The sequence below is a fragment of the Podarcis muralis genome, chromosome 17 (assembly GCF_964188315.1).
Source record: "Podarcis muralis chromosome 17, rPodMur119.hap1.1, whole genome shotgun sequence".
NCBI lineage: Eukaryota > Metazoa > Chordata > Lepidosauria > Squamata > Lacertidae > Podarcis > Podarcis muralis.
The window spans coordinates 34,316,101-34,387,079 of NC_135671.1; the positions used below are offsets into that span (position 1 = coordinate 34,316,101).

At 45.4% G+C, this 70,979-nt stretch overlaps 3 protein-coding genes across 7 annotated transcripts in view; all 3 read right to left on the bottom strand.

The window, feature by feature from the left end:
* Positions 1-6,087: 6,087 nt before the first annotated feature.
* Positions 6,088-30,424, bottom strand: LOC114588127 (afadin- and alpha-actinin-binding protein A-like). The gene is made up of 14 exons (XM_028713066.2): positions 29,774-30,424; positions 26,751-26,824; positions 24,519-24,691; positions 23,144-23,359; positions 19,151-19,261; positions 17,621-17,756; positions 17,210-17,285; positions 15,270-15,414; positions 14,543-14,627; positions 12,891-13,039; positions 9,418-9,591; positions 8,036-8,162; positions 7,289-7,460; positions 6,088-6,727 (listed from the first exon to the last, which is right to left on the bottom strand). Exons 2-14 carry the CDS (start codon positions 26,797-26,799, stop codon positions 6,598-6,600), a joined length of 1,743 nt encoding a protein of 580 aa, XP_028568899.2. The 5' UTR covers positions 26,800-26,824; positions 29,774-30,424; the 3' UTR covers positions 6,088-6,597.
* Positions 30,425-32,331: 1,907 nt separating this feature from the next.
* CLPP (caseinolytic mitochondrial matrix peptidase proteolytic subunit) lies at positions 32,332-38,387 on the bottom strand. Of its 3 annotated transcripts, none has more exons than XM_028712676.2 (7): positions 38,319-38,387; positions 36,677-36,778; positions 36,002-36,073; positions 34,859-34,955; positions 34,500-34,687; positions 33,800-33,905; positions 32,332-32,804 (listed from the first exon to the last, which is right to left on the bottom strand). In XM_028712676.2, the coding sequence occupies exons 1-7, from the start codon at positions 38,334-38,336 to the stop codon at positions 32,635-32,637; spliced, it is 753 nt and encodes a 250-aa protein (XP_028568509.1). In that variant the 5' UTR covers positions 38,337-38,387; the 3' UTR covers positions 32,332-32,634. The 3 variants fall into 3 exon arrangements, with proteins under 3 accessions (XP_028568509.1, XP_077777146.1, XP_028568510.1); XM_077921020.1 differs by lacking the exon at positions 38,319-38,387 and adding an exon at positions 37,123-37,152; XM_028712677.2 differs by lacking the exon at positions 36,002-36,073.
* Positions 38,388-62,418: 24,031 nt separating this feature from the next.
* The window catches only part of MISP3 (MISP family member 3), an 18,696-nt gene continuing 10,135 nt past the window's right edge, over positions 62,419-70,979 (bottom strand). For 2 of the 3 annotated variants that reach the window (XM_028712473.2, XM_028712475.2), the window contains exons 3-4: positions 70,912-70,979; positions 62,419-63,220 (exon numbers count right to left, since the gene is read on the bottom strand). The exon at positions 70,912-70,979 is cut by the window's right edge and continues 15 nt beyond it. In XM_028712473.2, the coding sequence (XP_028568306.2) occupies positions 63,125-63,220; positions 70,912-70,979 (164 nt within the window). In that variant the 3' untranslated portion in view covers positions 62,419-63,124. The remainder of the gene's footprint in view (positions 63,221-70,911) is intronic. The other variant, XM_028712474.2, reaches the window with a different exon arrangement.

Here is a 70,979-nt window from a genome sequence, read left to right on the forward strand (position 1 = left end):
ACAATGTGCAAAGGACATTAGAACCAAAATCCAAAAACAGCCTGGGTTCCAGGGCATGTCCAGATCTCAGATCATGGCCATCGCCCAGAAGGTGTTTGAACAAAGAGGAGAGGCTGAGAAGAGGGAGAAAAAGCAGTGGAGGAAAGAAAAGGCAGCAGTGTTAGGCACAGCAATGGCTCACAGGCCAGGGACCCGAGGGGTCCGCCGTAGCCATTCAGAGACCCGCGGCCAAGGGGGAGGAAGATGCCTGTTCAGCAACAACAAGGCCATAAGAATTACCCCTGTGAAAGGCTGCATGGAGCCAATTGGGAAGCCTGGTCAAAACGCATGTATTACTGGCTGGCAGAAAAGCAACTATGGGAAAGTACACAGGCTGAAACAGGCTTTGCCCAGCCCATTAAGAAGTTTACAGGCGCAGTGGAGCCTTGTGAAGGAGACGTGTCTGATGCTCTAGAGAAGCCCTGGGTTGCGTGGCAGGGATTGAAGACGGCATGTCAGGCTGCAGTGGAAGCCAGACCAGAGGGGCCTAGAGGATGCCCAGAAAGAGTACCAAGCCCAGAGGGGGCTGAGTACCAAGCCCAGAGGGGGCTGAGGCTGCTTTGGGAAGTTGTTTCTACGGTTCAACGCATCTGTGTGATGCACTGTGTGTTGGAGAAAGGCTGAAAAGGCAGTTGCAAGCTGTTCCTCAGGCAATGGAGCACCCAAAAGTGGGGGTGCAGGCCAGGCAAGCCATTCCAAGAGTTCTGAGGAGGCCAAAGTCTCCAAGAGTTATTTGTCCTCTGAGGTGAAGTCCAACAGCGAAAGGCATTGCCATGCAATTGGCAGCTGGATGCAAGGCTAACATCTATATTGATTCTAAATATGCCTTCTTAACCCTGCATGCGCATGGCGCCCTATGAAAAGAGCGGGGCTTGAGTGGAGCCCACGGGAAAGCTCTGAAATACGTTCCAGAAGTTGAGACGTTACTAGAAGCTGTATGGGCCCCCAAAGAGATTGCTGTAATGCACTGCAAAGGCCATGATAGAGGTTGGGACATGGTCACTAGAGGCAACCGGAAAGCAGATAATGCAGCTTGTGAGGCAGCTCTGAAACCTCCACCAGTGGTCACCACCGCCCTCAACCCAGCTACCCTGTTGCCGGTAGGAGAAGGTGAGGAGCAGACGCATGATTGCATTGAGGTTATGGACACAAGACTGGACCAGGAGAAGTGGCCAGAGGAAATCGATTGGCAGACAGAGTGGCCAAGGAAGCAGCCCGGGAACCGGCCCCGCCTCAGTTATTGGAACAGTGGTCCCAGAAGGGATCTTAAGCACTGCTGACAAACCAGATACTATGTGTCCACCCACATGAGGCCAGATGCCACAACCAAGCAGCTGGAGAAGTATGTCTGTATAGCCAACCTTTATCAACTGGCAGCCCAGATTTCCAGGAAATGCCTGCTATGCCAAAAGAATAATCCCAGAACTCACTCCAGACAATGTGGAACCACGTTGCACCCTTGATGAACAGCAGTGAACCAGCCAAGAAGGAGCAACGCTCCAGGAAGGACCAGACAGCCGTGTTTTTGTGCCCCAACATCTGGCCAGCACAATTGTAAAGAATTACCACGAGTCCACCCATTTGGGAGGCCCAGCTGCTAAAGCACACCTTGGAAGAATATTCTATCTCAACTAACTGCTGCTATAACTAACTGCTGCTATATCCCAAAACTGTGCCCTGTGCGCCAACCAAGAGACTGAGACTATCACCCTTTGAACTTCTATATGGCAGGCCAACCCCTTTCGTCCGAGACATCCCCGCCAGTTTGGGGCAGATGGGAGATCACATCACCCAAGAACAAGTGCAATCCCTGTGTTTGTTGTGTGTGTTTGCTTCCTTTCCAGGTATTCCCTCGAGCGTACACCTGCAGTCCCGCGGCAGTCTCGCTGAGCCGGTTCACCAGTTCCTCTGGGTGACAGCGTCTGGCGACCCCCTCATCTCCAACTGCAGTGAAAGTAGCCGAGGTGATCCCCTGGGTACATCACACGCATCTGAAGAAGGGTGTCTGGACTTGCAAGAGAAATCCTGCTGACCCTCTGAAGTTGATCATCACCTTGTGTCTGACGCTACCAGGGAAAAAGCGTTAGGCCACGGGCAACGAGATCCTGCGACTACTCATCACAAGGACAATCACAAAGACTTTCTCTTTTCTCTCTTATTTTCTTTATTGACTTGCTCTATATCTTATTGCCCTGACCCTACCGAACCATACCAACCCTATTGGCCTGCTGACCTCTGCTATGACTGGTTTGTCTTGCCGGTGGTAAGAGACGGCATACTCGTAGGCTCTTGGGAACGAGGGTTCAATAGGGCAGCCGCAGTACAGCATCCCACTCTCCCACTGTGGCTCTTTATTCACTGCATTGCCCAGCGCACTTGGATGTGGCTCCTCCGGGGAGCTGCAGGATCGGTCAAAATCTATCGAGTTCTAGACCGCTCTTGTGGTTGTGGGAGAATAGCCTGCTGGTTGTAGGGTAGAGCACTGTACCAACCCCATTTGATAAACCAGGCCCAAATCTTACTCCAGGTGTTGCATGGGAGGGTGTCTGAATCAGGTGCACATTAAAATTACTGAACAGGTGCCTGTAAGTTCTGCAGCCCCACCTATGGTTGTCGTGGTGGCTCAAGCCTCCCAAAATCCCAGAATACTACCTGAACTACTGGGCCTGGTAACTCCACACCTAATACCCTTGAATGTGGCAGGGTATTCTTGTGGCTGCATAAGAGTTGCCACCCAGTAGACAGACAGGGCACCTAGTTCCGGAAGAATTGGATGGGAGGGGTGCCCGCGGGCAGGGTCCCCAACGTAGAAACTTGCTCTCCAGCAAATTTAGAGGCACCACTAGGACTTTTGGTATTGGGACCAGAACCCCTTGATATAGTCACCCCGTGTGTCAGGCCGTTGCAGGGGTGGATATATTCTTGTGGGTGCATGGTGATATATGAAGAGGGGGAAGCCCCTTTTGGGTATAATCTCTTGAGGAGACAACACGAGGGCCCAGTCCACCCACAAGGGATTATAGGGAAATTGCTCCATATAGTGGGTGCCTCAGCAAAAAGGTGGAGAGTCACCCCTGAGGCCCAGCGAATAATTGAATACGAATATCAGTGGGCCCTTCAGCAGTAAAAGAACATTAGGAATGGCCCCCGAGTATTGGTGGGAGGAACTATGGAAATATTGGGGTTGGTGGGTAGGCGTGGTATGTACTGCCCTACTTCTTTGGATGCTCCTGTATTTTTGCTGGCATTGACCAAAGCGGGAAAGAGTTCCCTGGTCTCCCCTGCCAACTTTTCCCGTCTAATGACTGAGGTCCATAACCCCTACACTAGGTGTTTACAAGTGGCTGAAGTGGTAGCCCATTCTGCCAATAAGTCACCCCAACAGATGCCACGAGTGGACTACCACTCCTCCCACTGCCACTTAACCGTTCCGCCATTCACAAACGAGCATTGGTCAATGCAGCTACATGTACGCATGTCCTGGCTCTCTATGATGTGGTACCTATAGGTCCATCAAAATGAAAATGCAGAACCATAATCGGTCGGCATTTTCATGATGGAAAGGGGGGAATGAAGGAGTGAGGACCAGGGGTCCACCTGGGTCCACTTTGGAGAGCCAGGCTGGAGCCATTTCATAAGCTGAAAACCATCTTAGAGAGCAAACTAAAGCTAAAAAAGACATTTCTCTCTCCCCTGCTTGCCCCTGCTTGCAAAAACAATATTTTTGCAACACAGCGAGTTTGCAAGAGGATGCGGTCAGGGGATTTTGGAGTTGTTCTGAGAAACTGTTCGTTTGCCCAGGATGTCTAGCCCACCACAAGGTTCTAAGCCGAGCAACCTGTTAAAACCACAAAGAGGAGGGGGTCAAGGAGCATTTACTGGAACCAGTAAATGGGTCAGAAAGATTTTAAACTCGCAGCGCCACCTAGTGTATAATGCAGTTTGGAACCGACAGCCCAACATCAATTATTTAATTGGTTGCGCTTCAATGAATATGCATAAAGGGGAATGTTTGAGGGCTGGGTCAAGGGTTGAACCATTGTTTTGCCTAAGGGGATAAAAACTGTTTGCCCCTGGTGTTCGGGGGCATTCATTTTCTCTCATATTGGCTGAATGCACTCCTTTTTGCTTTTTGTCTGACGAAAACCAAATTGAATAAAACTTTTGTTTTAAAGAAATATTGCTGCCTGGATTTTTCCATTCTGGTCTGTATTCTGAAGTCTCTAACAAAACCTTGTTTAGGGAAGTTTTTAATGTTTGTTTTTTTAAATCGCATTTTAAACATGCTGTTGGGAGCCGCCCAGAGTGATTGGGGAAACCCAACCAGATGGACAGGGTATAAATAATAAATTCATTATTGTTATTATTATTATTATTATTATTACTTGCATAAGCAAGCACGTGCACCTGGGCAGAAATGCTCCGGTTTCTTTTGAATCTTGGAATTGTAGAGCTGGAAAGGTTCACTAGGGTCATCTAGTCCAACCCCACGCAAGGCAGGACTTGAACCCATGACCCTGAGATTAAGGCTCTCATGTTCTAGGACTGAGCTATCCCTTCGCAACACACAGAGTAGCCCTGAACGCACTGGCTGCAAAAAAATAATAATAATCAGGAAAAGAGAGTTAACTAAAATCGCTTTAAGTTGTTGTGGTGATTTAGAGGTTTAATCTCAAATCAGGCTGGATTTCAGCTTGTTTGTGTCTGGTACCTTCTCTTGCTTACATTAGGTTCTGTATTATTTTATTATAATTCCACTGCTACCAATTTCTCATGAGCTTTGTAAACTTATGGGCAGGAATGTGTGTATGTGGGGTATGTGCCTTTTTGTTTTTCTTGTAAGTCCCTTTGGGTTGCCTTGGGCAAGATGAAGGGGCTAACAATTTTATTTATTATTATTATTATTATTATTATTATTATTATTATTATTGCCAGTCCTCAGCACAGCAGCTGGTTCCCCCCTCCCTTCCAACTACTTTGCATATGTTGTTTACAATGGACAGGATCACACTAGGATTGCAGGCACACACATTAAAGCTGAATTCACACGTTAAATGTGTTTTAATACTCTGGCCAGTAGCTTGCCAACAGTATGCATTACTTTTGCAGTGTACAAGGGGACAGGCGCTTACAATTTTAAAGGAAAGAGAAAAGGAAGAGGAAAACAACAGAAGGGTAAATACGGGATTACCACCCCCTCCAGCTGTTATTCATTCTTTGCTTGGTCACAGTTTTAGTTGCAGCAGGGCTAGGAAATAAAGCCAAAGGCCTAATAAGAAAGGTAGGTAGAGGGCTTGAAATAATTGCAAGAGCATCGTGTACACCTAGAATTCCAACACTCGCATCACTGCAAACACTCCCTTCATTTATCCTGGATTAAGGCACTTGGATTTCAGGCCCCACGAATTGCACTATGGCAGAGATAGCTACAGCCTATGTCTGAATATTCTTTTCCCCCTGGCACTTACCGTATTTTTCGCTCCATAAGACGCACCTGACTATAAGACGCACCTAGTTTTTAGAGGGGGGAAGGGGGAAAGCCCTGGTTTTTTTGGGATCAGCTCACAGTTGTGCATATTCTTTTGCAAAAGGGAAAACCCCCTTTTTAAAGGATCAGCTCAAAGTTGTTGAGCTTACTTTGCAAAGGGGAAAAATCCTGTTTTTATGGGGTTCACCTCACAGTTCTGCAGCTTCTTTAGGAAAGGAAAGGGAGCCGTTTCTACAGTTTCCAGACAGTTTCCTTACTTTTTAGGAGGAAAAAAGTGCGTCTTATGGAGTGAAAAATACAGTAAATCCTACCTCTCCTCCATTATGGAACCCAAGGTGCCAACATGTCGCTAACGCTCAGGTGGTCCTGACCAGATCCGCTCAGCTTCAGCAAGTTGGTTAAAGCTGCATTGAGACCAAACACTGGGACCATGAACTGAACTCTCTCATGGTACCTGAGCCAAGTCAGTCAGAGTAATAGCTGCGCCGAGGCCTCTAAAAATCAAGGAAGCATCCCTTTCCAAAAACCCTTCCAAAATTAAGCCAGATACCACACACGGATAAAAACACGTTTTTATTATAAGAAGATAAGAACCCTTGAAGAAACCCCGAATTCTATAGCCACAAAAACAGGAGAAAACTTTTAAAAGAGATGAGGTATAACAGGGTGCTTAACTTGTAAATTCTTAAAAACCTTCCCCACTGGAACGTTCTGGGATACAGATGGGGGAAAATGGACATTAACATTACACCCCTAAGAGCAGATGTATTAACATATAAAATTCAAATGTCCAGTTACCAGCATCAGTTACCAGCAATGATTATATCACTTCTATACTTGCACACAAAACAGTTCAATTGCATCTTTTATTCTCATTAGCAGCTTTTCCTAAGCAGCAGCAATGAATATAATTCCAAATGAGGGAAAGCCATCTCTTGTAAGTTCTACTGAGGTTAAGGAGTCATGCATTAACATTTCAGCTTCTTATAACTAAGACAGCAAAATATATTGAAATGGAACTTTTTTTAAAAAACCAAAAACCCACTCAGGTAGCAAGGTTAAGAGCATCCCTAGAGGAAGCTGTCCAGGAAGCGTTCTAAAAGGTCACCCTGAAGCTCATCTTTCACAGACACCTCAGTTTGGCAAGCTGTGTTTTGGCAGCTCCTCTTACTTTGCCAGAGCTGTGGAGGAGAAGCTGGCCTAGAAGGAAGAGACCAAAATAATAAATGAATAAATACACATGTGGTTATTGTATGCCCATTCTTCCTTGTGTGTAGGCTGTTCAAATCCCAAAATTCCCTTCCTATTTATGGACAAGAGGGCATTATTTATTTGTTTATTTTTTTAGCTGGTTTTTATTTAATTTGCCACAAAAAAAATCTAACATTGACATTTTGATAATGGCACTCATGCCTTCCATCCCTGTAGACAAACTATAGAAACAGAGGCAAGTGTCCTCTCTGTCATATTCATTCATTCATTCATTCATTCATTCATTCACTCATTCATAAATACACTCCAGTTGCAGTTACTATGTCCAATCCTATCAGCTATTGATATAAGCAACAAACAGGCATGGGTCAACAACACACAGGTTTCTTTTAGCAATACAGAAAGGCTCAGTTGTTGCATAAGGCAATGCAGGGCTAGGACAGTGTTGGGAAATTCAGTGTGCCTGGAAGGTCATCCCCAAGTCTGGACTGGATCTCCATCAGCCCCCACCCTGCTGCCTGATTAGACCAGGAGCAACGATGGCCTTACCAGTCATCTGGGAGGACCAGCTGTTGCCTGCACATGGTGGGGCTGGTTGGGTTTGAAGCAAGGTGTTTTCTTCTTAAGACCTGCACTGGGCTGCAGCAAGGAGTGATCATGACCTTTGCATAAGGGGTACAGACGGGTTTGTTCCAGGTCCTTTGTTTGAGCAAATGCTCGTCTGTGGTCAAGGGGAAAAAGGGGTTACAAAGCAGAAAGCCACATAAGCAGTTAAGAATGTCAAGACAAGCCCGGAGGGATCAGAACAAAGGTCCATCAAATTTAATACATCATCATCATCATCATCATCATCAAGTCCTGCAATCCAGCAGCAGATGGCCAGATGGCACCAAATCAAACTTTGCAATCCCGTGGAGCAGTTTCCCATTTCTGTGGCTTTTAGACAGCAAGACCTATGAGCCTATGCCAGCAACACTCTGTAGCATAACTCTGCAAAATGCAAGACCATTAGCACTGTGGGGTGAAAAAGTGGGTCACACACTGAATAAACAAGCAAGCAAGCAAGCAAGCAAGCAAGCAAGCAAACAAACAAACAAACAAACAAACAAACAAACAAACAAACAAACAAACACACACACAAGACAATAACGCTTTTGGAGACCTCCAAAGACAGAGACAGACAGGATTTCTATGCCTTTCTGCCTTTACGTATGTACTACAGAAAACACAGGCATAACCACAGTAGAACACACCTGCCATGTGTTTTGAAGCTATACTAGAGGTGGAGACAATTACCTTGCACCCCCCTGGCAGCCACTGGGGCAGAGAGCCTTCGGGAAGGATCTCTCACATCGAATCCTGGCCACGAAGACAAGAATCCTTGCTGCAGGAATAGGGCCTTGCGTTGCTCAAACTGCTTCCTCTGCCAAGGAGAAGAAGACAGATTATTATCTACCGTATTTTTCACTCCATATGACACACTTTTTTCCTCTTAAAAACTAAGGGGAAATGTCTGTGCGTCTTATGGAGTGAATGTGTGGTCCCTGGAGCTAAATTGCCGGAGTGTGGCATGCTCCTAAGCTGCTCTTTGGGGCTGGAGGGGGAAACCCAGGCTTCCCCCTCCAGCTCCAGGAGCAGCGGGCAGGCTGCACGCAGATGCGCGCTCCTGAGCCGCTCTTTGGGGCTGGCGGGGGAAACCTGGGTGCCGGCAGAGCAACCGGGGCTTCCCCTGCCAGCCCTGACAAGCTCTGGGAACAGCGGGCAGGCTGCGGGCAGCCTGTCCGCTGCTCCCTGAGCTGCTCTTTGGGGCATTTCCAGAATTCTACCAATCTCTCAGCCATCTTGAGACCACTCAGAACTTCTCCTTCCATGGTGGAAAGCTCAGTCAGATGATCAACTTGTGGTTGAGCTATACTGCTTAAGATTCTAGGAGCTCACAATAATCCTCTCTGTCATATTCATTCACACACACACACACACACACACACACACACACACACACCCTCCATACAAAGAACTAGATGTTCAAGAGAAGGGTCCCAGCTTAGCCTTTTCCCTGACATGCCAGACTATGAGAAGACAATTTGACTTTGTGTTTGTTCCTGGGGAAATAAAAGGTAAAGGTTGGGTCCAGTTGTAGACGACTCTGGGGTTGTGACGTTCATCTCACTCTGTAGGCCAAGGGAGCTGGCATTTGTCCACAGACAGTTGTTCCAGGTCATGTGGCCAGCATGACTAAGCCAAGAACCAGAGCAGAGTACAGAAACGCCATTTACCTTCCCGCCAGAGCAGTACCTATTTATCTACTTGCACTTTGACGTGCTTTCAAACTGCTAGGTGGGCAGGAGCTGGGACCGAACAACAGGAGCTCACCCCGTTGCGGGGATTCCAACCGCTGACCTTCTGGTCGGCAAGCCCTAGGCTCTGTGTATAAACTTGAGGTTTAAGAAGATGAATCTATCAGGGATGAGGAACCTTTGGGCCCTCCAGATGTTGCTGGACGACAACTCCCATCATCCCTGACCACTAACTGATGGGATTCAGAGCCCAACAACATATAGAAGGCCCACATCTGCCCTACCCTGTTTCATCATTCTCAAGGAGGCATTGCTGCTGCTTGTTAAAAATGTATAAAGGTGGCAACTTGGCTTCAGGTCTTCAGGAAAGTAGCTGCCTACCTCCCACCCCAGCCGAATGGCCGCTTCTGTGAAGTTTTTCCTCTCTACTTCAAATGCTTGTTTCTGCTCCTCAAACCTATTCTGTTCTTCTTGCAGCAACTGCTGTTCCTCCAGAAAATAAGATCCCTTCAGGTGAGCTGGGAGCTCTGAACTGGAGGCAGCGGTCAATTGCTCCTGAAAGAAGGAGACATGTCACTTTGGGTGGGAAAATGAAATGAAGAAACAACGGATTTTTTCTCTGTCATCCACCATTACGGGGCAACATCTTGTCCCCAACCCCATGTTAGCCCTGCTTCCAATGCTACCAATCCAAAATGTCAAGCATAAAGTGCTGGCCTTCTTTCTTATGAGCAGCGAGACAAATAGTTGCTTACAATTGGGGAGGAAACCATTATATGGAACTTGCCGAACTGACCGGGAGACTCCGAGACCAGAGAGAAGAGACGGTGGAAGAAGATTGGAAGGAGTTTAAGGAATATTTGAAAAAATGTGTTAATATTTAAATATTGGAAAAGCTTTGGAAGTGGATATAGGCTGTAGGGTTAGAAGTAGAAGATAGTGTGTTTTAAAATAGTATTATTTGTAAGTGATAAAATGTGAAGTTACTTTAAGTGTGATAAAAAAAAAGATGCTTAGAAACGATGATATATGTAAACTGCTAAAGATGAAGTAAAATGAAAATCAGATAGGTGGGACTTGGGGAACCCACTTAACAATGTTTAGAAAAATAAGGATATGACAAGAATTTGTTTGTATTGCTTGTCTTTTCTGTTTGTGTTCTTTATTTGTGTTATAAAATGAATAATTTTTTTTTTTTGGAAAAAGCAATTGGGGGAAAAACCACCCTTCCCATCACAGAAAGTTGGGCCCAATATGTGTGAAATATAGCATTTATGGAACGCTTAACTCACTTATCAGAGGGTGATAAGAGGAATACCAAAGAAAGATGGGTTTGACTCTTGATTTATATCATTTATTAACAAGAGTAGAGTAATCTCCCTTCCATGTGGATGACTGAATGCAAGAGTTAACACCTGTACATGTATTTGTCTTGGAAGACAACATGTTTGGTAACTGATTTTTTTTAAAAAAATAATTCAGTAAAGTCTGTAAACAAATAAACGGGCCACCCTTTCTGATTACAGAGCTTTCCGCCAAGGGGAGTAGGAACAGAACACGTCTCCATTACAAACTTGCATTGGTTCTGCCCCAGTTTTAACAGCCATGCGTTTCCCAGTAACTGAGTCCTGGAAACCACAGTTTGGTGCTGGTAATTCTACGGTCAGAACTATGGTTCTCATTGTTCCTTGCAAGAAGGCAAGGCTACCAACCAGTTTGTGGTGCTACAAGATTCAGCCAGTAGAGGGAACTAAAAGGCTGAACTAACAAGGGATGAAACTTCACAAGCACCTGCTGCTGATAGTGTGTGGGGTTCAGCCATATAAAGTCTGCAAACAGCAGCCTGTAAGTACAAGTCATAGACCTTTTCCCACAGCCCAATTATTTGTGCACCAACTCACAGAAAGAACCCTGCTCTTCCATCACACTTGCTGCAATTCCATGTGTACTCAGTCGCCTGTCCTGATGAATTCAATACTTTAGGATGAATTCCAGTTACCTTAGAGTACTTCCAACTTCCTCTTCCAAAAGGAGACCCCCCCACACATCAGCCCAAGCAAACTCTCTAATGCTCTGTATGCAACTTCCCCCCTTCCAGTGGACATTTGGCACCTGCTTGCTGGCCTCGGTCCAGTATATCTGAAGGAGCGTCTCCACCCCCATCGTTCTGCCCGGACACTGAGGTCCAGCGCCAAGGGCCTTCTGGCGGTTCCCTCGCTGTGAGAAGCCAAGTTACAGGGAACCAGGCAGAGAGCCTTCTCGGTGGTGGCACCCGCCCTGTGGAACGCCCTCCCACCAGATGTCAAAGAGAAAAACAACTACCAGACTTTTAGAAGACATCTGAAGGCAGCCCTGTTTAGGGAAGCTTTTAATGTTGAATAGACTATTGTATTTTAATATTCTGTTGGGAGCCGCCCAGAGTGGCTGGGAAAACCCAGCCAGATGGGCAGGGTATAAATAAATTATATTATAATATTATTATTATTATTGATCTTAGTTTGTGCAGCCAGAGCATCTGGGCAGGATAACTGGAGATGTGATGCCAGCTACATGCACACTCAACCCCTGCCCACCCTGACTATTGAGAGTGTCAATTTCAGAAGGTTTTGCTGGCCATGATCATTGGCTGCTGTCCACAAGTTGTGCAATATCTATATGAAACTGCAAAGAAGCACCCAGGAGTTTGGAGTTCAGTATGTTGTTGACACCACGCTCTATTTTTTATTTCCACTCCATGAAAAAGCTGCATAGAGGTTCTGAACTGAGCCCTAGAGGCAGTAGATGTCTTCTGGCCAATGTGAAGCTTAATCCAGACAGGACAGAGGTGTTCCTGGTTGGCAGAGCTGACTCAGAAGTGTGTAACTGATTTTTGATGGGGTAGCTTTCCGCTTGAAAACAGGTGTTCCCATTTGGGGGTTCTTCTGGACTTTGCTATCACCTTAGATGCTTATGTATCAGCACCAACTAAGCCCATTCCTTGAAGCTGCACATTTGGCTAGGGTGACATGCACTTAAATTGCATCCCAGGGCTGCCTTTGAGGAGAGTCCTTGGAAATTTCAACTGATTCAGAATATCACAGCCAGGCTGTTTATAGGAAACGTGCCTTCTTTAATTCAAATACCTACGCTTGCAACATATGAACACAGTAGGGGACCCCTGACCATTAGGTCCAGTCGTGGCCGACTCTGGGGTTGCGGTGCTCATCTCGCTTTATTGGCCAAGGGAGCCAGCATACAGCTTCCAGGTCATGTGGCCAGCATGACTAAGCCACTTCTGGCGAACCAGAGCAGCGCACGGAAATGCCGTTTACCTTCCCACTGGAGCGGTACCTACGGTATTTATCTACTTGCACTTTGATGTGCTTTCGAACTGCTAGGTTAGCAGGAGCTGGGACCGAGCAACAGGAGCTCACCCCGTTGCGGGGATTTGAACCGCCGACCTTCTGATCGGCAAGTCCCAGGCTCTGTGCTTTAACCCACAGCGCCACCCACGTCCTGTACTAAGCAAACTAAGGTTTGTCTACCCCAGGGGTAGGCAAACTAAGGCCGGATGCAGCCCAATCGCCTTCTGAATCCAGCCTGCGGACGGTCCGGGAATCAGCGTGTTTTTACATGAGTAGAATGTGTTCTTTTATTTAAAATGCATCCCTGGGTTATTTGTGGGGCATAGGAATTAGTTCTTTTTTTTTCTTTTCCAAAATATAGTCCGGCCCCCCACAAGGTCTGAGGGACAGTGGACCGGCCCCCTTCTGAAAAGGTTTGCTGACCCTTGGCCTAAAATCTAATGTGTCACCTGCAGAGGGCAGACAGGAATGCCTGGAGAATGGCCAGAATTGACCAAATCTTTCCTTTACCTGGAAACATTGTTGCTGCAATGCAATCAGCACCCTGCTCTCCTCAATTTCTCCCTTTAGCTTCATGATTTCCTTCTCGTGATCCGTCACGCTGATTACAGGGTCTTGCCCACCTCCCTCAGATACACAGGAATCAGCTGCATAGACAGCTGTGGAGGGAAAGGGAAAGCAGGAATGTGTCTTTATGGAGCCCAACATTTCAGCTCTAGGAGGCTCACAGAAGGAAACTACAAGAGAGACACAGATTTTGGAGCATTCGAACTCAGGACTTCCAACACATCAGCTTGTCTGGTGGGTCCAAAAATGTAAAAAATAATTTCAAGCTTCAAGCTGCACTTAAAGAGATTTCAGGATCAGTATGGTTTGGTGAAGAGAGTTGAAAAGCCAGACTCCACTGCAAACTGATCTACCTCACAGGGTTGTTGTAAAGTTCTTAAAGTACCTTGCGTATTTTTAAAGCTGAAAACCGGATCAGTTCGTTATTGTATGCAATATTTTAAAAGATAACAGTGTACATACATACAAACACACCCTTCCAGGTGGTGTAAGTGTCTTAAGGCAATCTGATAGGTCAGAGCAGCTTCACCTGTTGCGTTCCTAACATACCATGCCTTTGCTTTATAAACATCACTGCTAAGGAAGGCTGCATTCTAGTGGTAACAATGCACCAAGTTTTGATATAAGCAAGTGTCCTTGTTGCCAGTAAACTTTCGTGAGCAAAAAGGCATTATAGGAGGATTATGGCTCTTGTTTGCTTTCGAATTAGCTCCAGCCAGAATCAAAGCTGAACAAAACACTGCAAAAAATGTCAGCCAGACCACCTTTGTTGGTTCTTTTTGAGCTGATGACGATTTCTGGCTTTTCAATTCAGGCAAAAGGGGGCTTGCCCATACCACAAGAGAACAAGGCCAAGTAACCAAGCTTTCGTTCTGCTATGCATGCAAGGTTCCATGCTGTGTTTTACTGCTGCTAAGGTCTTGCACATGTCATCCCTGATTTGAACGCTAAGAACCAACATAAGCCAACATCGGAACTGGGTGAGACATGCAATCAAATGTTGTAGTGTGGATTTCAGCCAGCTTCTCTCCCCACACCCATTATGGAAGCAAAAAAGACCTTGCCCTGTGTAATCCCAGCATTTGACATACAGAGAAGTTGATGTATGCAGAGGAACCATTACAGCTGCTATCCTCCAGGAATGTGCGCAACCCTTTTGGAATCTCATCCGATCTAAATTTGTGACCAGTGCCAATTTATTTATAAGCTAAACAAGCTTAGGGCCCCACTCTCTTGGGGGCCCCCAAAAAATTCAAAGGAAAAAAAACCTGGATATACATTTCCAAAACATAAGATAAGTTCAACAATTACTTTGATAAAATACATGTTTTGTTATGTGCAAATGGCTTTAGATACCTATTGGGACCATAAATGAGCATATAGCATATATTCAACACAAAAAACAGTGCCAAAGGCCAGTTGGACATATGAAGGGCCCCATTACCTTCAGTAGCTTAGGGCCTCATCAAACCTAAATCCGGCCCTGTTTGCGACCATCACCAGTGCCTCTTTTCCCAGGGAATTTCCAGGGTAAGAATAATGTGATATGGGAGCCAAAAATCAGAGGAAAGAACTTGCAGCTTCCAAAACCATACCTTGACTCCCAAGTGTCTTGAGGCTGCTCTTCAGCCTGCTCCACTGCTCCTGGAAGGCCTTGTATGGGCAGCTTAGCTCTGCATCCTGGAGAAGAGAAAACAGCAGCTGAGCACCAGAGAAGCCAGAGGACTGTGGATCGCCCTCCCATCAGATGTCAAGGAGATAAGTAGATGTACAACCTTCAAAAGACATCTGAAGGCAGCCCTATATACGGTAATGTTCTGATACATTTTTGTCTTATGTTGGAAGCCACCCAGATTGGCTGGGTCAATCCAAACAGATAAAAAGGTAAAGGTAAAGGAACCCCTGACCATTAGGTCCAGTCGTGGCCGACTCTGGAGTTGCGGCGCTCATCTCGCTTTATTGGCCATGACAGCTTCTGGGTCAAGTGGCCAGCATGACTAAGCCGTTTCTGGCGAACCAGTGCGGCGCATGGAAACGCCATTTACCTTCCCACCGGAATAGGTAAACCTATTTATTTACTTGCACTTTGACATGCTTTCGAACTGCTAGGTTGGCAGGAGCAGGGACTGAGCAATGGGAGCTCACCCCGTCACGGGGATTCAAACTGCCGACTTTCTGATCGACAAACCCTAGGCTCTGTGGTTTAACCCACAGTGCCACCCGCGTCCCTCCAAACAGATAGGCGGGGTACAAATAATAAAATTATTATTATTAAGTGGCAGTGGCAGCTGCCGCCAGCCAGGAGCCCCACAAAACTCTTACCCGGGCAGTGTCAGTCCCCAAAAGCTGCTCCATATCTTGGCCCACTTGGCTCAGCAGCTGCTTCAGCTGGGCATTCTCCAAAGCCAGGCCCTGCTCCCGCCGTTCCTGCTTGGCTAGCTGGGTGCGGTAGAGCTCTTCCTCCTTCCTGCCAGAAAGGAGAATCAGGAAATAAAGGAAGATGGATACTGCCTTCCAAAGCCTAAACCAGGCCCAGGACTACCACCCCCTGTGATCTTCAACAGCTATCCACTGTTAGGATTCTTTTCCCGTGCTGCAGTCATGGGATTGTTTTTTATCACATGGTGGTGTAAGTTTTCATTCCACATTGTGGGAAGTCACGGAGACAGGATGTTTGTATTACTGTGTTTCCGTGATGTAGGACGTTTGTCCTTTGTTCTCTCTCTTTGCTATCTGATGCTGAAGAGGAAGGAGCTATGATGCTCTGAGTGTGTATTTGTAAATAAACGTAGTTTAGCCAAATGCTGCGCTACTGAGTCTGTATGCTGACTGCCTATACAGTGGTACCTCAGGTTACATACGCTTCAGGTTACAGATGCTTCAGGTTACAGACTCCGCTAACCCAGAAATAGTACCTCGGGTTAAGAACTTTGCTTCAGGATGAGAACAGAAATTGCGTGGTGGCAGCAGGAGGCTCCATTAGCTAAAGTGGTGCTTCAGGTTAAGAACAGTTTCAGGTTAAGAACGGACCTCTGGAACGAATTAAGTACTTAACCTGAGGTACCACTGTACTCTGTTGACCCTGAAGTGTGCCGATGCCTCTAAGATATCAGTCGCTGTGATTTTCGGGCTGGAGAAAGATTTTGAATCTCCCGAACAAATGACCTGGAGGGAGAGAACATGCCAGTCGGGCATGTGTCTTTGCCAGACCCCTACTCGTGTGTAGGACTTCTTGACATCCACCACCTCCTGATAGCCCATCCTTGGATTTAAGAATTCACCTGGCAGCCAGGAATTCCATGCAGGCTGGGAGGGTGGGTGGGTGAGGAAGGAAAGTTTCTTCCTCCACGACCCACACAAAAAATGCTATGTGGAGCAGCCATACTTAGCCTGCATGACCTCCAGATGTTGCTGAACTGAAGCTCCCATCATTACCGACCATGAGCCCCGGTAGCTGAGGTTGATGGGAGTTGATGGGAGCAATAGCTAGAGGGCCATAGGTTCCCCATCCCTGATGTAGAAGGGCCTGGGGTTCCATACCCAGAAGCTATAGGCAGTGATGGGATAGGGAAAATCTCCTGTCTGAAACCCTATAGGGTCACCAGCAGTCCATGCAGACAGAACTGAGCTAGCTGGACCAAAGGCTGCCTTGGTAGATAATTAAATAACTATGTTCCTATCAGCTAGATCAGCTACCTTTAATCTTTCCAGACCCATTACCCACTTTTAACCCAAACATGCATTCGGGGACCCATTTCTTAATATTTTACTATACGTTTGCACGGTGGTAGTGCTTCTGTTGAAGCGTCGTCCAGCCTGGACACTGAGGTCCACCTCTGAGGGCCTTCTGGTGGTTCCCTCACTGCGAGAAGTGAAGTTACAGGGAACCAGGCACAGGGCCTTCTTGGTAATGGCGCCCACCCTGTGGAATGCCCTCCCGTCAGATGTCAAGGAGATAAAAAAACCAAACTATTTGACCTTTAGAAGACATCTGAAGGCAGCCCTGTTCAGGGAAGTTTTTAAAGGTCAATGCTTCATTGTGTTTTTAATATTTTGTTGGGTGCTGCCCAGAGTGGCTGGGGCAACCCAGTCAGGTGGGTGACATATAAATATTGCATAAGGCTGTGACCCACTAGCAAGTCCCAACACACCAGTGGAAAATCGGTGCACTAGATTAGTCAGTCCATTTCTGTGTGCAGCTAGTTCTTTCACACGCTTCTTAAAGCCCCTGGGTCCTTAACAGACAGGTCCCTGTAACTCACCTGCCAAGCGTTTTCCCGGTTTTCCACGTTGCTCTCCTACCATCAACCCGGGGCAGGGTGTTGAGGACTTCAATTGCTAGAGACAGCAAGACTAGCCTGAGTAGGAGATCAATATTACACCATCTCTTTCCTTGCCCCCAGCCCCAGGACAGAACTTCCCTTCCCCAGACCCCACAGCCAGGTTCTTGGAGCCGAATCCAAATTGTGCTGGAGCAAGCAGCATACGGAGTCCTGCATTGCAGGGGGTGGGTCTAGATGACCCTTGGGATCCTTTCCAGTGCTATGATTCTATATGCTAACTTCTCCACTTTCCATTATCCAAGTTGCAAAAGGAATTTTTCAACACACCCAGATGAAGCTCTCTTGCCTCGAACTTCCACACTCCTCCACCTTGCTCCCTTGCCCACTTACTTCCTCTCTTGTCTTTCTTGTCAGTCACCAGCTGGCTCATCTTCTCCCTGAGTCGGAGTAACTCTTGCTCCTTTCTTTTCATTTCGTGGCTGTGCTGGCTCTTCTGGTTGGCCAGCGCATTCAGGAGCTTGGCGATCTTTTCAGACAAATGCGGACTGCTATCAGCTAGCGACCCACCACAACTCCCTTCGTCTGACCCCGTTGAAAGTTCTGTGTTCTTAAGAAGTGTACACAGGAAGCATTCCCTAGACTTTCCCCTCCAATATATCACAGCTGGGCAACTTGTATTGCCTTTTATTCTATTCGCTCTCACATACATGCCTGTAAAGGAGTTGCTAAACTGGCCACAGCAGCAGCCTGCTTAGCGGGGTAGAGCTGGCACTGATTTTTAAATGTGTGCTTTAACATCATCAGCCACAAACCCATTGGGTGGAAAGAAGAGGTGGCCATAAATGGGGTTGAAAAAAATCTTAAGGGTGGTATTCAACTAAGTTTTACTCAGACTAGAGTATTCAACTAAGTAGACCCAACCAGGGCTTCCCTCTCCCCACCAAAATTGGTTTGTAGGGTTCGGAGAGCCAAACCATGTGTAGCAGGAGGAGAGGGCAGAGTGTTCCACCAGGCAAGCAGAAATGTGTGCACTGACAGTGTGATCTGCTTAGCGCTACGCTGAATCCCCTCCTGTAGAAATTAATGGATGTGACCCAACGGTACCGATTATTTTGATTGGCAAAGCAGAGGAGATGGCCAGGACCATCTAGGGATTCTCTCAGTCATTGGGAATGTATCACTGAAGACTGTTGGTGACAGGAGAAGGACTATTATTATTATTATTATTATTATTATTATTATTATTATTATTATTTTGTCTTCTTCTTCTTAATTGAATTTATATACCGTTCTATACCCAGGGGTCTCAGGGCAGTTCACAGAATAAAATCAAGATATAGAACCACAAAATATGTGATAAAAATAAAAACAACCACCTCAATAGCCCCCCCCCCAAAAAAAACACATTTTAAAAGGGCATAGGATGTAAACCAGATCAACCAAAGGCCTGGTTAAAAAGGAACGTTTTTGCCTGGCGCTTAAAGGTGTATAATGAAGGTGCCAGGTGAATTTCCCTGGGGAGAGCATTTCACAGACGTGGAGCCACTGCAGAGAAGGCCCCTTTCTCGTGTTGCCACCTTCTGGACCTCTCAAGGAGGAGGCACACAAAGGAAGGCCTCATAGGATGATCTCAGGGTCCATGGAAAGAGGCGGTCCTTGAGGTATTGGGGTCCTGAGCCATTTTGTGGCTTTGGAGAACCTTCGGATGGCTACACCCATTTTTGACCAACAGAGGAGCCTCAACTGGGGTTTATTATGTCCAAATTGCATTATTGTGATGCTCTTTGAAGCTGGTCTCCTCTGTTCCCACCATATGTCTCTTTTCCTGCTGCCAATTAATGAGAAGTGTTGCCAGTTGGATTTTCCATCTCCAGCATTAGAAAGCCAAGGTTCAGCCGTTTCCCCCCTCATTCCACTTACTTCATCCTTTTCTCCTTTCAGCATGCTATTCAGTTGCTTGTTCTTGCTTTGAAGTTGCTGCTCCTTGCTCTGCACAGCTGCAATTTCCTGTTCACAAGCTTCCACCTGGTCCTGAAGTTTTTTGGGGCAGGGTGGGGATAAGCAGGAGGTGTAAAGAATAAGGGTAATAAAGACCGTGTCTCTCTCCCTGCACATCCCACCCCCAAAAGAAAAGCACCCCACTAATTATATTGCTGCACAGGGCAGGTGGATGGCGCATGGGTTAATAAGTCTGTAGGGAAGCAAGCAAATACCTATATAGGCCCAGTTCACACATAATGCTAAGCCAAACCATGGCTTGCTGCAAATGAGCAGATTGTTTGATGTATTGCGGTTGTTTGATGCATTACGGTATTTTAATATTTTGTTGGAAGCAACCCAGAGTGGCTGGGGAAGCCCAGCCAGATGGGTGGGGTATAAATAATATATTATTATTATTATTATTATTATTATTATTATTATTATTATTATTGGGATGCGGGTGGCGCTGTGGGTTAAACCACAGAGCCTAGGACTTGCCAATCAGAAGGTCGGTGGTTCGAATCCCTGCGACGGGGTGAGCTCCCGTTGCTCGGTCCCTGCTCCTGCCAACCTAGCAGTTCGAAAGCATGTCAAAGTGCAAGTAGATAAATAGGTACCGCTCCGGCGGGAAGGTAAACGGCGTTTCCGTGCACTGCTCTGGTTTGCCAGAAGCGGCTTAGTCATGCTGGCCACATGACCCGGAAGCTGTACGCCGGCTCCCTCGGCCAATAAAGCGAGATGAGCGCCGCAACCCCAGAGTCGGTCACGACTGGTCAGGGGTCCCTTTACCTTTACCTGTTGTTGTTGTTGTTGTTGTTGTTGTTGTTATTGTTATTGTTATTGTTATTATTCCTAGAGAGAAGATTGCAGCTGCTCTCCTCTTCCTCCTGCTCCCACACTGCTGAAGGCCAACTCATGCTTTGGCTAAGTGTTGCTTCAGAGCCCAGGTGTGTGGCATGAGCAGTTAAGACAGGAACAAGCCTTAATTACAGCCAGGTAAGTTAAAAAAATTTAGAGGCTCACAGCTGCTTTAGGCTGAATATTGGTTTCTTACTGAGCCTGCTACCTGACAAGGCAAGCCCGGCCCTTCCTCTTGTTATAAGAATTTTAAGGTCTCAAATATAAATTAAATGTGCAAGGCAAATACATACGTAAGTATATACAGTGGTGCCTCGCAAGACGAAATTAATTCGTTCCGCGAGTTTTGTCGTCTTGCAATTTTTTTCGTCTTGCGAAGCACGGTGTCGGGAAAGTTTTGGAAAAGCTTCAAAAATCACCAAAGTCTTCAAAAACCTCAAAAAAGGCTACCACACCGCGTGCTATGAGTTGCTCCTCGAAGTCAAGTCGCAACTGTATTAACGGTGTTAAGAAAAAGGAAACAAACTTGCAAGATGTTTCCGTCTTGCGAAGCAAGCCCATAGGAAAAATCGTCTTGCGAAGCAGCTCAAAAAACAAAAAACCGTTTCGTCTAGGGAGTTTTCCGTCTTGCGAGGCATTCGTCTTGCGAGGTACCACTGTAAACCACATGTCTGAAATAGTACAGGAGAGCAACCCTCAAGCCATTTTGACTCTCCCAAATTGACCTCAAATATTTCTCTGCAAGGAGGAAGGAAAAGGGAAAGCCTCCCCATTGCCTTTTGCGTACCTGCCTTAAGGGCGTATTTGTGTGTGAATAGGGTGAGCCTGTGACCTGGATTCAGGAACTAAAGTATTAAGCATCACAAAAGAATGGCCAGGCTGCACAGGTAATGCAATCAGTGACAATTAGGTATCCTGGCAGACAGGATTTCTGCTGTAGACCACTTCCTTCTGTGATGTATGTATGATGTTTTAGTGGGGTGGTCTTGGGCTAAAGGTAGGCAATTTCAAAAGTCTATATAAGGGCTTGTGCACCATTGTTCAGGGTTCTTGTCCCTCCTGCGTGTGGTGAGTGGGGACCCTGTTGCAACAGTTTAATAAAGATCAGGCTTACTAGCCGTTTTGCTTCTCAATATACTCTGGTTGGCCTCTGTTATTTTCTCCTACTGATAAAGGTAAAGGTAAAGGTACCCCTGCCCGTACGGGCCAGTCTTGACAGACTCTAGGGTTGTGCGCCCATCTCACTCAAGAGGCCGGGGGCCAGCGCTGTCCGGAGACACTTTCCGGGTCACGTGGCCAGCGTGACAAGCTGCATCTGGCGAGCCAGAGCCGCACACGGAAACGCCGTTTACCTTCCCGCTAGTAAGCGGTCCCTATTTATCTACTTGCACTTTGACATGCTTTCAAACTGCTAGGTGGGCAGGAGCAGGGACCGAGCAACGGGAGCTCACCCCGCCACGGGGATTCGAACCACCGACCTTTCGATCGGCAAGCCCTAGGCGCTGAGGCTTTTTACCCACAGCGCCACCCACGTCCCCCCCTCCTACCGATAGGGGCCCACTTAAGGACTCTATACGGGCTCTTGACACTCTTATTGCAGGTAGGTGTTCAAATCTGGTATTTTGGGCTGGTGGAGCTACCCACGAGCTTATCTACGTCCTGGGCTCCTTTGGAGGAAGGGCAGGATATAAATTTAATGCACAAGCAAATAGAAGTAAACAGAACTTGAGCAACTGGCTGTGGCCCCCTTCACCAGCAGTGTGTTCACAAGTAAGCCCACTACTTTATATCATCATCATCAATCTTTATTACGGTCCAGAGACCCAACAAATCGTTACAAAGCAATACACAATTCATACAGCCTATCTCCAGGTTAAACAAGCATTTTGTTCAGAATATAGGGATCATTGGTTCTTGCAACCACCGATAAAAACTTTGCCACTGCTAATGTTCTAGCATTTGTCCGGTCTTCCAATAGGAACCTGACATAGTGAGCCTCTGATTTTCCCGGGAAAGGAACCAGCAAGGGTAGTATCAGTTCAGCCCTGGCTTGCTCATATTTCGCACAGCGCAGCAAAATATGTGTTATAGAATTGATGTCTTAAGCACACGAGCAAAGTCTGTCCTGGTAGGGGACTCCTCTCAACCTACCATCCAAAACTGCAGAAGGAAAGACGTTTAGTCTGGCTTTGGTGACAAGCCTTCAATAGTTTGGTACTGTCAGGTTTTTAATGTAAGATGTTAACTTAAAGACATGCCCATATTGTACTCCTACTGCCAGCAGACTACAGACTGCGTGTGATCGAGATCGCAAGTCACTGTGTGCATTATCCCATAATCTTTGCTTTAACGTCTTTAGGGCGCCTTCATAACTCAGGTAATACAGTTGGGGGGGGTGACAGACCAATAGAGGTGGCACTTTATATCACTGCAGCATGCTAGGCCTCTCCTCGTCCTGGCACCCTCCCCTTGAGAACCCCTAAAGATCAAGGAGAATAGATGATCATACAACAGTTAACCCTGTATGATCTTTTTGCTGCTGCTTAGAGTAAACAGAGTTTAATTTATAACAGAAACAGTATGTTATTGCACTGCCCAATCCAGATAGTTGCTGTTCCAGTAAACTATTTAAGAGTTTCATACTGTACAGAAACTGTCCTTGAACGGGGACACTTTGATACAGCTTCTTCTGCCTCACCCATTTCTTAGTTGCCATTACACAGAAAAGTATTTTGAACTATTCATTATTCAGTGGAAGTTTTTTCCCCTTATCAATTGTGTTTTTTTGTTTTTTTTGCTGCGCTCACAAAATTTCCTGTAAGCTCATGATTAGTCCACAGAAAACCCAGAAGTTAAAAGGCACTAATTATATTAGGTAACAATTGAACATTCTGAAGTGCTATCTCAGTAATTCTTACAGCAAACCTGAAAGGTACGACAATATTATCCCGCACTGCGAATCAGAAAGGTTGCTGACCCCTGATCTACCCCAAGACACCCAAATGCAGAGAATGGACATGAACAAGCTGAGATGCACTTATGGGATGAACAGAGTAAAAACCCAGGAGCTCTGACCTTGAGTTTACCATGTCGCGACCTCAGATAGTCCAGTTCCCCGGCCCGTCGCCTTTCCTCTGCCTCCAGGTCACCCAGCTTGGCAGAGACACCTTGGTAGAGATTCAGCAGTCTGCAAGTACTGTTAACTAACGCCAGGAGGTCAAAGCCATGCTCAGCACCATCTCCAGAACCATCATCCTTATATAGCGCAGGGAGACCCAGCATCACCAGTTCCTAGGTAGAGAAGGTAATTAAGGAGGGAAGAGTCACTAAAGGAGTCCAATGACTGTTTAACTACAACTGCTTTTCTCCAGATTCTGTCCACCTTACCATTAGGTACTCAGTTTCTCTCCCGGCTCATTGGTTAACTTGCTTTCACCATCTTCTTAACCAGTCCTTATACAGGTGCCTACCAGCACACCAGAAGTCTACCCTTCTGTGATCCCTTTGCAGGAGACAGATAGCCCCAAATTTATCATACAGCTCAGCTTCAATAGAAATTTTGACGCATCGTCAAAACTACCCGGCAACACTTATCTAAATCATGTAAGTGTTGGAAATGTAAAAAAGAAAGAAGGTTATTTTTATGTAGTGGTCTTGTTGTAAGGTTAAAGCTTACCGGGAAATGATATACCGTGGATTGAAAAGGATGTTCAAAATAACCTTTGTAAAAAAAAAAAAAAAAAACCAGAAGTTTTTCTTTTGGGAATTATAGAGACAGAACTACCTAAAATGTATAGAAACTGATTCATGTATGCTGCTACAGCGGCAAGAATGTTACTTGTCCCAAAATAGCAAGAAGCAGAAGTCCCAGCAAAGGAAGAATGGATACAAAAACTTATGGAATATGCAGAAATGGCAAAACTTATTGGAAGAAAAAGAAATCAAGATAACATATATTTTTGTGGAAAAAATGGTAATGGTTTATTACATTAATTATAAACAGATAAAAACATTGGCAGGATTGTTGTAATAACCTGCAGTTTCATATGAGTATATATTTAAAGAAGATGGATAAATGAGCAAATTAAGTTAATCCGTATATGCAGAAGATATTAAAAACAAATTTGAGGGAACCGCAGAAAGAGGGGGAAGGAAGTCAAGTTTTGAAATGTCAAAAGGATTGTAAAAATAGTGAAATGTATAAAGTTTATGAAATGTATAAGCTTGAAAAGTACACAATAAAAATACATAAAATGCAAACAAAAAACAAAGACCCCCAACTACCCTGCAATTTGCACAGGAGCAGGGAAAACCTCTCAGTTGCTACACCTGCAGCTTGACATTACCAAACTAGACAGCAGCAGACAGCTGGAAAAGTAGATTCCTTCCCTGTAAAAGGCTCAGTCCTGACTCGCACACAGTGACCTTCCTGCCCAAGGCCATTGCTCACCTTGTTAAGGTAGGAGATACAATGATCGACATTGTCACTCCAACAGACGACATCGCCCAGGCCACCAAGGCCTCCCAGAAGCTCCCCAGAGTCAGGGTAACAGGCTGGGTTGCACCCATCAGCTGAAAAGAGGCCCATCTCAGAAGCATAGCTGGAAACGAAGAACTGTGTGTCTGTGAGGAAGAGGACAAAGTAATAACACAGGAAGATCCAGCGGGAAGACATAGGCAGACGGTGGAAGAGGGACCAAAGGATGCCTGAGCTGTAGGTGGGTTGCACCTAGTGTGATGGACCTCTGCGAATCCAAAGGACAGAGGAAGGTCTCTAGTGGCTTAAGTGCAGGAGTGAATGCTAAGCTGGCGTTTTCATGCATGCATCTGCACCCGTGTTAGAAACTGAGATATGGAAGCCAGGAGCTGAATGACACCTTAAACCTAGGGTATGGGCGCAACAATGGAATGTCTAGGCATGCTTTTTTATAACAAGAATACAAAGCTGAAAATGAATGAACTGCAGCTAAAATATTATTTTCATTTTCCACATGGTCTAGTCCTTCCCCTGCGCACCCCCCATATATTCTTAAGAGGGTCTCTTCTCCAGTCTTCAGAGAGTAACTGGAAGTGGGGAGGCAGAAAAACATCCTCCTTTCCTTCCACTCTGCAGTTTTAATCTGAAATCTTAGGCGCAGTACTGTGCCCAGAGCTCAGAAACTGCTTGCATTAATGAAATTCCCTGTCGCAAAATGCGCATAGAACAATGGGAGTTTTGAACACACACACACACACAGAGTTTCTTTACCCATATATTTGTGCACTCAGTAACATACAGTGGTGCCTCGCAAGACGAAAATAATCCATTCCGCGAGTCTCTTCGTCTAGCGGTTTTTTCGTCTTGCGAAGCAACCCTATTAGCGGCTTAGCGCTATTAGCGGCTTAGCGGCTATTAAAGGCTTAGCGGCTTAGCGGCTAAAAGGCTATTAGCGGCTTAGCGGCTTAGAAAAAGGGGGGGGAGCGGGGGGAAATCGCAAGACTCGCAAGACGTTTTCGTCTTGCGAAGCAAGCCCATAAGGAAAATCGTCTTGCGAAGCAACTCAAAAACGGAAAACCCTTTCGTCTAGCGGGTTTTTCGTCTTGCGAGGCATTCGTCCTGCGGGGCACCACTGTACTGGTATAATGACAGGCTTGAATGTGAACCAGCCACTTAAAGACAGCCGTTTCAGTGGCACCAGTTGTATACTTGAATACACAGCCATATAGAGAAAACAAGTGCAGCTTTTTTGTGGGAACTGACTGTAGGGTACAAGGCTGCAGAGATAAAGCCCCAGAGGTCCAGTAGTCAGGAGCCCTGCTCCACAAGGAGGAATCAGTCCAGGAGGAAACAGTCCTAGAAAAGCAGAGTAGTTCTCCCGCCAGCTATAGCACAGGCCATTTGGTGCCTCACTTTGTGTAATCACATTTGTGTAATCTCACTGTTGGGACGCGGGTGGCGCTGTGGGTTAAAGCCTCAGCGCCTAGGGCTTGCCGATCGAAAGGTCGGCGGTTCGAATCCCCGCGGCAGGGTGCGCTCCCGTTGCTCGGTCCCAGCGCCTGCCAACCTAGCAGTTCGAAATCACCACCAGGTGCAAGTAGATAAATAGGGACCGCTTACTAGCGGGAAGGTAAACGGCGTTCCGTGTGCGGCTCTGGCTCGCCAGATGCAGCTTTGTCACGCTGGCCACGTGACCCGGAAGTGTCTCCGGACAGCGCTGGCCCCCGGCCTCTTAAGTGAGATGGGCGCACAACCCCCGAGTCTGTCAAGACTGGCCCGTACGGGCAGGGGTACCTTTACCTTTAATCTCACTGTATACAAGTTGTACAAGTAACAATAAAGTATTTCAATTTCACTTAGTCAACAGGGAAGAATGTGTTGACAACCTTGGCGCAAGCCAGCACAAGAGCCAGTGCGTGGGGTTGCGACTACGGCCAGGGAAACCCAGGTTCACATCCCTGCCATGCAGCAGACCTTGCAATTGTCACTCTCTCTCTCTGAGCCTAACCTACCTCACAGGGTTGCTGTGAGGATAAAAATGTGTCTCTGTGGATATAGTAATGTGCACTGCTTCCTTAAGCCCCTTGGAGGAAGGGTGGGATAGAAATGTAAGAAATCAATCAAATGAGAAATGCTGGAAAAGTTAGAAACTCCGGCAAGTATCTCTAGCTAAGTTGCCTTACCAAACAGTAACTGCACAGTTACCTGTGAATAGTTGATCCCCTGGAGTATCTGGGGCAGCTGAGGCTTCCATTTTCTACCAGGGGTTCACTAGAAATCTAGAAAGAAACGAAGAGTTATTATTATTATTTTAGACACTCCTACAAGGTCCACAATGCAGCAGTGACACGGGAATCTGAGCTTTTCTATACCCAGCTATTCAACATGCACCTGGCTCTCTTGCAAGAACTCACACATTAATTCTATTTTAATAATCACTACCAGTGCCTGCCAACCTAGCAGTTCGAAAGGACCCCCGGGTGCAAGTAGATAAATAGGGACCGCTTACTAGCGGGAAGGTAAACGGCGTTTCCGTGTGCTGCACTGGCTCGCCAGATGCAGCTTTGTCACGCTGGCCACGTGACCCGGAAGTGTCTCCGGACAGCGCTGGCCCCCGGCCTCTTGAGTGAGATGGGCGCACAACCCTAGAGTCTGTCAAGACTGGCCCGTACGGGCAGGGGTACCTTTACCTTTTTACCAGTTACTAGCAGATACAGATTCATTTTTTTAACTTTGATCCTGTACTGAATTTACTTGCCAGGTGGCTGACTGAGAAAACTGAATGTCCCTCTAGGTAACAGGGCCTCACGTTGCTTATGCACTGAATTTCTGGAGAGCTTTTGAATTTAGGTAAAAAGAAAAAGCACAACCTTGGAGGCTGTACACTTGTCCTGAAGCGTGTTTTTTGGGATTCAGAAAAGTGTGTAATTTTCCCCACACATTATTTTGCAATGCTTTTCCATCAGATTGCCTCAGAATAGCTGTCACACAGGTGGCTTCTGCAAATCCTGCCCTTTGCCCCATGCTTCTGTCAATTTAAGGCAGCCTTCGCCAAGCTGGTACTGTGCAGATGTTTGGGATGAGGCAATTCTCAAATGCCCCTGCCAGCACCACTGGCTGACTGGGACTGATGGGAATCAGACTAAAACATCTGCATGGCAGTGTGTTGATGAAGGCTCATTTCAGGAATGCTGCCTGTTTCCTAGGACACAAGACCTGGAGTTTATCGGCATTTTAAGCCATACTAATAAGATTGCCTGCCAAACCATATTTTACTTGTCTACTCTGAAGGATGCTAGCTGGTTTGCCACTGTAAACATGGCCCCCACAGCATTCCTCATTCCCAGCTGTTGTCAGACTACAACTCCCATCATTCCTGACCACTGGTACTGCTAGCTAGGGATGATGGGAATTGTATTCCAGCAACAGCCAGTGACCCAGGTTTGAGAAACACTGCCAGAGTCTCGAACGCATCCCTCCTAAATGTCCCACCCCACATTTGTAAACTGTTCTGGACATAGACCTAGCTATGCATTTGCTACTTTGTAAAATGTACTCATTTTTTAAAAATATTCAAATATTAATTAAGATGCCTGCACATTACCTTTTATTAATAATAAAAACACAAAGAAGGCAAAACATACAATAGAGCCCTTATAGGACAGCTGCCTGACAAGCTTTTCTCATCTCTATGTGGGGAGAAAACTTGCCCTGCGGAATTTCTGCTTAAAAGGCACAGGCACCCTGCAAACCAGGCAGAAGTTGGCAACCTTGGAGGCCAGCAAGCTTGTTTTTTTTTACTCAAGCTTCGCCTGTTTCCCAGTGCAGAATTATTGCCACTGTTCTCCTACTTTTAAGAATATCTCTGTCACTTCCTGCACCCACCCAGACAGAAGGATACAGAGACACTAATAATAATAATATTAATAGCAATAATAATAATAAACATATGGGAAAAGGTGTGGCTGATACTGTTAGGGAACAGGGTATGACGTCCATTTTCTCTCTCTTTTTCACACACACACACACACACACACCTCTAGCCCTTCAAACACACAACCACACGCAGCATCCATAGTGTATAATAAAAAGCTATTCTTTTCAAAAAGCAAAACAAAACTTGAAATCCCCCATACGCTTATCTTGTTGATAAAATGCACACACACTAACACACTAATCCTTTAGCTGCTCTTATTTTTTTTTATCTGTAAGCCGCCTTGAGTCCCTGGCAGGGGAAAAGGCGGGGTGTAGTATTATATAAAGGAATAATAGGACCGCGTTGAAGCCGCCAACCTCGCTAGCCTAACCCTCTGCAGAGTTGTGCAATATACCCTCAGCAGCCCTGCCGGCACCAGCGAAACCCCCCGACCCGCCGTCCCTGCAACCGCAATTCACTCGCTCCTTACTAGCGCAGCGCAGACGCTGCAAGACTCGCCGGGGGCTTCAGGTCAATGGCTTTTTTCCTAAAGTTCCCGCCCCTGTTCAGCGCGACTCGCCATTGGATGGAACGGAGGAATCCCGCTCTGACGTCATGCAGTTTGCAGTTCCAATATGTTGGGGCTGGTTACCCGCAGCAGCATCAGAGTAAGGGATACTCAGTGCCGGATTTACGTATAAGCTAAACAAGCTACAGTATAGCTTAGGGCCCCACTCTCTTGGGGGCCCCCAAAAAAATTAAAGGGGAAAAAACACCTGGATGTACATTTCCAAAATATAAGATAAAAAATAAAACCTACACACAGCAACACTGTTTTGTGTTAAAACAAAAAAAAAATCCTTCCAGTAGCACCTTAAAGACCAACTAAGTTAGTTCTTGGTATGAGCTTTCGTGTGCATGCACACTTCTTCAGATCTGAAAGAAGAAGTGTGTATCTGAAGAAGTGTGCATGCACACGAAAGCTCATACCAAGAACTAACTTAGTTGGTCTTTAAGGTGCTACTGGAAGGAATTTTTTTTGTTTTGACTATGGCAGACCAACACGGCTACCTATCTGTAACTGTTTTGTGTTGTGTAGGCTCCTATAATGTAGGTAATGGGCCTCGCCTGCTAGCCTGCTCCTTAAAATATCACTGGTTTTGTTATGTGCAAATGGCTTTAGATACCTATTAGGTCCATAAATTTCCATATAGCATATACAGTATTCAACACACACACACACACACACACACACACACAAACCAATTTGTTGTTGACAAAGGACAGCTGGACATATAAAGGGCCCCATTACCTTCAGTAACTTAGGGCCTCATCAGACCTAAATCCGGCCCTGGATATACTGCAGCTGAATATGGAGGTTCCACTCAGCTATCACAGAATATTGGCAGCTCAGGACAGTAGAGAGGAGGAGAGAGACTGGCCAGTCACTTTTGTGCATGTGACAGTATGCACAGCCATTTTGTGCTGGCACCCATGGCACTTTTTTATCAATACAGTGGTACCTTGGGTTACAGACACTTCAGGTTACAGACTCCGCTAACCCAGAAATAGTACCTCGGGTTAAGAACTTTGCTTCAGGATGAGAACAGAAATTGCGTGGTGGCAGCAGGAGGCCCCATTAGCTAAAGTGGTGCTTCAGGTTAAGAACAGTTTCTGGTTAAGAACGGGCCTCCGGAACGAATTAAGTACTTAACCCGAGGTACCACTGTATAACCAAACCAGCAATTTTTGATATAACTAAAAACTACTCTGAAAATTTATTATTCCAAAAATGAAACCTTCATCTGGTTGTAAATATTAAGATTATACCAGCGAGAATGAGTCTTTCTGTAAAAAAGAAGAAGATTTAAATCAGGTCTTACTGACAAGTGATTTAAATCAAGTCTTACTGACTAGTGATTTAAATCAAATCCACCCTGCTTGTGGTGAATATATGCACTTTCCCCCTCCATTAATGTTTTGTGGCCCTCTCTCGCCGCCTTTTCTGCTCTTTTAGATGTGGCAGCCATTTTGTGATGTGGCAGCATGACCCTACAGCAGCCATTTTGAGCACAATGCATCAAACGGAGCCTGCGCAGTCTGTGTTACTGTGGACTGTGAGCATATTAGGAAACTTTCCAGGTTTTGGGGGTGGGGGGTGGGCCTTGAAGAGACAAATAAACTAATGACGTGCTAGTCACAGAGGACATGCACAGATGGCAACGGTTTATCAGCTGCTCATGCCATAGGAGGATCCAAGGGGCCAAGGTCTCTTCTCCACCCCTGCAAAATATCTGAGGGGGCTGGAAAATTGATGGTCCAAATGATGTGCATGCGCCACATCTTGTGATCAATTATGGGGGGCAGGGCTTACCTGCCCCCCTCCCAATATTTTATTCAAGTTGGCACCCATGGCTCATGCTGTCTACATAGCAAAGTGCTTTTACAAAGTGATCGTCTACAAAAATGCTTTCAGAAAACCCCAAACCGCATCACTTCAAATGCTGTAAGATTGTGCAGGTGCACCCTCTCTACTTTTTCCAACAAATATTTATATCCAACTGTGGATAAATGGGATTCTAATTTTTAAAAATAAAATAAATATTGCACGTAGTTTAGTTTGGGAGTTATGGGATTACTTTGATTCCCAGAGCCAACCCACAATTTCTGAGACACAGGTTCCCTTCTGAAACATTGCGAGAACCACAGAATTGTGGAATTGGAAGGAACCACGAGGGTCATCTGGTCCAACCCCCTGCAATGCGAAAATCTTTTATTAAGATGGTGACCACCACCCCCTCTGATTAGATTACTAAAATAGTAGTTTTCAGTGATGGGTGCCCATGCGAACCCTGGGACTGCTTCTCAGCCCAGTTGCAAACCACCTCCTAGTGTTCCGAGTCCTGCTCAGATATCTGCTTTCCATTCTCTCTGGAAATATTTGCTCTTGAACATGCACATCAGTTATCTTTTGCAAGAGTTTGGTGTCATTGTCTTGTGGGGGGGAATACTTTTTGGGGGCCGCAGCAGCAAACTCCCCCAACTCACACTTCCATCTATCACCTCTGGGCCAGTGGTCTCTACAGCAGCTCTGGAGAATCTTCCTTGCATCGTGCAGGACACAGCCAAGCAAGCAGAATCACCTTTTTTAATCACCACTTCTCCATTGCGATGTGCTTACATGCAGGGAGAATGGAGGATGGCGCCGTAAGAGCAAAGAAAGAAGCAATCGGCTTCCCCTGCCCTTCCTAATTTTGCTTCCCATTTGACTGTGACTGTGTTGCACCGGCAAAGCCAAGAAATCTGTGCGTGCATCAGTTACCACTGCGTATGAAAGCCATGTAAAAAAATTCCTTTCAGTAGCACCTTAGAGACCAACTAAGTTTGTTATTGGTATGAGCTTTCGTGTGCATGCACACTTCTTCAGATACACTGAAACAGAAGTCACCAGACCCTACTGGAAGGAATTTTTAAATTTTGTTTAGACTACGGCAGAACAACACGGCTACTTGCCTGTAACTAGAACTAAGAAAGCCATGAGTATGCATGGATGTGGCATAGAGATGTATGTGGACCATCCTGGGCCTCCTCCATATTGTGTGGCTGCAGAAGAGCTAGATGGCAGGACAAGGTCTATGAGGAAGGTGTTGGAAACACAGTCTTCTGGGTTACCTGGCAGAGATAATGTTTCGGCAAACTGGCCGTGCCACACTTCTGCAACAGCCAGCAAAATTATCTCCCACAAGCCAATGCTATGGACTATGGGACTTCTACCTGATATAAACAATGGGCCCATAAGTTGAGGGAACCTCAAGATCTGCTGCCAATAGCCTTTCAGTTAGAAAACCAAGGAAAAAAAGAACACCCACATCACAGAGGTCTAAGTTTAATTTAAAAACATCACTCTCTTATACAATGGTGCAACTGGAGGAGCGAGAAGGAAACTGGATCAGCTGAGGAGAAAATGGCAGAGACCAGCTCCTGTAAACACAGCTGGCCAGCTACTTGTGGGACCCTCCACTAAGAGAAGGCCTGCTAAGGGGAGACATCCCCAAATAATTCCAAGGACTCCAACCAACCAGCCTGGGGAGGTAACACCGTCCTCACTTCAGAGTGCTGGCGCTGCAGAAATAATTCCTGACACGACAAGCATCCGAGGAAGTCGTTGATCCCTCAGGGTTCAGCTGAGGAAGAGGTGGGAGCAGGGGCAGGAGGAGCCTCTTTTTGAACCAGTTCCGGCTCATCTTCCCCATCATGCGGAGGATGAACAAGCACCTTGTCCAAGATGCCAAATTCCTGGGCTTCGACTGGGCTCATGTAACGATCTCTCTCCATGGCAGCTTCTGTGAGGGTTAAGGACACGTAAAGGCTTAATACATAAACGTGGAAGAACACCAAAAAGTGCAAGCCCACATACCAGGGAGAAAGCCCTACTGAGTTCAGGAGGCCTTCAGAGTCTCCCTGCTCCATCCCAACTTCCCTCTCCACTGCCATTCTGCACCTTAAGCATCCATGGGTAGACACTGCAAGGACTAACCCTTACTTAGTCTTCCAGGATTATTTGTTTACATACTAATAGAATCAATGCACAAACGCAAGTCCAGCCCTGACCCCACCCGGCCCAATTAATCATCTGACAGCACCTCTCAAGGCTGACCAGGGAGGGAGCTGGTAGAGAGAGAGAGAGAAATGTCAGTCTCCCAGGGTGAAAGACTGGGAGGAGAAAAAAGATCCCAGGTGAGAGCTGGGAGGAGCTACTGTCCTCTGTGGGTGCTAAGGACCAATAACTGCTGTTAAGAGTAATTCAATTTGCATCTTCTGTAGTTGTAATGTAGCTGTCTTATGGGAAAATCTTAATTAAAAAATTAAAAAATATATATATTTAAAAGGAAATTGTGTTATTACAGAAGGAATTCTTGTTTTATTTATTTGCCTTTTCATCAAAGGGAATCTGCAGCCCTACAGATGTTGGACCACAGTTCATATCATCACACTGGCTGGGGCCAAAATCTCTGAAGGGTCACAGGTTCCGCTTCTCTGGTTTATACCCTGCCTTTCTTCCTCCATGGAATTCAAGCTGACATACATGTGGATCTCAGGTGGCCACCCACCCAGACACTGATGAGACTCAGACTTGCTTGGCTTCAGGTGCCTTCAGAGCCTGCACTGGGACAGAAAGCTTTATCTCACCACAGTGGTGTCCAAGGAAGGAACAGATCCAAACTGGAGCCTGGAACAAGCATATGGCCTCCCTCTCCCTTGTCCGAATACTAGATACCTCCCCTGGCACACAAGGTTTTGTCTCCCTGCCCCACCTTATGGCTCCGATGCTTCTTACCAATCACATCCAGGGATTGCTTGGTGTGCTTGGCATAGAGGGCATTGATCTGCTTCTTCAGCTTGAGGATCTCCTCGGCCTGGATGGCAATGTCTGTAGCCTGACCCTGGAAGTCAGGAGTCAGAGAGTCAGTGGGAAATTATAGCCTGTCATCTGCTGAGGTCATTCACTCACCAGCGAGCACTGGGGGAATGCAGAGGAAGGGTAAATGTAAAGTAAAGGACCCCTGGACGCTTAAGTTCAGTCAAAGGCGCTCATCTCGCTTTCAGGCTGAGGGAGCCGGCGTTTGTCCACAGACAGTTTTCCAGGTCATGTAGCCAGCATGACTAAATCGCTTCTGGCGCAACGGGACACCGTGACAGAAACCAGAGCGGACGATAACGCCGTTTGCCTTCCCGCCGCAGTGGTACCTATTTATCTACTTGCACTGGCATGCTTTCGAACTGCTAGGTTGGCAGAAGCTGCGACAGGGCAGCAGGAGCTCACCCCACTGCAGGGATTCGAACCGCTGACCTTCTGATCAGCAAGCCCAAGAGGCTCAGTGGTTTAGACCACAGTGCCACCTGCGCCCCCAAGGCAGGGATTCGCACCCCACATCCCAGGGAGCAATTTGTCCAGGAAAGCATCAAGACAGGGTGCTGGCTAGAGAAGGTGGTGTGGCCCCTGCAAGAGAAAGCAGCAGCAGAAGGGTTTGACTTACCCGTGCCCCACCTGAAGGCTGGTGGATCATTATGCGGGAGTTGGGCAGAGAGTGGCGCATGCCTGGTGAGCCCGCAGCCAATAGCAGGGAGCCCATGCTAGCTGCCTGCCCCACACACCATGTGCAAATGGGGTTCAGGATGTACTGCATGGTGTCGTAGATAGCCAGTCCAGATGTTACCGCACCACCTACGGAGGGAACCGAGAAGTCACTAGCGGTCCCCAAATTTAGGCACAGCATGCCTTCTTAAGCTATTTCTTTTTTTAAACACCCAAGTGACATTAAGGATAAGGTGTGAGAGAGGAGATTCTGTAGGGAAGCAGCTCTGATGTCACTCTGTGCTTTTCGCTGCCTCTCACCTGGGCTGTTGATGTACATGTGGATGGGCTTCTTGTTGCTTTCCGACTGCAGGAAAAGTAGCTGTGCAATAACCAAGCTCGCAACGTTGTCATCAATCTGTAGATGGGGAATGCAAGGCAGTGGATGAGAAGCAGGGGAACTCCTTGCTGCAGGAAACCCACCTCCTGCTCAAGTCAATATATACCTGAAGTCAAGTATACCTGAAGGAGCATCTCCACCCCCATCATTCAGCCCGGACACTGAGGTCCTCCTCTCAGGGTCATTTGGCGGTTCCCTCACTGCGACAAGTGAGGTTACAGGGAACCAGGCAGAGGGCCTTCTCAGTAGTGGCGCCCGCCCTGTGGAATGCCCTCCCTTCAGATGCCAAGGAAATAAACAACTACCGTATTTTTCGCCCTATAGGACGCACTTTTCCCCCTCCAAAAATGAAGGGGAAATGTGTGTGCGTCCTATGGGGCGAATGCAGGCTTTCGCTGAAGCCTGGAGAGTGAGAGGGGTCAGTGCGCACCGACCCCTCTCGCTCTCCAGGCTTCAGGAAGCTATCTGCAAGCCGTGGGAGCCCACGGGAGTTCCTGCCAGGCTCCCAAGGCTTGCGCAGAGATGCCTGCATCCCAAAGCCCGGGCGCGCTGAGCAGTTGCGCCCGGGCTTCGGGTAGCTCTGCGCAAGCTGCGGGAGGGCTCCCACGGCTTGCAAAGAGCAGCCTGTTCTGGGGGCTGGGGTTGGGGGAAGCTCGGGCTTCCTCCGCCCCAGCCTCGCGCCTTGGGGGGGGGGGGAATAATTTTTTTTCTTTATTTCCCCCCAAAAAAACTAGGTGCGCCTTATGGGCTGGTGCGCCCTATGGGGCGAAAAATACGGTATCTGACTTTTAGAAAACATCTGAAGGTAGCCCTGTTTAGGGAAGTTTATAATGACTGATGTTTTAATGTATTTTAAATCTTTTATTGGAAGCCGCCCAGAGTGGCTGGGGAAACCCAGCCAGATGGGCAGGGGATAATAATAATAATAATAATAATAATAATAATAATAATAATAATTATTATTATTATTATTATTATTATTATTATTATTATTATTATTACACATGGACACACTGTGTCAGAGGACCCATTTGCCTCGCTGCAGAAGGAGTTTGTGTACTTACTGGACCCATGACACAGACAATGCGCTCTCTCAGAAGGCGGGAGTAGATGTCATAAGCTCGCTCGCCACGACCCTGAAACAGAGAGAAGATCAGCACAAGTACCCTCAAGGCCTGGGATTCGGTGCTGGTGGAGGAGGAAAGTCCCAGCATATTTCAGAGGGAAGGACCTCCAGTCTCATACGAAGGAAACAGCTTGCTGGAAGCTTTCTTTAGCATGGTTCTAAGAGCACTGGAACAGTTGCATGCTGATAAAAACCAAGGCACGCATCAACAGAAGGCAGACTCATAAATTAGGGGACTTAAAACACGGCTGCACCGTGATTCTGGTCTCCACAAACTCCATCCCTGACACTTTGACTGTCACAACCAAAAATAATTAAAATTAAAAAATCATCCACCCTTAGGGAGATTTTTCTTAAGAGCCTTTAAATGCAATTGCATACTATTAAATGTAATCTGTCTGCTTGTAGTTAGGTCTCTGTAGTTTTTGCATCGATGGGCCTGCAAAGTAGCACAACCCTTAACAAATTACTGCTATGAGCCTGACGCTAACTGCCAGCCACCGCCACAACCACCTGTTATAAGTGATTTCAGACTTTGCAATTCCTAGTCTGCTCCCTTTCCCAAAAATATGTTGATAAAGAGGAGGACCTCCCTCCCCTCCCCTGTGCTTACCGTTTGCTCCACTACAATGGGAATGAGAGGGATGTGACTCCGGGGAGACTGGTGGAGGCTCCGAGCCACAGAGAGGACATGGCTTCCCAGCCGCAAAGGGTGCTGCAGGCAGAGAGAAGGCCGGTTACCAAACAGACAGACACTCACCACTGTCAATAACCACCAGCAGCTCCTCTGCAATCCTCCATTAAAGGTGCCCTTTCATTAACACCCTTTCAAATTCACTGCCACGTTGACCTCTGCGCCCTCATGCTCAGAGGGAAAAGGAGGAGAATACACTGCTTTTAGCATCTGTGAGTGTAGAGGCAGGACTCAGCAGGGATACCAGGTCAAAGAAAGCCAAGGAAAGGTGTGGCACTCTACTTTCATGAGAGAACAGCAACACGTACCCATCAGTCTTTTATTTGAAACACTTCACACACAGCGCAACCAGCTGTCGCACTTACATGGCAGGCTAGCATATATCCCCATGAGTTTGTCTTCGAAGACAACACTTTGCGTTTGGTGACTAGAATCAAAGAAGCATGGAGTTGGAAGGGACCCCAACTCTAGTCCAGGCTTCCTCAATCTCGGCCCTCCTGGTTTAGATGGGTTGGAAAAACGGGATTGGACAAAATGCATGGGTTGTTATGTGTGGTGTTGTATATTTTGCTGCTGCTTCAGCTTGTAAACCGCCTCGTGCATACGAATTAAAAGTGGAAGCGTGGGGGAAATTAAAAAGTCTATTCTAACTGATTTTATAATGAACTGATTTTAGAATGCTGTATTATTTTACTGTTGTTAGCCACTCTGAGCCCAGCTTTGGCTGGGGAGGGCGGGATATAAATAAAAAAATTTTATTATTATTAAAATTAAGTCTTTTCAACATCTACCCCCCGCAGCAGCTTCAAATGGTAAAGGTAAAGGGACCCCTGACCATTAGGTCCAGTCATGACCGACTCTGGGGTTGCGGCGCTCATCTCGCTTTCTTGGCCGAGGGAGCCGGCATACAGCTTCCGGGTCATGTGGCCAGCATGACTAAGCCGCTTCTGGCGAACCAGAGCAGTGCACGGAAACGCCGTTTACCTTCCCACTGGAGCGGTACCTATTTATCTACTTGCACTTTGTGCTTCCGAACTGCTAGGTTGGCAGGAGCTGGGACTGAGCAACGGAAGCTCACCCCGTCACGGGGATTCGAACCACAAACCTTCTGATCAGCAACTCCTGGGCTCTGTGGTATAAATATTATTATTATTATTCAAATTAAGTCTGTTAAACATCTGTCCCCCGCAGCAGCTTCAAATGGTACTTCCAGTTTAAAGGGGCCTTCGACTATGGGAGAGGGGGGCAAAAGGCTGAGGAAGGGGCTGCCACCACCGCCTTCATATTCCGCCTCTGAGGTTGCAGAGGAGGCTAGAGAGCAGCTGTGGAAAAGGAGGCGCTCCGCCCGCGGGTGCAAGGCTCGGATCGCTTCCTTGCCTTCGAGGAGACCGGCGGGTGGGAGCTCCAGGAGGCGCTTGAGGCAGGAGAAATCTATGCAAGGGGTGGTTCTCGGGGTGGGGTGGGGGCTGCCCCTTCCACCGCCCCCCCTTCCTCACTACTGCACCCACAGTCCCTGGTGCACCCACCCTCCAAGCCCCACCCACGTGCACTTGCCCCTCACCACTATCCTTTGCAACATGCTGCCCCGGAAGGTCTTTCCTGCTTTCCACAGTCTCACGTGGTTTATTAAAAAAAAGGGGGGGGGCCAAGAATACTGCACGCGAATCACGTGACGATGGCCGAGGCGCCGGGGTTGCAACGCCACCGCGGTGCACCATGGGAAATGTAGTATAACATTTAGGTACCGGTGCTTTTTGTTTGGTTTGTATTTTTTAAAGCGGTTTTAGTATTAAGCTGCTCTAAAGAGCGTCATTCATTCAGTGCCGGATTTACGTATAAGCTAAACAAGCTATAGCTTGGGGGGTTTCGGGGGGGGGGGCAAAAAAAATAAAAGGAAAAAAACCCCTGGATGTAATAATAATTATTTCACTATTAATATACTTTTTCTTAATTGTATTTCCTGTCAACAATTACTTTGACAAAAATACATATTATTATGTGCAAATGGCTTTTATTAGGTCCATAAATTACCATATTAGGTCCATAAATTACCATATCATATAGCATATATTCAACACAAAAAACAGCGACAGTTTGTTGTTGACAAAGGACAGCTGGACCTCATCAAACTTAAATCCGGCCCTGCATTCATTCATTCATTCATTCATTTTTAAGCAAACGGGATTTTAAAAAATAAGTGCATGGCAAGAGGAAAATCAGCATTTGTCAGACGGCTGCGGGAGAGAACCGAATTGTTTGCAGGTCTGCAAGTTCAGAGGTGGCTAAGATGGGCAGCGGTCCGTTTTTGTGCCTTCAATAGCGATGGGAATCTGCAAAAAGGAGCAAGTGAGGCGTCTCATGGCATGCACATAAATTTCCTCTAATGCCAATGTGCCTTTAGGGTTGCCATATTTAAAAAAGTAAAAACCAGGACACCCCAAAAATTGTTGAGATTTTTTTAAAAGGAAGACCCGAATGTTATTGACCTTGTTTTAGCCACTCCCATTAAATGTCTATAGAAGGTGACATTGCTGTTAGCTACAGGAAAAGAGGTAAAAAAAAACTCACCGCAAAGGGGTACCTTACATTTCGGGGGGGGGGGGTAAGGTTGTCACACACTGTCATTCTTCCAGTTTCTGCTTCCTCCACCAAGTTTCTAGCATTTATATTTTGGAGACGGCAAAATTTGTGCAAAAGTTAAGTTTGTGCAAGATCATATCAGAAGAATCTTTATTTGCATCAGCCACTAGCCATAGCAATAAAATAAAATATACTGAAGATAGAGGTAAAACCTTAACTATGCTAAATACATTTTTGCAGTTTATATCAATAAAGCTTGTGCAAGAATAGCTTCTGCATTGATTTAGATTATATTCTGCATGTTGGTGTTGTTTTTAAAAAACCCTGAGTTTTGTCATGACTGTAAATGAGTTATAATGATAACAACGTAAATAAATGTTTATTGCTGAGTGGCTCACAGGCATCCAATCATACAGCAGGATACAATATAGAACCCGCCACTGTTATGAGCTTACATCATAAAGTCAGCTGTGTCTGTTAGAGTAAGTCTCCTGGGATCCCCCTGTTTTGCCACTGTACACTCCTGCCTGCTGACTTTATTATAGATGCTTTCAGATCCATTCTACCATGTCCAAGACCTGTATTTCCATTACTGTCCGCACAGTGGCAAGAATGCCAGAGAAATATCCTGCCAGCAACAGCACAGGGAGAGCTGCCCCCATAATATTCAGTCTCCACCCAGAAGACGTACAAAGAAATCAGCCCTATTGTAGTACATGCCAGTGCACCGAAATACCTTCATACATGCAGGGATCTTTCTTCGTTTATGCAAATCACTAATTTAGGGTGCAATCCTAGCCCCCCAAATACATTGGCTGGGAGAAATTAGGCTGTAATGTACTTTTCCCCACCCCACTGATCTGGCTTTAAGTCCGTGTAGATAACTTGTCCCAGCCTATCTCCTTGTGTCAGCTAAGGGAAAGTTATTATTTAATATTATTGTTAGCATTTATTAAATTTATACATCACCCTCTATCTGAAGATCACAGGGCAGTTTACAAGTTATGCCGGTATCAGACCCTCCAAGTATCCCTATTTTCCAGGGACAATCCCAGAGTTACAGAAACTGTCCCGGTTTCTGATTTGATCTCAGAATGCCCCGCTTTTCCTTAGGATGTCCCTATTTCCACCGGAGAAATGTTGGAGGGTATGGTGTAAAGGTAAAGGGACCCCTGACCATTAGGTCCAGTTGTGGCCGACTCTGGGGTTGCGGCGCTCATCTCGCTTTATTGGCCGAGGGAGCCGGTGTACAGCTTCCGGGTCATGTGGCCAGCATGACTAAGCCGCTTATGGCGAATCAGAGCAGCGCACGGAAACGCCGTTTACCTTCCCGCCAGAGTGGTACCTATTTATCTACTTGCACTTTAACGTGCTGTCGAACTGCTAGGTTGGCAGGAGCAGGGACAGAGCAATGGGAGCTCACCCCATCATGGGGATTCAAACCACCAACCTTCTGATCGGCAAGTCCTAGGCTCTGTGGTTTAACCCACGATGAAGAGGGTGTGGGATGTGGAAGACCACACAAGTACAGAACTAATATTTTAATAACATTCAGCGTAACATATCCAAACCAATAAGGAACAAAATGTGGTAATCCCTGGTACTAGAATATTTGCAAGAGATAATAAGTAGACACAGGGCAGATAAAGTACCCATCAGTTTTGTCCACTGATTCTCCCCTAAAAGCTACCTTACCCTTTTCACCTGTGTTACCTTAACAATCGTGTTTTTGGAAACAGATCTTTGCCCAAAGGCAATGCGTAGTTCTGCTTCTGCTAAGCAACTGGGAAAGTGAGTCCTGCCGGCATATATCCCATTGTTTTCCCACACGCTAAGGGTCTCAAGACTGATTATATTAGTTGAAAAGTCAGAGAAGAATGTCCCTGAGTGTGCCAGGTTCCTACAAAACGCCCCGCCCCCTCCCATCACAGGGTGCAGCTGTGGTTCTTGTTCCCCATCCAATTCACATGCTTTCCAGTCAAGGCCAGAAAGACAGTGAAGTTACTGGAAGCAGAGCCATACCTCCCCTTGGCTGCAAATCTGGGACAAGGGAAAGTAACATTGTAGTGCAATCTGCTCTTTGCAACTCCATGGCATGACAAAATGGCCCCTTCAGACTGCAACAACTTCTGTCTGTTTTGTATGTTTCCTCTTCAGGCATGGAACTTGGTGATCCAAACTTTAGCTGCGGGGGGCATACCCCTCCTGATATTTCACAGATGAAAGGAGGACACTCTTTTGTGCTTATAAAATGCCTGTTCTCACAGCCTGAGCTGCCACAACTGCAGGCTGAGGAATCTGTAATACTCCCCTACCTCAGCATTAAAGGACCCCTGACCATTAGGTCCAGTCGTGGCCGACTCTGGGGTTGCGGCGCTCATCTCGTTTTATTGGCCGAGGGAGCCGGCGTACAGCTTCCGGGTCATGTGGCCAGCATGACGAAGCTGCTTCTGGCGAACCAGAGCAGCACACGGAAATGCCGTTTACCTTCCCGCCAGAGTGGTACCTATTTATATACTTGTACTTTTATGTGCTTTCGAACTGCTAGGTTGGCAGGAGCAGGGACCGAGCAACGGGAGCTCACCCCGTCACAGGGATTCGAACCGCTGACCTTCTGATCAGCAAGCCCTAGGCTCTGTGGTTTAACTCACAGCGCCACCCGCGTCCCTACCTCAGCATTACAAATTGCCAGAGGCTCTTTTCTGCCTGCTGTATTTTGCTACTACATCTCTTGTGCTGACTTCTGAAACTTAATACTGTATGTACACCGACCGTAACTATTTCCCTTTCGGAAAATGGGAGAAAATTTAATTTCACAGAGGATCAAGGTGGTGTTAATTGTAACATAGCTGCGACTCAAAGACACCCAGCGACATTTACTATCTAATGTTACCTGCAGAGGGGCTGGTGGAGACAAAGAGAAATGTCCTTCCTTATCTATGTAAATAATCCAAACAGTTGCATGGACCTCATAAAGGAAACGGCAAAAGAAAATATTTTAAATATTGCATTGAGAAGCAAGGATATGGGAACTGAGTGATTAAAATTCTGCCCCTTTTAGTTAAATGGTATCTCTTTCTTATTAATTCGTGTGAATGCTTTTTCATGCGCGCGCGCACACACACACACACTCATACACACAAACATGGATGTTTAGAACCAGCAGGTGGTTTTTCTTTTAATGCCATGGGGATAAGCATTAAACACATGCGACTGTCTGCAGCTGAAGCTGCTGTTCTAGGGAACGGAATCAAGACTGGTTGAAGAACTGCCAATTCTGTGGAGCAGGATAGGACTTTGGCATTCATGAAGCCATTTCTAAGGTATCCACAATGAACAAGGCCATCATATTCATTGAGGAATCGGAACAGGAGAAATGTACAAGGAATAGAGTGGTGTAAAAACCCAATAAATTGATACAAAGCGGAAAATCACAAGTAGCAATGCCGGTCATTTAGAAAATTCCATGCAGCAATAGTAAAACAATACTTTTACTAGGACAAAAAAAGGAAAACCACAAGTCACTGTGCCTGTCTTTGAGTAAATCAAAACCTCTTCAAGCTGGATTTAGCAAATAATATTTTTTAAAAGGAGACTAGGAGAGAGGAGATGGACATTTTCTGAGTACGATGGGAAGGGTGGTCTGAAATCTGTGTGTAACAGCCTTAAAATTGAAAGAAAGAGGCATTTGATTATGCCCAGTGTAAAGGGATATCAGGTTGCAGCAAGGCTTTCTTGGACAAAGAAATACGTAATAGGCTCTCTCCCTTGGATTTCAATAGTTGCTGGCTTTTCATTTTCGAAAGGAGAGTGGCCCATTGTCCCAGCCAGCCTTGCTGCAACCTGATATCTTTCCCACCAGACACCATCTAACAGTAGAATCCTATGCATGTCTACTCAGAAGTAATCCCACCTGAATTCATTATGGGGGTGCTTACTCCAAGGGAAATGTGTATTGGGGTACACCCTCCCTTTTTGTTCATCCTAGCTTTAGAACCATTAGCTATATGCCTCAGAACAAGGCATATAGCTTGTTCTGACATCAAAGGAATACAGACATCAGAGGAATACAGGTTGGGAACCAAAACTATACAATCGGGCTATTTGCTGTTGATTTAATTATTGTGACACCTGACCTGCTGAAAACGGGAGCAGAAATACTGTGAAAGCTTAACAGTTTTGCAGGTTAGTTTGTCACAATCCGAAGCTTTATGCTTCATTGTCTCACCCAAGAATCAAAAATATCCACAGAATTCACAGGCATTAGACTCTGTCACACAAAGCATAGATGTTTAGGAATTACAGTCATACCTCGGTTTACGAACAGCCCTGTTAATGAAGTATTCGGTTTATGAATTCCGCAAAACTGGAAGTAGTGTTCCGGATTGTGAACTTTACCTCGGTCTACGAATGGAAGCCAAACGGTGGAAGGGCACTGGTGGCGGGAGGCCTCATTAGGGAAAGTGCGCCTTGGTTTAAGAATGGCTTCGGTTTAAGAACGGATTTCAGGAACGGATTAAGTTCGTAAACTGCAGTACCACTGTACAGTGGTACCTCTGGATGCGAACAGGATCCATTCCGGAGCTCCGTTTGCATCCTGAGCAGAACGCAACCCGCATCTGCGGGTGTGCGGGTTGTGATTCGCTGCTTCTGCGCATGCGCGTGACGTCATTTTGAGTGTCTGCGCATGCCCGAATGGCAAAACCCAGAAGTAACCCGTTCTGTTACTTATGGGTCGCCACGGAACGCAACCTGAAAACGCTCAACCTGAAGCTACTTTAACCTGAGGTATGACTGTAAGAAACCTTAACAGACTGTATTCACAAAACTATCCCCTTGTATGGCGGACAATTCTTCAAAATTTGTAAAACAATGAGCAAAACCCATGTCACCCTCCCAGACAGATTAGCAATGGTAAAAACAATGATCTACCAAAACTACTGTTCCAATCATTCCCAGTTTAGACCCCACTCAACTAGATACGAAAGTGGGGGGGGGGTTAATTTTATTTGTTTCCTGCAAAAGGCCCAGAATAAATGCCAAACTCCTGTATCTCCCCACAGTGAAAGGAGGCTGGAGCATCCCAAGCCTGGAGCTATATATTAAAGATATTTATTGAAATTTTCAAAATATTACAAAATGAAAAAAGAAAAAAAGAAAAAGAAAAATACAAAATAAAAATAGTTAAAAAACAATTCCATCTTTCCATCACTTATCTTTCATTTGCTTGTTTCCCGGACCTCCTCACACCTCCCTTTTTGTATTCCAATTCAACTTGTTAGTTCAGCAAATCCTTTCCCTCTTTGTTTATCCTAGTCTTTAATCTTAAAATATTGTAACATTAAATTTTTACCTGTTAATAATCCATTTTTTCATATTCCTTATAGCGTTATAGCTAAAAACCACTTAACTTTTAATCCGACATCATTCTAACATTCATTAATTTTACAATATTTCTGTAGATAGTCTTTAAATTTCTTCCAATCTTCTTCCACCAACTCTTCTCCCTGGTCTCGGATTCTGCCGGTCATTTCTGCCAGTTCCATATAGTCCATCACTTTCATCTGCCATTCTTCCAGGGTGGGTAGATCTTGTGTCTTCCAATACTTTGCGATAAGTATTCTTGCTGCTGTCGTGGCATACATAAAGAAAGTTCTATCCTTCTTTGGCACCAATTGGCCCACAATGCCCAGAGAAAGGCCTCTGGTTTCTTCAAGAAGGTATATTTAAATACCTTTTTCATTTCATTATATATCATCTCCCAGAAAGCCTTAATCCTTGGGCACGTCCACCAAAGGTGAAAGAATGTACCTTCAGTTTCTTTACATTTCCAACATTTGTTATCGGGCAGATGATAGATTTTTGCAAGCTTGACTGGAGTCATGTTCCACCTGTATATCATTTTCATAATATTCTCTCTTAAGGCATTACATGCCGTAAACTTCATACTGCAAAAGGCCCAGAATAAATGTCAAACTCCTGTATATCCCCACAGTGAAAGGAGGCTGGAGCATCCCAAGCCTGGAGCTATATTTTATTGCTCTCCAAAGATAGGCACCATCTCTGGGGGGGCCCTGGGGGCTTTGGCACCCACAAAATTTGCACTGTGGGTGCCCACCGGGGTTGCACATGTGATGTCACACAGCATGACACAGACACAATCTCCAGGGGTCCACTGCTGTGACCAGACCAAGCCCTCTGCTGTGAGGCCTCCCCTGAGGCCTGCTGTGGCCGTAGACGCACTCTAGAAGCTGGGCTGCACTTCCAGAAGTGCGTCCACAGCCACAGGGACCCCCATCAAAGACCCCACTGAGGAGGCAGAGGCTTTGGCCCAAGGCACATATGTGACATGACATCATGTCGCACGCATATGATGGCACAAGTGATGTCATGGACACCCACAATCTGGAGCCCAAGTCAGAGGCTCTGTCACCAAGTAAGACATGCCATCCCTTTTATTTTAGATGACACCTCAAAACAATGGGTCCGATGGAAAACAGAACTAGCTGAGGGAATATGGACCTCAGAATACCCTTTCTTAAAGCAAAAACTTAGAACTTGCCTAAAAATTTAGGACACAATAACAGATTAAGTTGGCATTCATACTTGTGGTATGGAAAAGCAAAAGTACACAAAGGATTCCACAATCACATAATTAGAAAGTCCCTGATAAGGGTATAAAAGGTAAAGGTACCCCTGCCCATACGGGCCAGTCTTGACAGACTCTAGGGTTGTGCGCCCATCTCACTCAAGAGGCCGGGGGCCAGCGCTGTCCGGAGACACTTCCGGGTCACGTGGCCAGCGTGACATCGCTGCTCTGGCGAGCCAGAGCCACACACGGAAACGCCTTTTACCTTCCCGCCAGTAAGCGGTCCCTATTTATCTACTTGCACCCGGGGGTGCTTTCGAACTGCTAGGTTGGCAGGCGCTGGGACCGAGCAACGGGAGCGCACCCCGCTGCGGGGATTCGAACCGCCGATCTTTCGATCGGCAAGCCCTAGGCGCTGAGGCTTTTACCCACAGCGCCACCCGCGTCCCTGATAAGGGTATGGGAAAAATACAAAGAATTACTGGAATCCAAATCTCCGTGGTGGTTGTCACCTATCAAAGCATTACCACTTAGAACTTTAACAATGAAAGGAATATGGCCAACATATAGATATTTATTAGTAGAACAAAAAGGAAAGTGGAAATTGAAAGATGATGATGAGATAAAGGAACATCTTCAGAGTTGGCTGCACTATAGGCAATTAAATGAAATCTTCAAGGAAGATAATAAGAGAGAATTCACTTACACAGTTTCCAAATTCCAAAAGGATATCATCAATGATAATTCTAAATTGTTAAAGAAGGCGTATAATATTCTGTTGGAATAAGCAGTAATGATCAAGTGGGCACAGGACATAGGTCATAGCATACAATTTGAGGATTGGATAAGGCTTTGGAAAGTGAGCTTGAAATTTACAGATTGTATATTGTTGAAAGAGAATTATATGAAAATGATGTACAGGTGGTACATTACTCCGTTAAAATCTGGCAATCATCCACCCCTATACCTTACAATGTTGCTGTAGGGGTTGCCTGAATACTGAAGTTAATTTTGCAATCAGTCCAGAAAACTTTTTTTGTGCCTGCGTCCTATTGTGTCTGAGGTACAAAGGTTATGAGACTCTGCAAATATTTATTGGACTGCTCTCTATGTAAGGATAAAACAAATAGCTTGGTTTCTAGATTAAAGAAGGATCTGCATTCCACCCTTAATCCTAACTCTATTTACTTGAGAGTAAGCCCCATTAAATTCAACAGGATGTCCTTTTGTGTATAGATAAAGTTCAGATTGTGCTGTTAGTCTGCAATCTTATACCCACTTACCTGTCGGAAAGTCAAACCAAGGACGCTTACTCCTGAGTAGACATGTAAAGGTTCCCTTGGTCCACATAATTCTGGGAACTGTAGTTCTGCGAAGGGGATAGCCAAATAATCCTCTGTATCCTCACTAAAACCACAATTCCCAGAATTATTTGGGTGGGAACCAGCAAAGTTAAAAGATTTCAAAATATAGCTGGATTTGTTTCAACTGTGTGAAATGTTTTTGGATAGACATGTGGTATATTACCATAATAACCATGAGTGTTTGGGGTTTTTTAATGCAATGGTCTAACACAGGTTCCTTTCTGGGAACTGTTATGATGATCAATGGGTTTGGATTTCTTTTAAAAAATGCTTTGACGTAGAGAGGTGCATATTGACACCTGTCTTCCCCCCCCCCCCCCCGTGTTATCACTTACAGCCTTGTGGTCCATGCAATTCTGATCGATTACAGTGGTGCCCCGCAAGACGAATGCCTCGCAAGACGGAAAACCCGCTAGACGAAAGGGTTTTCCGTTTTTGAGTTGCTTCGCAAGACGATTTTCCCTATGGGCTTGCTTCACAAGACGAAAACGTCTTGCAAGTCTTGCGATTTTTTTTCGCTCCCCCCCCTTTTTCTAAGCCGCTAATAGCCTTTTAGCAGCTAAGCCGCTAAGCCTTTAATAGCCGCTAAGCCGCTAAACCGCTAATAGCGCTAATCCGCTTAGCCGCTAATGGGGTTGCTTCACAAGACGAAAAAACCGCGAGACGAAGAGAATCGCGGAACGGATTCTTTTCGTCTTGCGAGGCACCACTGTAAATGGCAAACTTGGTATTTCACAAAACGCTGGATAGGAATCTGAGCCAATCCAACTGCATAAGTGACCCAAGGCCATTTAGGGCACCAGTGGAGTTCCAGGTGATCCAAGTGGCATTGCCTAGGGCAGTGTTTCCCAACCTTGTGCCTCCAGCTGTTTTTGGCCTACAATTCCCATCATCCCTTGCCACTGGTCTTGCTAGTCAGGGATGATGGGAGTTGTAGGCCAAAAACATCTGGAGGCACAAGGTTGGGAAACACTGGCCTAGGGTCTCTTGCAGTAATGCCAACCTCTTTTGCACGTTACAAGGGATCATTGGTGTTATGTACTGTGTTGAATGGTTTCTTTAAATGTAAAGGTTCATCATTGTTCCACTCGATGTGTATGTCTTTAAGGGGCCAGAGCAAGGGCCAGAGCAAGATAACGAGACCCAGCTTTACAGCTGTGAAACATAGCAGGTGCTGCTGAGTTGTATTTGATTAAGGTGTGTCAGCATTTGGGTTTAGTATATAAGGAGCAACACCTAGCTCTCCCATTACCCTGGGGGTTGGGTTGGTGGTTGGGTCTGGTTTGGTTGTTAATGTATTTAGTGTAAATGGAGTTTTTGTTTTTCTTATTAAAACCTTGTAAAGGTTCATCATTGTTCCACTCGATGTGTATGTCTTTAAGGGGCCAGAGCAAGGGCCAGAGCAAGATAACGAGACCCAGCTTTACAGCTGTGAAACATAGCAGGTGCTGCTGAGTTGTATTTGATTAAGGTGTGTCAGCATTTGGGTTTAGTATATAAGGAGCAACACCTAGCTCTCCCATTACCCTGGGGGATGGGTTGGTGGTTGGGTCTGGTTTGTTGTTGATGTATGTAGTGTAAATGGAGTTTTTGTTTTTGTGATTAAAACCTTGTTTGTTATTTTTGAGTCCCTTTTTAATGCATGGTCTCCCCAGCAAGCTCTCTGCAGCGCTACCATACTGCAAATAGCCAACATCTTTGGTTATGGGCCCAGCTGCTGAGTGGATGACTGCATATTTTTGGACTCTGAGAAAGGTTTGAAAACTCCTTCTCCTGTTAGTGTAATTTTTTGTGGGTCTGGAAGAGTTCCAGAATGGTTGACCGGGTTCCTGAAGCTGAGAAGGCTCTGGTCTTCCCACAGCTAACAGATGAGAACTATAGTTTATGGTCTTTTCGGGTGGAGGCGCTTTTGACCTCTAGAGAAGTATGGACCTATGTAACTGATGACCCTCCTGACCCTGTAACTAATGCTTGGTCGAAAGGAGATGCAAAAGCCAGGGCGATAATTAATTTGGCAGTCAGCGACCAGCAAGTAGTCTATATAAGAAATAAGAAAACTGCCAAAGAAATGTGGGACAGTCTTGCAGCAGTGCATGTTAGAAAAGAGTCAGCATCTGCATTGTCGTTTTTCAAGCAGTTGTACCAGACGAAGTTGCAGCCTGGTGGTGATTTGGCAGCACACTTGAGACGTCTGGAGGCAATACGCGGCGAATTAATTCGAAGGGACATGGTGATACCTGATATTCAGTATGTTTTTATCATCCTTTGTTCCCTTAATGAGGACTTTGATGGTATAGCTAGCCAGATATCTGCTGTTCCACCAGCACAATTAACTGTGGAAGGGGTAACGGCAAGATTAATGGGCGAGTTGGATAGAAGGGAGGCTTGTGCCATAAGCACTCCTATTTCCAGAAAGAATGAGGAACGCCATATGCAAACCTGTGGTGATACAACTGCATTTAAAGCTGCAAAGCGTTGTTGGTTCTGCAATAAGCAAGGACATTTTGCAAAGGACTGCAGAGCCAAAAGAAAGCAAAGTACTCCCAAGTCTGTTTCTGTTCGTCAGTCACGGTTGTCAGCCCAACAGCAGACATCGTATAGTAAAGACAGAAACGAGCCGCGAGCTTTTCATGCTTGGACTACAAATCGTAAAAGAATTAAAGATGCCAAGTGGAAGTCTTTTATTATAGACTCTGGAGCATCTCAGCACATCTGCAATGATCGAAGCTTGTTTATTTCTTTCGAAGAGGAAATTGGTAATGTACATTTAGCCAATTCACAAGTCTTGCAGTCGCTTGGCAGAGGTACTGTTAAACTTGACTCTTTAAACATTACAATAGCAAACTGCATTTACTGCCCGTCAGTGGACAATTTATTGTCAGTAAGGTGCTTTGCTCGTCAAGGCATAACTGTGCGTTTCTTAAAATCAATGTGTGAGTTTTTTGATGGGAACAAACGTTTATTGTATGCCCGGGACTCTGATGGTTTATATAGACTGTATTTTCGCACCTACTCCCAATCGCCTATAAATTGCAGAGCAGCACATTCAAGCCAGGGGTTGAGGAATGTAAGGCCTCATCCCGGGTGTGTCCATGAGGCGCACAGAATTCTGGGACACCTGAATTTTGCTGATGTAATTAAGACAAAGAATATCGTTAATGGCCTCAACTTAAAACCATGTAAATTCTTTATGCAATGTCTATCCTGTTGCAAGAATAAGATTAAGGTTGCACGCAAGGGTAGGTGCTCAGATAGGAAAGTAATTGAACCATTTGAGCGTGTACATTGTGATTTAGTTGGGCCACTCCCACCATCATTAGGAGGTTCTAAGTACTGGCTTACTCTGATAGACCAGTATAGTAGATACTGTTGGACTTATGCAATAGCTGAAAAGTCACAAGCATTTGAGAAGTACAAAGTTTTTTGCAATTGGGTAAAAACGCACTTTAACAAACCAATTAAGAACCTATTTTCTGACCGGGGCGGGGAATTTGTTTCTGAGGATTTTGAGAAATTCCTGGAAGCGCAGGGGACTACTCATGAGTTATCTTGCCCCCGAAGTCCCTGGCAAAATGGGCTTGTTGAAGTTGTGCAGCGTGACCTACAGGCAGGGGTTAAAACGTATCTGCATGATGCTAATCTGCCTAAAGACTTTTGGGCTGAAGCGCTTAATGCGTTTTATGTTAGAAATCACAGTTATCATTCTGGTTTAGATGTCACCCCCTATGAGAAGCTGTTTAAAAAACGCCCTAATCTGAAATACCTACGCATTTGGGGTTCAGATGTAATTATGCATTATCCCGCTAAGCAGAAATTGGGTGAGCGTAGTGTTCAGGGAAAATCAATGGGCTACCAGCAGGGGGCGTACAGAATTTACATACCAGCAACTGGCAAATTTCATATTACCAGAAGCATGATACAAACTGTAAATTGGAATGGAGTTGCTGCTTTCCAAGATACTGACGGTATAGATAGTACTGAGGAAGAAGAGGAAGAAGCAGCAGCAGCAGCAGGAAATGGTGCTTCTGAATTAATGGAAAAAGACAAAAAGCCTGTTGAATCTGATAATTTGCTTGATGATTTAAAGTCACAGGCACCTGAGGGGAGGTTAGATTCTCTTGATTTTTCTGACCGTGAGCTTAGCCTACAGGCATCTCTTCAATCTGACAGTGATGATTTACAACCTGAAACTAGTAGTTCACTTAGTCCCATTAAGTCTGAGAAGTCTGACTCTCCTTCTGGACTGAGACGTTCAGATAGAAAGAGACAGAAGCCACAACGATTTGCAGATGAACATTTTAATACTGTGTATGCCAATAAGGCGGTTTTTGAGCCAAAAAGCTACAATGATGTTCAGAATTTACCTAAGCACCAAGCTATAAATTGGTATAAAGCTATGAACTCCGAGATAGCTTCTTTAAAAGAGTATAACACTTGGTCTCTTGTACCGCACACCCCAGATATGAGACTTATTGATTCAAAATGGGTTTATAGAGTTAAAACGAATGACAAAAATGAAGTTGTAAGGTACAAAGCAAGATTAGTTGCTAGGGGTTTTCAACAAATTCCAGGCGAAGATTATGATTTGTGTTATTCACCAAGCGTAAAATATGAAACAGTTAAGCTTTTGTTAAAAGATGCATCACAGCGTGGACATTCCGTTTATCACCTAGATATAAAAACTGCATATTTGTTTGCAGATTTAAAAGAACAAATTTTTATGCGTGTTCCTGAAGGCATAGACGCCGCTGAAGGTTTGGTATGCAAATTAAACAAATCCCTTTATGGTCTGCACCAAAGTGGAAGGAATTGGCACCAAACTTTAGCAAAAGAATTGCTGGATATTGGTTTTTCACAAGGAAAGGCAGACAATTGTGTGTTCATAAAGGAAAGGGCAAACTGTAACAAAAATATGTGTGTATGTAGATGACGTATTAATTTCTACAAAAACTAAACAGGAATATGAACAGGTGGTATCACAGTTACAGAAGAAATTTGATGTAGTGGAATTAGGCATAGCTAAAAATTACTTATCCATGCAAATTGAGAAAGGCAAAAATGGATCTTTTCTGGTTCATCAAACTGCAAAAATTGATGATCTTGTTGAAATGCTATGTTTAGAAAATGCAAATGGGAAGGAAACACCTATGGTGTGTGGTTTCACCTTTACAGGTGAAGACAAGCCATTTCCTAACAAAACTTTGTATCGTTCTGCTATAGGCAAGCTAAATTTCATTCAAAGAATCTCAAGACCAGATATAACTTATGCTTTTCACTTTCTGGCAAAATTTGTGGAAAAGCCTACTACACAATGTTTCTCTGCTCTTAAGAGAGTGGTAATGTACCTTAAACATACCAAACATTATAGGTTGCAGTTTACAACATGTATTGACAAAGGTTTTGAAATTTTCTGCGATGCATCTCATGCAATGGAACAAAATAATTGCAGGGGTGTGTCTGGTATGGTGTTTTGTTATAACGGTTGTCCATTTGAATGGAAGTCCCAAACACAAACCATTATTTGTCTCTCCACAACAGAAAGTGAATTGTGTGCATGCGTTCAGGCCACTCGTGATGTAGAATGGTATCTGCAAGTGTTTGCAGACCTACAGATGCAAGTAACACTACCAGTAAAAGTTTACCTTGATTCCCAGAGTGGACTTGCTATCCTATGCTCAGAGACCAATACGCAGCGCACTAGAGTCTTAAGGTTACGTTTAGAATTTGTAAAGCAACTAATTGCTGATGAAATGGTTGTATTTGAATATGTTCCTGGTGACAGTCAAATTGCGGACATTTTTACAAAAGCACTTCCAAAGGTTACACATGAAAAACATGTACAAAGTATGCTTTCTGTTTTTGTTCCACAATGATGAACCGCAGGGGAAATGTTGAATGGTTTCTTTAAATGTAAAGGTTCATCATTGTTCCACTCGATGTGTATGTCTTTAAGGGGCCAGAGCAAGGGCCAGAGCAAGATAACGAGACCCAGCTTTACAGCTGTGAAACATAGCAGGTGCTGCTGAGTTGTATTTGATTAAGGTGTGTCAGCATTTGGGTTTAGTATATAAGGAGCAACACCTAGCTCTCCCATTACCCTGGGGGATGGGTTGGTGGTTGGGTCTGGTTTGTTGTTGATGTATGTAGTGTAAATGGAGTTTTTGTTTTTGTGATTAAAACCTTGTTTGTTATTTTTGAGTCCCTTTTTAATGCATGGTCTCCCCAGCAAGCTCTCTGCAGCGCTACCATACTGCAAATAGCCAACATACTGAAGTTCTCACCCTGGGCCAGCAGGGGGATACTGTAGATAGTTATGCAAATGAAGGATCGAAAAGTGACGTTCAGTGATTGGATAGTTTTGTATGCAAATGAAGGATCGAAAAGTGACGTTGTTGTTGGGATACTGCCAGGGAGACAAAGTCCATCATGGCCCCACGTCGCCTCCGGGCGTCCATCGATCTCCCGTAGACACGCAGTATCAGCAATTAGCGACACGAGCTCCAGAAATAGCTTGCCACATTCTAGGGCTGATGCACGCTCTTATCAGCAGATGATGCACAGCGAAAGATGCACGCAGGAGAGCATTTTTTATAAGTTTATTCTGCGTTAGTCAGAACAGAGAAAAACATGACTGCCTGCTTCAGTGTTTCAGGCACCGAGAGAGAAACAACAGCTCTATCAAAAACATAAACATCCTGTGTGCAGGAAATACGCAGACTCTGTGACTCACAAAGCCTGCTCCCTTTTAAGGTGGAACGGAAATATCCTAACAGTTCAGTGATTGGATAGTTTTAGAAAATGGCAACAGTTACATTGTTCTGGAGCTCTATATAAGCAGGCTGACTGAGCCCCTCAGCTTAGTTCTGTTCTGGCATCTGAATAAAGAAGAGCTGTTTGAAGAATCGCTGTGTCGTCTGATATGTTTGCCCACAACCTAACAATTGGCAACTTCTGGGATTCCCTAGCGCAGCCTATTGAAGCAGCAAATTGTCTTGAGCCAGGGTTGCCATTCCACCCTCTTTTTCCAGGATATGTCCTCTTTTCCAGGGGTAAAATTTCTGTCCTGGAAGATTTTTTGAATTTAACAAAATGTCCTCGTTTTTTCGTTTGGTACCAAGGAAGCACGCGCACGACCAGGAACTGTCGTTCCAGGAGTGTTAGAATTGGACAAGACCTAATTCAGACATGCGTGTTTGGTTATTCCTTTACTTATTTTCAACAAGTGTCTCCTTCTTTTCCGTAAAAGAAAAATAAATGAAGGCAGCAAACAACATGATAGGAAAATAAAATAATATCAAACAATAAAATGCATGCAGTTAGGCTAAAACAGCAATAAACTCGAAGTCAATATGCTGGAGGGGGAACCTGTTCATCAAAAGGATGCGGCTGAAATTCCTTTCTTGTTATCAACTTCAGAAAGGTCCCATCCTGTGGCTCACCTACTGTGCTTAAGATGGAGGAGGAACAGGATCGTAGAGGATTATCTCAATAATTAAGCTGAGAGCCAACATCATCATCATCATCATCATCATTATTATTTATATACCACCATATACCCGGAGGTCTCAGGGCAGTTGACAGAACAAAATCAAAATATAAAACCACAAAATATATAATAAAAATAAAACAAATAACCCCCGCCAAAAAACAACAACACCACATTTTAAAAGGGCATAGGATGTCAATCAAATCAACCAAAGGCCTGGTTAAAAAGGAACGTTTTTGCCTGGCGCCTAAAGGTGCATAATGAAGGCACCAGGCAAACGTTCCTGGGGAGAGCATGGCACAGTGGTTAGAGTTTCTAGGCTGAGCCCACAGGGCTATAAAAAGAATCATGCAGGATCAAACCGTAGGGCTATCAAAGCCAGCATCTTCTCTACCGCACCCCCTCCCCCCCAGCCCCAGACACCAGCAAATGTGTCATCTTTATTGCTCTTCAAAATATGGCAACCCTATCTTGAGCCAGCCTCAATGATTCCTGGCTTGGGATTGCCATCCCAAATTCCCCCCTTCCACTTAAGGTTTCTCCTTGTTGTTGTTGTTTAGTCGTGTCCGACTCTTCATGACCCCATGGACCAGAGCACGCCAGGCACTCCTGTCTTCCACTGCCTCCCGCAGTTTGGTCAAACTCATGCTGGTAACTTCGAGAACACTGTCCAGCCATCTCGTCCTCTGTCGTCCCCTTCTCCTTGTGCCCTCCATCTTTCCCAACATCAGGGTCTTTTCCAGGGAGTCTTCTCTTCTCATGAGGTGGCCAAAGTATTGGAGTCTCAGCTTCAGGATCTGTCCTTCCAGTGAGCACTCAGGGCTGATTTCCTTAAGAATGGATAGGTTTGATCTTCTTGCAGTCCATGGGACTCTCAAGAGTCTCCTCCAGCACCATAATTCAAAAGCATCATTCTTTGGCCTTCTTTATGGTCCAGCCTTCTTTATGGTCCAGCTCTTACTTCCATGCATCACTACTGGGGAAACCATAGCTTTAACTATATGGACCTTTGTCGGCAAGGTGATGTCTCTGCTTTTTAAGATGCTGTCTAGGTTTGTCATTGCTTTTCTCCCAAGAAGCAGGCGTCTTTTAATTTTGTGACTGCTGTCACCATCTGCAGTGATCACGGAGCCCAAGAAAGTAAAATCTCTCACTGCCTCCATTTCTTCCCCTTCTATTTGCCAGGAGGTGATGGGACCAGTGGCCATGATCTTAGTTGAGCTTAGTTGATGTTGAGCTTCAGACCATATTTTGCACTCTCCTCTTTCACCCCCATTAAAAGGTTCTTTAATTCCTCCTCACTGAAGCAGCATTCTTAAAGACTGTGCTTTAAGAGGGAGGGAGGGAGGCTGGCTACGGAAGAAGCTGGCTAAGCAACAGCCCTAAGGCGAGAAGAGCCTCTAGAGCAGGGTCTCCCAAACTTGGGTCTCCAGCTGTTTTTGGTCTACAGTTCCAGACCAGTGCCGGATTTACATATAAGCTAAACAAGCTATAGCTTAGGGCCCCACCCTTTTGGGGGGCCCCAAAAAAATTAAAGGAAAAACAACAACCTGGATGTATATTTCCAAAATATAAGATAAAAAACAAATAAAATAAAACCCACATACAACAACAGTGTTTTGTGTTGTGTAGGCTCCTGTGATGTAAGTAATGGCCCCCGTCTGATAGCCTGCTCCCTAAAATATCACTGGTTTTGTTATGTGCAAATGTCTTTAGATACCTATTAGGTCCATAAATTACCATACAGCATATATTCAACACAAAAAAACAGCGACAAATTGTTGTTGACAAAGGACAGCTGGACATATAAAGGGCCCCATTACCTTCAGTAGTTTAGGGCCTCATCAAACCTAAATCCGACCCTGTACAGTTCCCATCATCCCTGACTAGCTAGGGATGATGGGCTTTGTAGTCCAACAACAACTGGAGACCCAAATTTGGGAAACCTTGCTAGAGAACTAATGAACCCAAGAGTTTATCTTTCCCCCTTTTAAATATCTCTTTGCATGTGGTAACGGTAATGATGGTGAACCGGCGCAGAGCAAGCCAAGGACATAGCTAGCTGTGCCCCACCTAGTCCCATTTCCCTATCCTTCCAGGTTGGGCTGTTTGTTTAAAGGGAGATTAGCCACTGTTTACAATCCCAGGTTTCCAGCTTCTTTTGTCCTATGACATACTACCTGTTTGACGAATAAAAGAGGCATTGTAAAGTTTTACTGCAGGTAGACACAAAGGCTTGGTAAAGGTGGCTGTTGTCATCCTTGGAAAGGTTCACAGGTGCTGGCGGCTCACCTTCGTACAGGACTGGCCTAGGACTGGCCAAATATTTATGGTGTTTCTGTTTTTATATTTTTATGTGCTTACTGTGATTTTATACTTGCTGTACAGCACTTCAATGTTTTCTGTATGAGTTAGTGGTATACCTGCGCATGCATATATATATATATATATATTCTTTTTCCTGTCTAAGGTGAAGGATAAGATGTGCCCACCCCCATTACATCTTATGACTGGACAGGTAGTTGTATTTTTTCCCAATACTGGGGACAGGGGTGGGGACAGGTAGACTCCTAATCTGGGGAACCGGGTTTGCGTCTCCGCTCCTCCACATGCAGCTGCTGGGTGACCTTGGGCCAGTCACACTTCTCTGAAGTCTCTCAGCCCCACTCACCTCACAGAGTGTTTGTTGTGGGGGAGGAAGGGAAAGGAGAATGTTAGCCGCTTTGAGACTCCTTAATCCAAACTCTTCTTCTTCTTCGTCATTAGCCACCATACTTGAGAGCAGCCAACTACCTTAAGGCAGCACCTCATTGCCACATCTCAACATCATGTTACCTAATGGGAGGGCTGTACTACACAAGTACAGTCGTAGCTTGGATCCCAAATGTCTTGCAAGTTGAATGTTTTGGCTCCCGAACGCCGCAAACCTGCAAGTGAGTGTTCAGGTTTGCAAACGTTCTTTGGAACCTGAATGTCTGATGCGGCTTCTGATTGGCTGCAGGAGCTTCCTGCAGCCAATCAGAAGCCACGGCCTTGGTTTCCAAATGTTTTGGAAGTCGAACGGACTTCCAAAACGGATTCCATTCGACTTCCGAGGTACCACTGTATCCTGATTTCACCTCTGCCTTCTTAAACTCACATGCTGCTGCTTAGGTTACCTCAGGGGCCAGCAAACTTTTTCAGCAGGGGGCCGGTCCACTGCCCCTCAGACCTTGTTGGGGGCCGGACTATATTTTGGAAAAAAATATGAATGAATTCCTATGCCCCACAAATAACCCAGAGATGCATTTTAAATAAAAGGACACATTCTACTCATGTAAAAATAAGCTGATTCCTGGACCGTCCGGGGGCCAGATTTAGAAGGAGATTGGGCCAGATCCGGACCCTGGGCCTTAGTTTGTGTACCCATGGGTTACCTTCTGTACCTGCCACCTTTTCTTCATTTGTGCTCATTTATTTGCTCCTATCCCTGAGAACGATCTGCAGCAGAAAGCCCTTGTCCCTATCCTCCTCTTAGGACTCCTCGTGTAGCGGTCAGGAACAGGTGTGTATACACAATGGGACTAAAATTGGAGTTGAACAGTAAGAAATATGAATTCATCAAGCCTCCGCCCCATCCCTTTCCTGTCATAATTTTAACTAGGGTTAAGATGAAGCCGGTTGCCCTTCAGAGACGCCAGGGCTTAAATCAGAAACCTCTTGGGTTCCAGTTGTGGCCTAGCCAGAGCTCTCACAAACTATGAGGCAAAGTATACATGACATGCGATTCCATGGCTTTTTCCTCAGCATTTTTTAAAGAACAAAGCTTTGAGGCTGAAGCTTTGAGGCTGACCAAGAAGAGGAAGGGAAGGGTAGAAGAGGTGCTGAAAACTTTCCCCTTGGTCTGGAAAGAGTGGGTGATACAATGCACATCATGTGTGGCTTGACTAACTTTCTTGACTTATCTGTTTGGCAAAAGGTAAAGGTAAAGGGACCCCTGACCATTAGGTCCAGTCGTGGCCAACTCTGGGGTTGCAGCACTCAACTCACTTTATTGGCCAAGGGAGCTGGCGTACAGCTTCCGGGTCATGTGGCCAGCATGACTAAGCTGCTTCTGGTGAACCAGAGCAGCGCACGGAAACACCGTTTACCTTCCCACCGGAGTGGTAACTATTTATCTACTTTGATGTGCTTTCGAACTGCTAGGTTGGCAGGAGCAGGGACTGAGCAACGGGAGCTCACCCCGTCGCGGGGATTCAAACTGCCGACCTTCTGATCGGCAAGCCCTAGGGTCTGTGGTTTAACCCACAGCGCCACCCCCGTCCCTATCTGTTTGGTATGTTGGACATTTTCCTGTTTGTGTGATCTGTGCTTGCCAGATATCATGTGTGCATGGTCCTGGTGTGGCAGAATACCTGTAGGGATGTGCAAAAGCTTCACAGAGGAGGAGAAAAAACTGTGCATGAGAGAGGGAAGAGAATCATGTTTGTGGGACAAGTCTTGAATGAGTTTAATATGTACAGCGGTTCTTGCCAATGTGTGGTAAGGTGATGTGGGGGACCCAGTCTACATATAATGCACAGAGCACCCCATAAAATAAGCTCTGATGGCAAATGCCAGAGTTCCCTTTTTCTCTTTTGAAGGTGGGCCTAAATTTGAATCTATATAAATAGAATTAGCATATACAAATATTATGCAAATTTGCGTTATGGACACCACCATTCCAAGGCTTTATGTGCCTAGCAACATGTAGAGGTGGTTCTTTTGTATACAAGTAAGCTGCCCACTGGACAGAGCTATCCCCCCCCCCTTCATAAGCATTTAGAAACATAGCTGTCAACGTTTCCCTTTTTTAAAGGGAAATTCCCTTATTCCGAATACGATTCCTCGCAAGAAAAGGGAAAAGTTGACACCTATGTTTAGTAACTGTACACTGTAGTTGCCTGGACAACTTTTGTGGTACACTCTGGACCCATTTCAAGTGACAAGGGTCTCCATGGTGGCTTCCACTCTCAGGACTCTGCTAATTAGGGCCCTGTGCCTGTTTGGCAGTGAAAAATCTTCTGTTTGCTGCATTTTTGGATCTAGTAGGGCCTGAGTTATGGCGGGTTTGTGTGCTTCACTATTGTTTTTTTAAAAAGATGCAAGGCCCATGATGTGGCTAAATTAGAGGGAGACAGGGGTTGGGGCTTGTGGATTTAATAAAAGCTCCCCTACCTCCACCCCCCCATCCATCCCATAGTTTGAGCACTGGTTCCACCTTCCAGCTTTGGCTGCTCACCTGGGGAATACAGGCTGCAAATGCCCCCTCCCGGTTTTAGTATTGCTTGTTTTCAGCTTTGGCTCGGCACTGACAGAAGCGACTCTCCTTCCCTCCAATTCAGCAGGGCCTCAGGGACTGTATTTCCCTTTTAAAAATACCGCCTTCACCACCTAAGCAGAACTTGACAGAGTTGAGATGGGGAGCACCGTGGAAGAATTGCGTGGGTCAGGGGTATCCTGGGGTGGCACTTTCTGCTAAGCCAGGTCTGAAATGTATAACTCCTTTTGATACCTACCAGAATGTGGTTTGACTGGTCAGACCAGGAAAATAACATAGGCAACCTGAGCCTTCGCGTTGCACCCCACTCCAGACTAGTGAAACAAGAAGCCTCTTTTGCCTTCCTAAGCTACTCATGTTGACATATTTTTCCTTCTGTTGCCACAAAGCAGAAGGCAGAGGAGAATGAAGTGGTTGAGGCAGCCAGGGCGAAACAGCCCAGGCATCTGGCTCCAGCTCTCCTCCTGTTCTTATATTTTAATTTATGGTGCATAAAATGCCCATATTAATTAAGACAGCCATGCCTGACAGCCTACCCCGCATTTATATTTTACAGCGCACTAAAATGCCACACAAACGCACTGAAATTCCATTGCTTACAGAAAGGAATCTGGTTGCAAATTGGTCCCTCTAAATTACAGCTAGTTAAGCATCTTAATCACTATGGTGAGATGCATTGCATTCTGGTCATATTGTGGAAATTATCCATACACCTATAAATCACCACATGCAACTTTTATGCAAATTTGCTTCTCGGTGGGGGCTTGATGTATTTCCTCTGTGGGGTGAAACATAAGCAGGCACCCTGTTCTTCTCTCAAGGACAGGAAATAGTTGTCAGATGGCTTGAAGCCCAAAGAAAATTGGAGGCGGCTATTCTTCGAGATTTTGCAATATTCTGCTATCTTAGCAACAAGCAATGCTTGTTTCTGGTGAATGGCTCCAAGGTCCTTCAGATAATTTGTATCTGTGAAGTGTCTTTTCAAAAAGGCCATGGCATGAAGACATCTCAACCCCTTTCATTTAGGCCCCAAGTAGCCAAGAGGGTTCAAATTTAGCCTGCTTTCCCATGGTAGTCAGCAGTCTCACCCAAGGCTCAGACTGCCAGATGTCAGAACAGCTGAGCAACAGCCCATCGTCGTACTATGACCTGTAGCAGTTCTTATTATGCACCTTGCAAGCCCAAGGCTAGGCAGCTGGTTCAACGGCAAGAAATTAAACACTTTAAAACGAAAACAAAACATGCTTTACAATGCCCAGTTAACATTTTTGTTAAAAATGAATTGGAAACTGTGGAGGGGCAATACTTTCCTCCCCCTACCATTTCCCCACTGGAAACAGATCCTTGGGAGGGAATGAGCAGCTGAGAGGCATTTGTGGTGGTAAAACAGCTTTGGGGTGAAGGGGTTAACCCCCTCTCCCTGCAGTTGGAATCATGCAGCTGCTGCTTTTGGGTTGGGCGGGCACGCTTTTTAAAAAGCAGGCTTAAGGTAACATGTAGTTTGATCCTAGCACAGGTCTGCTATGGCACTGCAGTAGATGAGTCAGAATTATCAGCCGGGTTATTTAATACCACTCTGTGCCTTTCATTATACGGACAAGCCATTAACAGTATCCACCCCCACCCCGAAACAGAAGGGCCAGTTATAAATTATCTGGTAGTAACAAGCAAAAGTATCTGATAGTAATGCATGGTTGAATTTTCTGCTTACAAAAGGCTCTTTGCGCTTTGTTGCTCATCGCTTTGCAGACTTTCTCCTTGTGATATCTTCCTAGCAATTTCACTGCTCTTCTCTGAGAAATTCCCACGGCGGCTTTTACTACCCTGCTTGCAACCAGCTTCCCCGCATTGGTTCCCCCCCCCATCACTGAGGGGAACTGAGGCAGGGCTTCCCCTCAAAGGTGCTAAGGGACTCTTTCTCTCCATTTGTCGAAGGTCAATGTTCTTGTAGCATTTACAAAAGGCAACAATCTGGAGTCACTCCCGTTTGATTTACTTTTAATTCTTGCTGGCGTAGACAAAATCAAGGAGCTCTTTTCATTGAAAGATTCTTGTCTGATTCTTATTTTGCTGAATGAAAAAGAGAGTCAGTGGCAAAGCATACTACCCCAGAGTAAAAAAATTGCCATCTTTCATCCCCAGTAGCAGTAGCATCAACTGCCTGTGTGCTGGTTCCTGCAATACTTGATTGTACACAAGTTTGAATACCCAGGGACAAAACCCACATGTGACTTGGTCAAATCTGAGGATGAAAGAAGTCTTGGAGGAACAGTCGCAAGTCACCTGAGATGCCCAAAGGCACAAGTCTGCCCAGATTATTGGCCCTCTGCAACCAGTTAAACATCTGCCTCACCTAGTCAGACCTGTGTTCCATCTACTTCAGAATTGTCTACACTGACTGGCAGCACCTCTTCAGGGTTCCAGGCAGGAGCCTCTCCCAGCCCTACCTGGGATTAAACCTAGGACTTTCTCCTTGCAAGCCAGGTGCTCTGCTACTATGGAGCTATGGCGCTTCCCCATAAACAACTGGACCTCAACAGGAAAAGATGCTGCTGGCATGGGACAGCTCTTACACATGCACTTAAGTGTAGCTGCTCCTGCGCATGGATCCACCCGTACACTTCAGTGTGGGGTTGCCCCAAATGTAGGGGGAACCTGTGTTTGGAAAGCCCTTGGGTTGAGAAATCAGTGTCCAAGCAGGTGTTACCTACGTAAAAAAAGGAACTAAAATGAACCGTAATGCTTTGGAGCCCATCCCTTAAATCTTTCTCCTCTGTGTTCCAGGATAAAATTTGGAAGAAGGCAGCTGGTTATAAATGCTATTTCTGCCTTGTGATCAGACTGGTTGTGCAGACATGCTTTGGGACTTTTTTTTTTTTTGGTCAAATCAAAAGGCGGAGTGGAAAGAATACATGGTCGGCTCCAGAGGTGCACTCGACATTCACACCGTGAGTTATGTTTTGTGCAAGTTTGGGGGAGGCACAGGGGAGCCATTGTGTCTTTTGCACTGGAGACGCGACCCAGTGAATTTTCTTGCCAAGGCAGCCCCCTAATCTTCACTGTCCTGATTGCCAACAGCTCCCGACTCCCAGCGCTGGATTAAGGCACTCCTCTGTCGGCGGAGGATTCGAGGGCTTCTCTCCGGCTGTGGGGTTAAATGAGGGGAGAGAGAAAGTGGGGAAAGTGAGCGAGAGTTCACAGAAAGTGTGGAAACATGCAGGCTGAAGGCTGGGGCAGAGAGCTTTCTCTGCTTAGTGATAAAGGACTTGAGGCTCTGGGTGGGTGCGGCTGTTTCTGAACAGAAAAGACTGAAGACCCAATTTCTCTGCAAAGAAACACTTATTGCTTCGGTAGGAAAATTGTTTTGCCCCATGCCCTGTGGGCAGTTCCACGGAGCCCAATTATTACACTCAAGGACTAGGGAGCAGGGCCCCACACCTAAAACAATTCTTAATTCACCCATCCCATTCTTCTGCTGAATTTTAAAACTTCTTCATGCATTTGGTGGAGGTGGCTGTCCCTTTAAAAAAGAAAGAAAAAGCACTCACAAATCACAAATAACGAGCTAAATTTTATGATGTAACAATACGTTGTGGTTTGTGCTAGGACGAATTCGCAAGCATGCATGCTGCAATCCTACGCATGCTCCCTTTGAAGTAAGTTCACTTGAGTTTAGGATTGCAGCCTGATTGATGTCTAAAACATTTCAGTGCCTGGTGCTGAAAATCCAAATGGTATCAGGCCTCTCTTTATTAAAATCGGAGTGAAAGCTGCAATGCTTTCTCATGAGATGAAAGACATGCCAAATTTTTCGCACATTGTTGGTAAATATATTGAATTCAGATATGTTTGCTCTCAAACAAACTGCCCAAAGTAGGGGTTGCTATGGGAAGAGGTAGAGATAAATGCATTCCAAGTCCTATTCAGTGCCTGCCTTGATGTTACAGCTTCTCAGCCTTTTGGCTAAGTTCAGGCTGTTTATAGAAAACATGGCTTCTTTAATTCAAATACCTACGCTTGCAACATATGAACACAGTAGGGGACCCCTGACCATTAGGTCCAGTCGTGGCCGACTGGGGTTGCGGTGCTCATCTCGCTTTATTGGCCGAGGGAGCCGGCGTACAGCTTCGGGGTCATGTGGCCAGCATGACTAAGCCGCTTCTGGCGAACCAGAGCAGCACAGGGAAACGCCGTTTACCTTCCCGCCAGAGTGGTACCTATTTATCTACTTGCACTTTGACATGCTTTTGAACTACTAGGTTGGCAGGAGCAGGGACCGAGCAACGGGAGCTCACCCCGTCACGGAGATTCGAACCGCCGACCTTCTGATCGGCAAGTCCTAGGCTCTGTGGTTTAACCCACAGTGCCTCCCACATCCCTGCTGTATTGGTGTCCCCCCCCCCAAAAAAAAAAATCTGAGAAGCAGGCAAGGTTGCCTAGACAGGAGGAATGCACTTTCTTTGAGCTGGCTGGGGCATCAATGCTGCTCTCTTCCTGGAAGCTGCCCCAAGGACCCCTTTCTCTCCCCTGCTGGAAATCTTGGCAGATTCTTTCTGCAGGCAAAGCAGGTGGAGTGCTGAGCAGGGGATGGGGGTGGCACTTCAGGTGTCACAGGAGGAGTTCAGCACCTGAGAGGAGGTGATTTTTATGCCCCCCCCTCTCCTGTGTGTGTGGAAGGGGTCTTGCTGGCAGGCACTGGGCAGAAGGCCCCTCAGGCCCTTTTCAATATAATAATAATAATAATAATAATAATAATAATAATAATAATAATATTTATACTCTGCCCATCTGGCTGGGCGGCTTCCCCAGCCGCTCTGGGCGGCTTCCAACAAAACACTAAAATACAATAACCTATTAATACAATAACCTATTAGATGGGACCTTCAGCTTTCAGAAACAAAGCAGCCTGGCTTTTACCATATCAAGAAGCAGGCGAAAGATACAAAGTTTTCCTGCCTCCTGTCCTGCCAGCATTTTGCAGCCATGTGAAAGGAGGAACGGCAGGCTCAGCGTTGCTATGCTCAGGGGGCTTGCCAACCCCTATTTATCAGCAGCAAAGGAAACAAAATTTTAATGCATTACAATGAACCTATTGAAGTGTGTGCTTGTCTTGTGTGTGTTTTATGAAAGTGAGATAGGCAAAGGAAAGATTACCAAGACTTGTTTCCACTGGATATTTGTGTGTGCGTGCCATTAAAGCACAACACAAATCGAGGGGACCTGGCCAATGGAGCACAACCGCCCCCCCAAGCTTTTCTCTGCAAGCTTAATTGAAACAGGAAAGAGTTGCTCTTTTGCAGTTCCTGGGGGCTCATCCACACTTCCTCGCTTTCCGCCAGGAAAACCCATAGTCCGATGGTGAATTGGAACAAATGACAACTGAGTTTTCTGCAGATTGCTGTTTGTTCCGATTTAGCATTAAAGAGTGGGTTTTCCCAGGGAAAGCGGCAGGGCAGGCTTTCTAGGCATGGGGCAAGCAGATTTGTGGATATGTTAATTAGAGAGAGTCAAGCACTGCTGGGATCCTCACACACACACCCCGTCTGCCCTGTGCACCAAAATAATGCTTGAATTGTTCGTGGAATGGTTGGGAGTCCTTAATAAAATCCATACCCCTCCCTCATTTGTAACCAAACCATGCCCCCCGTAGCCTTCTGAAAACAAGGGGGGGGGGAGCTTCTATCATTTCCCCTCTTTAGAACATTTGCCTGGCCCCAGTTCATTGCGCTACCTTTTGATGAACGCCTATCGAACTGTTGCTCTGTCAAGTATTGTGCCTTCCACATTCAGAAACTGATTTGAGAGTCTGACCTTTGCAAGCAGACACATACATTTAGACACATACATTTTCTGCTCAGATGTGAGCTCCGATTAGGGCCAAACGAGACAATGGACTTATCCACGTTTGCCTTTCCTCTGCTCTTTCCAGGCATGGTCCACACTTTAAAACTCCATGTCTGAGTGCCCTTTTCTTTGCTGTGGAGCTTTCCCCGTGAAAACCTGCTCTTTAAAGCTCAATCGGAGCAAACAGCAATCTGCAGAAAACCCGAACTGATGCTTGCTCCGACTGAGCGCTAAAGAGCAGGTTCTCACAGAAAGCTTAAGGGTAAGAAGAAAACACTCGGACACAGAGCTTTCAAGTGTGGACCTGTGCCTGGGGAAAAGGGGCAAATGATAAGTGTGGATAAGCCCAATGTATCAGCTTGGCATCTGCCAAGGCCCTGGCTCCCTCCAAAGGTTTACTACTTCTTCTTTGTTATTATTTTAAAAAAGCATTTTGGGAGCTTTGGAGAGTTTTGTTTATTTGTTGTCTGCACTGCTTGGTTTTTTTCCGAGGGAGTTTGCCTGCTGTTTGTTTCTGGGGTTGTGGGGGTGGTTCCTTAATCTTGCTATTTGTCTTCTGCAAAATGGATATTTTGTGGGGCTCATGACCGTTTCAGAGGTTTCCAAATGTGCCCTCAGGCCCAAAAAAGGTGGGGACCCCTGCACTTATGTACATACCTGTGCCTCTAAGTGCAGGGTTTCTCCCTACCCATTCCAGATCATAAGATGGAGGTACAGAGAGTTTAACCCTTTAGCCCCGTGCTGTAATCTTGGTCCTGATCTGGCCCCCACTTATCATGCCCAGATGATGCTGGGCAGAGGGACTCTTGATTGCTTCAATGAGAGGTCTTTTCTTAAACAAACTGCAGACACAACAGGGGTGGGAAGGGATAAAGTCCCCTTTCCTCTCATCACACTAGGATCTGCATCCAGATCAGGCTCCTTTATCCAAATTGGGTAAAATAAAGCAAAACCCTGCACTTAAAGGAATAGACGTGTAGACATGGGTGTAGCCAGGGGGGCAGTTGCCCCACTAAATCAACAACAATAATAAAAAACACATAACAAGGTGAGGTTCTGCTCCCCCCCAACAAAAGGCCTACCCCCTAACAAAAATCCTGGCTACGACGATGCATGTAGGCATGAGTATAGCCAGGATTTATTGGGGGCGGGGGCGGAACAGAGTTATCTGTGACGCAATTGGTCAGTTAGTTAAGTATTTTTATTTATTTACTTGATTTAGGGGGGCAGCTGCTTCCCCCTGCCTTTGCCCATGCATGTTCCCCTCTTTATTTTCGACTCTCTTGGGCGCAGGAATTTAACCTTAATTATTTACAATTTTTGTTTAACCCGCAAGAAAGAAGGGCTTTTTCGCTGGCTAGCTTCAATTCTAATCCTTCTAACCTCTTTGGGGTAGGTTTGTGGGTATGGCAGAAGGAGATAGGATCTGCCCATGCGATGCCCACCTGGTGGAAACTCCAGCTCACATGGCCCTTAAATGTAAAATGTATGATGATCTCCGCCAACAATTTCTAGACCATCTATGTATTCCAACATGGAAACCAGAGACAGAGGTTATACAGGGGAGAGACCAGGAGCTCACCAAGACAGGAGCTAAGTTCCTCTATTTGATTTTTTGTCACTGAAGTATGGTACAGGATCCTGCCCTTGCTGGAGACTCAACAGAGATAAAATAGATTGCTCACCTCTTCTTCCCTTTGGCAAATGACTGTACTGTTGAAATGGCGACAAGATTACACTGGACTATTTATTCTGAATGTTTGTATGTGATGCCAATAAATGTTCGATGAAGATGATGTAGAGTCGTAGACTGTGTGCACATTACCTACTTAAAACACAGCAGGGTCATTCTTTTTCTCAATTCAGATTGAAGCTGGTTTGTGGGGGGGGGGGAGACACATCAAAATGCAGTATTTCATAACAAACAGCAGGATAGATATAGCTTTTGGCTAATGTTGTGTATACACAGATTCTCAAACGAGCAGTAAGAGTGCACTTGATGCAGAATAAACAGAAAAGTGTGTACACAGCCATAGCTAACATATTGTCTAGCTTGACTCTTAGTTCAGTGGAATTTATTCCCAGTTCCATTTGCTCTGCATCCAGAAGCAGTGAACACAGCATGTAAGTCACAATCCAGACCCGCCCTGCATCTATCCTGTTGTTTCTTGGGAAGCACTGCATTTTGATGCGCTTTCTGCAAAACCAGCTTCAATCCAATTGAGAAAAAGAACGACCTAGATGCATTTTAAGCCAGTAATGTATTATGCAGCCTGAAGAGTGTGTATAAGATTGCAGTCTGAGTTACAGCAGTCACTTAACCACAAGTTACTAGCAGCAAATAATGAATGAATAGGATTCTAGCCCTTGCTGTTATGTAAAAATAACGTATATAGTTTTGTCGGATTGCACCTGCTTTCCAGAGCAGCATAAGCAAAAAGATTTGAAGGAATCTTGAAGGAATTTGCCGCTGAAATGTTAACAGCAAGGGAGACAAAAAAAAAGTGCAAGGGGTATCCCACAATTGAGAGAGTGTGTGTGTGTGTGTGTGTGTGTGTGTGTGTGTGTGTCACTCAGAGATAACAGAGCATGGTTTGCATACTGAAAGTTCAGCTCCTCCACCCTAGGGCTGATTGAGGCTTTGGTCTAAAACTCTGGAGAGTCCAATATGGATGGCACGCATATTTATGGTATGATAAGGTAAAAGTGCATAAAGGATTCCTGAATCACACAATAAGAAAATCAATTTATGAGGTGTGGAACAGATATAAAAACTTATTGGAACGTAAAACTCCTTGGTGGCTCTCTCCAACTGAAGCAATAGCAGTAAAAAAGTTAAATATGAAAGGAGAGTGGGCCACATATAAAGATTTGTCGACAGGGGTAGAAAGTCGGTTAAAATTAAAAACATTTGAAGAAATAAAAGAATTATTGATGGATTGGTTGCAATACCACCAGGTAAATGAGTTGTTTAAGGAAGAGAAAAAGAAAAATGGTTTTGATACAGTAAGATCTAGGTTGGAGATAGATTTATTGGATGATAAGAGGAAAATATTATCGAAAATGTACAAATTACTTTTGGAGTGGCATACTAAAGATGAAGAGGTTAAAGGGGTGATGATACAATGGGCTAAAGATTTTGGATGTAATATTCAGTTAGAATCGTGGGAAAGGCTGTGGAATGAAGGTATTAATTTTACCTTCATGCAGTGCGCTGTGGAATGAAGGTATTAATTTTACCTACATGCAGTGCGCTTAAAGAAAATGTGATGAAAATGATGTATAGATCGTATTTAACACCATCAAAACTTGCAAAAATGTATAAGACAAGATCTAACAAGTGTTGGAAATGCAAAGAAAAGGAAGGTATCTTCTATCATATGTGGTGGACTTGTAAAGAGGTAAAGGCCTTCTGGGAAATGATATATAATGAGTTAAAGAAAATGTTTAAAAACACTTTTGTTAAAAAACCAGAAGCCTTTTTACTGGGTATAGTAGGCAAAGAGATACCAAGAAAAGAAGAAGATAAAAGACTGTTTATGTATGCAACAACAGCGGCAAGAACCATTTTAGCTCAAAAATGGAAACAACAAGAAGTACCAACGAAAGAAGAGTGGCAGATGAAAACGGTGGACTTTGCGGAACTGGCGAAACTGATGGGAAAAATCTGAAACCAGCGCAATCAAGTGCTCCAAAAGAACTGGAGTAAATTTATGCAATATTTGAAAGATCATTGTAAGCAATTAACAACACTAGTAGGGTTATTTGAAGACTTGTAATGAGAAATTTCTTACCTTTCTGTATTTAAATTGTGAGATATTTCGTAATGAGTTACCGTATTTTTCCATCTATAAGATGCTCCCATGTATTTTTTGGGACTCATATTTAAGAAAATGGGGGGGAGATGGTCCCGTATATAAGAAACCTCCTAATTTTTGACATTATTTTTTAGGGAAAAAACCTAGTCTTATACATAGAAAAATATGGTATAATAGAATTAGAAAATATATAAAATGCTGTGCAAAAAAAGCTTAGTTTTGAAAGCCAAGAGGCGGGAGGGAAGGAAGTTGACAGGCTCTTAAGAGCCAAAGAAGTGGATAATAACGATGTGATTATATATGTTTAAATGGAAAATTAATTAAAAATATTTTTTTAAAAATCTGTCTACTGGATGGCTGGGTTTCATTCACAGGTCGGAGAGCAAGTGTGGATCCAGGCAGGTCAGCAGTTGTGTGTCCGTTGTTATAATAAGGCCATCCATTTGAACATGGATTGCATGTTTGCAATCATGATGTGAACTAATATCAGACCAATATCTGCTCACTGGTACCTTGAGGCATCCCAGTAGTGATGTATGGAAGTGAGAGCTGGACCATAAAGAATCGCCAAAGAATTGATGCTTTTGAATTATGGTGTTGGAGGAGACTCTTGAGAGTCCCACGGACTGCAAGAAGATCAAACCTATCTATTCTGAAGGAAATCAGCCCTGAGTGCTCACTGGAAGGACAGATCCTGAAGCTGAGGCTCCAATACTTTGGCCACCTCATGAGAAGAGAAGACTCCCTGGAAAAGACCCTGGTGTTGGGAAAGATGGAGGGCACAAGGAGAAGGCGATGACAGAGGACGAGAGGGTTGGACAGTGTTCTTGAAGCTACCAACATGAGTTTGACCAAACTGCGGGAGGCAGTGGAAGACAGGAGTGCCTGGCGTGCTCTGGTCCATGGGGTCACGAAGAGTCGGATATGACAAAACGACAAAACGACAATACCTTGAGGCATATTTGGTAGTTGCTTTTCCTGCTTACGCTTCAAGTGAGATTGAGAGTTGCGCATCGCAGGATATCTTTACTCCAACTCCTTCCTTATAAGATGGCAGCTCTCTACCACAGGCGTCTTGTTGGCCCACAGAGGCAGCTGGTGCTGCTCCTGAGGACAGCTACAGGCCGCCAGTCATAGCTGTGTGATAAGGGCACTGCTCCCCTGCGCTTGTTACCTGATGGAGGCCATTCACCTGAGAGGTCTCCGGAGGGCTTGGAGGGGGCCAGGTGACGTCCAGCTTCT

What these genes read in the sequence shown, in the direction of transcription:
- LOC114588127 (XM_028713066.2), bottom strand. Translation starts at nt 26,799, where the DNA reads ATGGAAGCCTCAGCTGCCCCAGATACTCCAGGGGATCAACTATTCACA. An exon ending in AGGGGATCAACTATTCACAG is followed by an intron (nt 24,692 to 26,750) that starts GTAACTGTGCAG and finishes TCTTCCTCACAG; the next exon opens with ACACACAGTTCTTCGTTTCC. An exon ending in TGAAAGGAGAAAAGGATGAA is followed by an intron (nt 17,757 to 19,150) that starts GTAAGTGGAATG and finishes TTGTCTGAAAAG; the next exon opens with ATCGCCAAGCTCCTGAATGC.
- CLPP (XM_028712676.2), bottom strand. An exon ending in TTGTCTGTGTCATGGGTCCA is followed by an intron (nt 34,956 to 36,001) that starts GTAAGTACACAA and finishes CCCCATCTACAG; the next exon opens with ATTGATGACAACGTTGCGAG. An exon ending in CATGTACATCAACAGCCCAG is followed by an intron (nt 34,688 to 34,858) that starts GTGAGAGGCAGC and finishes TTCCCTCCGTAG; the next exon opens with GTGGTGCGGTAACATCTGGA.